This window comes from Gigantopelta aegis, chromosome 8 (assembly GCF_016097555.1).
Source record: "Gigantopelta aegis isolate Gae_Host chromosome 8, Gae_host_genome, whole genome shotgun sequence".
In the NCBI taxonomy this organism is placed as follows: domain Eukaryota; kingdom Metazoa; phylum Mollusca; class Gastropoda; order Neomphalida; family Peltospiridae; genus Gigantopelta; species Gigantopelta aegis.
Window position 1 is genome coordinate 20340554 of NC_054706.1, and position 72089 is coordinate 20412642.

Here is a 72089-nt window from a genome sequence, read left to right on the forward strand (position 1 = left end):
TTAATGTTAGTTTGTAATATATTTAAATTTATAGATAATTTCCATGTTTACACTATTTATTTTAAGCTTTTTCTACTTTTTAAAATTTCAACGGTCAGAATCAAAGTTTATGGATGGTGTGGTATTTTAGACCCAATCTTAAGCGCTAAATCGAGGTCGAGTTCAGACAACACGTACACCACCCGAGTGTGCTAAAATTATGCTATTTTATGCTAAATATTCTTTATCATATGACATAACGTCACATAAGTATATATGTAACTATAGTATTAGTACCAGGAGTTTCTGTTTGGGGGTACCTGTGCTTCAGGCAGAGAGAGAGAGAGCAAAAAATAAAATAAAATAATAACCGTTCGTGAAACACATAAATTGTTCGCGAACGTAATGTTGCCTCGCTATTGCTGAACACAGAAGGCTATCAAACAAGATGTCTGCGCCCACGAAGGAACATGCGAATCATTACTCGTCAAGCGCTAATGAAAAAGTATCGGTGGAAAAGCCATGCCGCTCATGTACCGATTTTAAAACATGGATGAAACTAAAAGGGAAGTCCACTGAGGTGATCGAGTGATACTGGAATATTTAAAAAACTAAAATGTTTCGTGGAAACAAAACGTTTATTCTTTATCATGTTTAAATGTTGTCGTCAAGGTCAGAAAAGCTTACGTAATATAAAATATGATATGACTTTTGGCAATCTGAATACTAGTATTCGAAATTTGCCTAGAATTTGTTACAGTGAAAATCAGAATTTTATTTGTATTAATTATATTATGGTTTTTTGTTGGCCTTTTTTTTCTCCATCAGAACAACAATAATCAGTGATAATTAATAATGAAAATAAAAGTAAGCATGGGTCCCAGATGGGCTATTTCATGTTCTATCCAGTGCACCATGACTGGTATATCAAAGGCCGAGGTATCTGATATCCTGTCTGTGGGACTGGGATGGTACATATAAAATATCCTTTCTTACTAATAGAAAAATGTTGCGGATTTCCCTGCTAAGATTATATGTCACAATTACCAAACGTTTTACATCTAATAGCCGAAGATAAATGAATCAGTGTACTCCAGTGGTGTTGTTAAATAAAAACAAAATTTAACTGATGATTCGTGGTACTTAATAATTGTATTAAAACAGCTTTGTAGTTGAAGAAATGTTTTAATTGTTACTTGAGCAAAAAATGCAATGTTTTTTTTCATACATAATTCATGCAATCAAAATTGCACGTGTGCTTACAATCGGCCTACCCCTGCTTACTGTTCAAACAATGTAACTATTGAGTTGCATTATTTAGTATTTTCAAGTATAGATGTACAAAATGTCAAGAGCAAAGTATATATGGCTGCAATTTGCTTGGTTGAATTTATGTCTTGAAGCAATCAATAAAAAAGGAACTGTTTTTATAATTATTTTCATTGATTTAGCAGTCAGCAGATAGCTGTATGGTGTTTAAAATATTGCTTGAAAGATAAGGTGGGACAAACTTCTGTTTTGCTTTTTAAATAGCTTTGGTTGTTTTTATTTTTTATCTAAATATTTTATAAATATGCCAATAATTTTAATATCATTTTATTACAGAAATGTCATGTAGTATTTGAAAAAAATTTATAATATGAAATACTGTATATATTTGCAAATACATGTATGTTCACGAAATTTACAAGAAGCTGCAGAAATCGCAAACATTCTGATAGCATAGCGAATGCAATTATATACCATTTCAAATTTAGCAGTGAAAATATGCTTACAGATAGATAAAAAAAACCCACCATAATACATCACACTATATTACGTTATGTAATGTGAATCCTCTCCCACCCCCAGTGAGCCTGTTTAATACCTCATCCCCCCCCCCCCCCCCCCCCCCCCCCCCAAATACCTGCAGTTCATGTGGTTTTATACGGCAAGTGACACACAGGTATATTCTAACTACGGGATTTGTTTGAGTACATGTATTGAGCGGAAATTTTGTGCATAGCTTTACCAGGTACGGTTTCAGATAAAGTTTGACTTTCGTGATGATTTTTTATTGATTTTTTTTAAGGGAAAAGCTATCGACGAAAAGCATCTATCAACATGCCCATTGGACAAGAACGAGCTGGGACGCAACACATGGTCTTTCTTGCATACTATGGCAGGGTATTACCCCAGAACACCATCCGTACAGGAGAAGTTGAATATGACTCAGTTTATGCAGCTGTTTGCTCAGTTCTACCCTTGTGATTACTGTGCCAAAGATATGAGAAATGAGTGTGTATTAAGAATAGAAATAATATTAATTTTAACATTTTTAGAAAACATAATAGTTTTATGACTCATCATGCTAGGCACAAGTTTTTGGCATAACTTGCAAGTCACAAAAAGATATGAAATATTCGCAATCTGAATTTCAAAATTCAGACTTCTTATTTTAACTTTTGAGTCATTATCATACTTCTTACACTCAAGTGGGAGTCAAACCGAACATTAGATATATATTATATTTACTGAAATAATGGTTGTTATACTTATACTTTTAAAAATTGCATTTCATAGCACTGGAAGAAAGGAAGATAGTGACATAACTAATATATATGTATCTATGCTAATTTTTGTTGGGTTTTTTTTTTTTTTTTTTTTTTTTCCAAACTGCAGCTCTCCTAAATTTGGTTTTAATGAATTATCTCCCTTCGATCATTCTGATTTAATTCCTTGAGTTAATAATTATTATAAATATTGTAATGTATATTAAAAATAAAAATTGTTTATGCATGTAATTAGAAATTCATGGACAATACATGTTTTAGTGTCAAATTAACAGAGAACAGTTTGAAATAGTAAAGTGTCATGGCCGTACCCTCCGGGGGGGCAGGGGGGGCAGCTGCCCCCCCTGAGAATCTTGTCCTTTTTTTTTTTTTTTTTATATATCTCCAGTAATAGCATAGAAATGTTTAATCTTTATAGTATGTTAAAAATTATTTATAAAATTTAGTGCCCCCCCATGGATTTTGGTCAGGGTACGGCCCTGAGTGTTGAACACCAAACAGATAATGTTGAAAATTTGCCGAGATGTAGTTACACAAATATTAAAATCTTTTGTCACTATAGCAGCTATTTACAGTGGACATTTTGTTTTCAAAATTTACATTAGGTACAGTCGTTAAATGAATTGAAAATTGATTAGCAAGTATTTTTTAATATTTTAGAATTGTGAAGAGATCTCTGAACTTTTTCATCTCGAATCACAGTGTGATACTGAAGAAAGTATTCCCTCATTTAAAGGGACATACCCTAGTTTTTAAACACTAAGGCATATTTTTGACTATTATAGCTGTTTTTGATAACTGAACTCATACTTTACTTAGATTTTATGGTTTAGATTATCAATTTCTGTACATTCGAAGTATTTATGGTCATCCTGGTGTTTTTAATATCACAAAATACATTTCTCATATTTTTAAAAACGCATGTGCGTCTGAGAAGTAACAGTTATGGAGTCGAGTTTTAGTCTATTTTTAGAGGTTATTTCACCATTTCAAAGTCACAGACTCATGTTTCACTCAATTGTAACTATATCCAAATGTGTTACAGGTTTGTAGATTAACTAAACTTAGTGTTAATTTTCACGCATGAAACTAGGGTCTGTCCCTTTAATACCGCTTTTACTGTACATGTATGTTAAGAAGACTGTTCTGAATTTGCTGCCACTATAAGTTATATCTCAGGTCTCGTAATAGCAAGTAAAATATGGCTTGTTGATAGATTTTGAAAAATACAAATGTAGCAGGCTAAAAGAAATATGTCCTGCTTTGAAAGAAAGAAAGAAAAATGTTTTATTTAACGACGCACTCAACACATTTTATGTACAGTTATATAGCGTCAAACATATGGTCAAGGACCATACAGATATTGAGAGAGGAAACCCGCTGTCGTCACTTCATGGGCTACTCTTTTTGATTAGCAGCAAGGGTTCTTTAGTAATTCAGATACAAATGAAAAGGTTAATGAACTTAATGGGCAACGACATTCAAACGGGAATCTTAAGATGAGCAATTTTCGTAGCTTTTCTCCTATCATAAATATGAAAAGATTATCTTTGTGTGCTAGAACAAACTTAAAAGCTACCAGGCAAATAAAAATTAGGTTTGTTTGTCCTAACCCGACCGACCCTTGAAAATCGACTCCGTGTCAAAATCCTTTTTGACCTCTTTTTGGGGATGATTTTTTTTTTTTTTTAAATATTTAATCAGTTACAACTGGGACAGTGTAAGGGGAGAGTTTGGAACAGTGTGTGAAAAAATATGGATGTCTCTGAGATGTGCATGTGTATTTTAGAACATTATGGAATTAAAATATAACAGAATCACAAGCTAAAAAGTAGATGACATAATCATACATGCATCTGTCTTTTTAAAAAAAAGGGCTTGCAATTTTTTTTGGGGGGGTTTTGCAGGCCACCATTTCTAGCCTTGTAACTATAGACTAGCAGAACATTTTTAGTGACATTTTAAATATATAGGCTAACAGAACGTTTTCAGTGACATTTTCAATATATAGACTAACAGAACGTTTTCAGTGACATTTTCAATATATAGACTAACAGAACGTTTACAGTGACATTTTCAATATATAGACTAACAGAACGTTTTCAGTGACATTTTCAATATATAGACTAACAGAACGTTTTCAGTGACATTTTCAATATATAGACTAACAGAACGTTTTCAGTGACATTTTCAATATATAGACTAACAGAACGTTTTCAGTGACATTTTCAATATATAGACTAACAGAACGTTTTCAGTGACATTTTCAATATATTTGGAAAGTTTGTTTTAGAATATCATTGTCAGAATATGTAAGGCTTTTCTGGTCATCTGGTCATCCTAATGTTTGTCAGGGGCAGGACGTAGCCCATTGGTAAAGCGCCCGCTTGATGCACAGTTGGTCTGGGATCGATCCCTGTCGAAGGGCCCATTGGGCTATTTCTCGTTCCAGCCAGTGCACCACAACTGGTACATCAAAGGCCGTGGTATGTACTACCCTGCCTGTGGGATGGTGCATATAAAAGATCCCTTGCTGCTAATTGAAAAGTGTAACCCATGAAGTGGCGACAACGGGTTGCCTCTCTCAATATCTGTGTGGCCCTTAACCGTAAATAAAATGTGTGGAGTGCGTCATTAAATAAAATATTTCCTTCCTTCCTTTCCTAATTTTTGTAGTACATGTTGCTCAAACTTTGATTTTATTTTCAAATATATATATTTTTTTGTACTCTGGCTTAACAATATGTTAATTGTAGCTTAACAATATAGAGTTAAATATGTTTTCGCGTTGTTGTTTTTCAGTTTGAAGCGGAGTCCTCCAGATGTTTCAAGTCAGGACAATTTTTCTCAGTGGCTTTGTCGACTTCACAACACTGTGAACAAAAAGCTGGGGAAATCCGAGTTTGACTGTCGCCAAGTGAACGAGAGATGGCGTGATGGGTGGAAAGATGGAAGCTGCGGATGAAATAAGCTGAATCGTGTTGTTGTTACGTTATACTGTTAAAGTTTAAACTTTATTTAACAAAGGACAAAGAAAAGTGATTTCTGCATATTGCAGTTCTTGGAGCCATCTAAGGGGCCTTTTACTGTTATTGAGATTGTTATTATGAGTGTACAAACCATGCACTAATGAGGATGGGATTAGTTCCAGGCTTTGGTTTTTTTAAGCAAACAAAACATGTTGAAAAAAATGTTACTGATTATATTGATGTTTACTTTTAGAATTGGGGAGTGTGGGTGTGGGAGATGAGTACCAAAAAACAAGTATGGTTTGTATGGTCGTAAAACAATGTTGATAAGTATGAACAGCCCCTCTAGAGTTTTAGTTGTGAGAGTAACTTCGTAATTCCAGTGCTAAAGCATTGACAATCTGTCTAAGTTAAAGAGACTGTCCCGAGTTTCTAAAACTCAGTGGTTTTTGTATCTTTCAAATATTTGTATGTCGCTCAAACAGGATTTGGTCTTCCAATAATTTTGTATGTATGAAAACATAGTGTGTGTGTGTATATATATATATATATATATATATATATATATATATATATATATATATATATTGGGACATAAAATTGAGTTTGATCTAGTACAATCAATAGGATGATCAGAAATACAATTAATACACAGCCAGTAATATTTTATGTATTTAATTGCACTTTTATCATCCATTAAAGGCTTTTGTAGGAGATATCGCTGGCACTATAATTACATATGTAGCAATATCTCCTGTGATATTCTCCTAGGAGATGCCGCTTCTTTTGTTACATCACTATGTATGTTTCAGCACTAAACCTATCATTGGTCACATCACGCCACTTGTCATTCTGCTAGTTAACGAGTTTACCACTGCCAAATATAGTGACATTCAACCCACATTACTGACATTGTGTACCATTGTCGCAAATAAAAAGAATACCCCCTTGTGTCTTGTGATATGATAATTTATCAACTCGTGCTGATAAATTATAATATCACAAGACACTCGGGGAGTATCCTCTACATAGTTGTTAAAATTCTCTGTTAATAGGCAACATCTTTACAGTTACAGCAAACTTGGGACAGTGTCTTTAACATTGTTGTCAAGTTTAACAGTAGTTATTTATTGTTTTTCTCAGGAAATGTTTTGAGAAGGTATCTTGTACACATGTGTTGAGGAGGTTATAATTTTTATAAGAATTGAAAAATGAAACGAACACCTTCACCCACTGATTCCAAAAACATACCTTTGAGTGTTGGCACTCATTTCAGAGGGGGTTATTGCCAGGGTACTATTTTAATCAATCGAAAAACTGTTGACAAGGATATTCCTTGCTCGTGAAAGTGTAATAGTGATTATGAAAATTGTGAATGGCTTCTAAGAATTTTAATGATGGCAGTCACTTAATAATACCAGCACCAAAGCATTAACAATCAGTCTTAAGTTGACTTTGCTCTTGAAGAGTTTTCTGATGGAAACACACCAAAAATGTCTGGTACACATATACGGTTATCTAGCTTGTCTACTATGTAACTCATTAGTCACCTATCAGTCCAACCGCAGGTGACTTTCAGGGCCGTACCCTGATCAAAATCCTAGGAGGGGGCATTACTTTTTATAAACAAATGAAACACTATACAAATTAAATCCGGAGTTGTGTATGCTATTTTCTGGAGTGAACTTTTTTTTTTAGATTCTCAGAGGGGGCAACTGCCCCCACTGCCCCCTGGAGGGTATGGCCCTGACTTTATAACTTTTTAGAAGCATCACGAGGGGTTTATGGATTTTTATACCCTCTGTATGCTCTTGTAGCATGGAGATTGTAGCAAGAGCATACAGAGGGTATAGAAATTCATAAACCCCTTGTGATGCTTCTACAACGAATTTATATTGCCGAAATGTTTAATTACAAGATTTTCTTCAAGCACATCAAGGTGTATTAATAATGTTCAATAAAAATTCAATAGCAACGTCATGTACCAAGTTTAGTGTTATTATAAAGGGATGTAAAGTGACGTCATTCAAATTCAGAATTAGCTGTATTATTACAATGCTTCGCCACATTAAAATGCTCGCTTTTCTTCAATTTCATTTTCCGAGTGGTTGGCAAATTGTTTGACAGCCATGTTTTATTTACGGTGGTAACAAACAAATGTTTTTGCATGGCGCATTAGTACAAAAACAACAGTCCGATGTTACACGTGGGGTATAAGAGATTTGACTCGGGGTATAAGTAGACCCAGTGGTTTTCCGTTTAAAAAAAAACTATTTTCCGTTTCATGTTTTTGTAAATTCCGTTTCATTTCCGTTTCAGAATGCAACGTGTAGGCCTAATTAACAATTTAAATAACACAAGCTGTGACAAATTAACATAACAGGCAGACAACGCTGTTTCCTTTTTACTTTTTACTATAATCCTTGACAAAATTTTAAAGTTTTAAGTTTTAAAAGATGAAAAAAAATTAAAAGTACCTTTTGTCAAATATATCATATAAAAAAAATACCGTTGGGTATGTTTTATTTACTTTGTACGAAACCAAAATAAGGCTCCGAAAATTGACTGGTGTCGACATACATCGCTATTTGTTGTTAAATCAAAGTAGGCCTTCATATTAGTAGTGAAAAATCGGAGCAAAGGTTACAGTTATAACAACTACATAAAGCATATTTGTCCAACAATTAAGTGCACTGTTTTATTCAACGGGGCTTAGTGTTAACAAAACATAAAAATCAGTCTTCTATGACAAACGTTAGCGACAAACCGCTGACTGAACTTACGCCTGAAAAAAAAAAAAAAAACCCTGTCCCGTCTGCGCAGACGCAACAGACTAAGCAGTGAACCAGTCCCAAGTTCAGCCAGCAAACATTTCGCTGAATGTAGCACTGGTAAATACGACACTACGTGTTTGCCAATAGTACTGCACACGGGCCAATCGTCAGTTTTACAGTGTGTGGCAATAGTAAAATGGTATTAATTTTTTTAACTTCGCGGAAAATCGTAATTCCGTTTCACAATAGGAATTCCGTGAATTCCGTCTGTTTTCCGCGATCGCGTAAAATCACTGGGTCTATATAAGGGTTTTAATCCAAGGTTAAATAACCAATGAAATTAGAGTGTTTTACATGAAGGTGTCATCATTCTTCTGTCTGTCCAACTGTCCCACATAGTTTCTGTACCGGACCAGACCACTGGCTATCTAGAGGCCGGACCCGGGATGGACATGCCCAAAATCTTAGTGGTATAGGGGCATGTTAAAAGGGTACTCTCACTCACTCTCACACTCTCTCACACACACACACACACACACACACACTCTCTCTCTCTCTCCTCTCACTCTCTTCTCTCTCTCTTCTCCTCTCTTCTCTTCTCTCCTCTCTTCTCTCTTCTCTCTCTCTCTTCTCTCCTTTCTCTCCTCCCCCCTCTCTCTCCCCTCCCTCCCGGAACAGACCACTGGCTATCTAGAGGCCGGGCCCGGGATGGACATGCCCAAAATCTTAGGGGTATGTTAAAAGGGTACTCACTCTCTCTCACACACTCACACTCACTCACTCACTCACTCACTCACTCACTCACTCTCTCTCTCTCTCTCTCTCTCCCCCCCCCCCCCCCATAGTTTTGCATATTTGTTTTATTCACATGCCTTAAGATATTGAGCTGGCATTTTGTATATAGCTTTATCGTGTACTGTTACAGATGGAGTTTTATTTTCGTGCAGATTTACCCATTTTCACAGAATTATGGCCCTTGAATTTAGGAGACACAAAAATTTGTTGGTCCCGTTAGAGGACATGTATAACTGTGTAGCAGTACTTTTAGAATGCTTGTTCCACTATTTTTTAATTCCATAAAAAAAGTTAGTTTGTTTTGTTTAATAACACCACTAGAGACCATTGATTTATTAATCATCGGCTATTGAATGTCAAACATTTGGTAATTCTGATGCGTAGTCGTCAGAAAAAAACACCTACATTTTTCCTAATGCAGCAAGGGATTTTTTTATATGCACTTTCCCACAGACAGGAAAGCACATACCACAGCCTTTGACCAGTTGTGGTGCATTGGTTGGAATGAGAGAAAAAATCACTCCAATGAATCCACAATTGGTGTTTCGATCCTACGATCAAGCGAGCACTCATCCAACTGAGCTAAATCCCACCCCTTCAATTTCATAATGCTCTAAAATATAAATGACTAAATACATGTAAAACATTAACAGGTGTCAAGAGTTCCAAGTGAATCAGCGATCAGGGGCCAATACAGGATTGTTTAGGGAGAAGGGCAGATTGTGCTGACATGACTAGTAATTAATTATCAGGGATGTCATTAATAGCTGGAAGTCGGCAATTTTTTGCCATCTGTTTTTTAAGATGTTACCCAGTAATGAGAATTACAAAAAAAACATATTATATATGCGTCCTGGTGACTAAATGTTAGTATTTTTACATAATTTATGCATGCTGATAACTTTGTGATGTGTGTTTGAAAGTCGTCAATTCATTAATATTAGCTGGTAGTTTATGTATGGTGTTGATCTATAATGTGATACGAAAGGTCGTTTTAACAGTATCCTATCATTCTGATCGCTTTTTCTCTTTTGATTTGTACTGCCGACCATCTTCATTGTACTTGCCCGATGCCACACTTCGCAAGGATATTTTTGCGCTCAGGTCCAGTCGACTACTGGTATATGCTGATTTTTACATAGATGAATTCCATAAATACACTGGCAATGGAAGCCTCCATCTTTGTTAGTCAACACAAAAATGGCAAAATACATTGTGGTGGTATATTATAAGACTCCATCATATGTGGTCATGTGGGATAGAAAAAGTACACCCAAGGTGGTGGAAATTTCAACCTTAGACGAGGCTTGCCGAGTCTTTTTCTCTCATTCATTCGGTAAGTAAACCATTATTTTACACAAATAGACAAAGATGGCTGAACAAGTAACTATTTTATTTGACCATTTTATCATAAATAAACTACACTATCATATTTATCATGTTTGTTTTATGTGTTAAATATAATTTAACACTACAAATTAACAAGATAACTTTTATAATAAAGGTTTTAATAACAAAATATTAATATAAAACTCTTGTCTAATGAGCTCACGTCACCATCTCACATTAATATGATGTCATATATTACCAACGAGTGCACGTGATATCCCATGTAGGACAGACATTTCCTTCATAACTTTCTTTCATGAGATAGCTCTGTCCTATATACCGGAGGATGAGAGAAATATATATAGCCTCTGGGTAATGAAGGGTGGCTATCTACATGGCAGTCATATTTTGGGGGCTAGCCCAGTGTAAGACAGGTTAAATCAAAGCATGGGAAATTGCATCATTCTTAGGTTTTGATATCAACTCGTTTAGGACACCTGTTGCCTATAATTTCATTTACACCTGTTATTTCTGTTCTTACTGACATCAGCGACTATTGATCTTAATCTGAGCAAGGCGTAGCCCAGTGGTAAAGCGTTCGCTTGATGAGAGGTCGGTCTGAGATCGATTCCCGTCGGTGGGCCCATTGGGCTATTTCTCGTTCCAGCCAGTGCACCACGACTGGTATCTCAAAGGCCATTGTATGTGTTATCCTGTCTAGGATGGTGCATATAAAAGATTCCTTGCTGCTAATCAAAAAAAGTAGGCAATGAAGTGGCGACAGGTTTCCTCTCTCAATATTTGTGTGGTCTAACCATATGTCTGACGCCATATAACTGTAAATAAAATGTATTGAGTGTGTCATTAAATAAAACATTTCCTTCCTTAATCTGAGTAAGGGTAAGTGTCGGTGTGGTGCATTTTCCCATCAAAACAGGAATGAGACATTGCCTCTTTGATTGTATATGTATTACCGAGTTTCACATGAAGAGTAAAAAGAATAAAATCAAAGCTCGGACGCATAATGTCATTTGTTTATTTATTTATTAATTTCAACTGATTTCTGTGCTTATATCCTATTAAGCTTCAAGCACGCTGTCCTGGGCACACACCTTAGCTATCTGGGATGTCTGTCCAGGACAGTGGTTTAGTTGTTGGTGAGAGAGGAGGTTGCAGTGGTCTTACACTTACCCATTGAGTCGTTAAAACGCACTGTGGGTGGGAGTTGGTACCGGGCTGTGGACCCTGTACCCAACAGCCTTATATCCAGTGGCTTAACCACAACACCACCGAGGTCGGTCAATCATATGTTTTCTCTCTCCTGGTTCTTTGCTTTGAAAATAAATTTATAGTATTGTACAACATTCTAGTTAATTACAGTCACAAAATGTCTAAGTGGCACTCTAGTGTCTTAAAGCATAAACTTGTTACTTTGCTTTATATATTGTTAAAATATAACGTGCTGTAAAATTGCTTGCATTTCCTATGAATAAAGAAAGAAATGTTTTATTTAACGACGCACTCAACACATTTTATTTACGGTTATATGGCATCAGACATATGGTTAAGGACCACACAGATTTTATTTGCACTTCCCACAGGCAGGATAGCACAAACCATGGCCTTTGTTGAACCAGTTATGGATTACTGATCGACGCTGGTTTCCTACGAATAAATGCAGAATCAAATATAGGGAATTTATATTTTAGAAAAAAGTATTTCTTCAATATCCTTAATTATATTTTTAAAAGAGGACTTATAGTGGGTTTTTTTTATATATATATTATGAGCATTTCCATGGTGGGTTTAAAGGACTTTTAAATAGATGCTGTTGTATGTAAAGATATAATTTAGAAATCTTATAATGAAAACAGGATGTGATATTTCCATTATACATGTATAAGTAATGTATTAACTACTGATAGTTTATTTATATTTTTATATTACATAGTTTAATGTTTGTGTTGTTGAAGGCTGTAATAAGATGGAATAAATGGTTTAATCAAAAACAGATAATGACTTGAAGTGGAGTGTTTATAATTTTATTCAATCTATCATAAATAACAAAGTGTTGTAAAATATTCAATAATGATTACAAAATTTTACAATAAAATAGAAAAATAACTAAATATCTATGGCCTGTGTCATTCCCATATCTGCATTTTAAAAGTTTTTAAGGGAGAAAAACACTGGGCATTCAGATCTAGTCGCAGATCCTGTTTGGTCATTATTTTGGGTTGTTGTTTTTTGTTTGTTTTAGAATTAGGAGATAACCATATTTTTAGATTTGTAGGTGTTATTGTCTATTTGATCCTGCAAAGGCGTTAGCCTGAGATAAAAAAATTTAACATTTGTGGGCATCAAATAAACAATAACATCTGCAAATAAAAAAACTCCACATAATTATGTCCATTATAAACGAATCATTTTTCTATGGAACTAACTGTATATTTGATATTTCTTAAAAAAAATATATGGCTACAATCTAACTGAAGACCCTTGAATCGTCAACTTTGCCTGTTCCAATTGCACGGAACAGGCAAAGAATGTAATTAACCAATCACAATGCAGAACACACTCGCCATCAGTTTACAATGAGGGTTTTTAAAAAAAAAAGTGTTTGAAGGAATGAATAAAAAATAATAGGACGGATAGGTTGGCCTCTCATTCTTTATCTCTCTCTCTCTCTCTGTCCCTCTCTGGGTTGGCCAATTTCTTCTAGGTATAGGGTCATGTTCTTGGGAAACACATTTTTTGTTTTTTAATTTTTATTTTAACACCAAACAGAAAGATAAAACAGTTCAGTCTGTTGTTACAATGTATGTTTGGGGTTTTGGGGATGAGGTCCCCCTACCAATAGCCAGTTATTTTAGTTATTAAGAATAAGAATAATATATTTGCCTAACACCTGCATATGGGCAGAGCAAAAACAACACCATATTATACATTTATTTACAGTAACAATAACATAAATATACATTAACAAACATCTGCATCGTCAAATACATATGTAATTTAAACCTTATAAACTTAATACCAGTGATAGTAATATATTCAGGCGGAACACAATGAAGATTGTTGGAAACTCAATAGGAAATCAGAGATTACACGTTTAGCACATGCATCACACTTAATGCCATCCATCCACGGATGAGGATTTCTTGACCGAATTGTTCAGGTTAATGTTCTCAGCTTTAACAGTTTTTGTAAGAATTAAAGTCACTGATTTTCATTTGTCATGTATGCTCCTTTTCTGTTTCGCTTGAAAGTACACCTTCCCACAGGCAGGGTAGTATATACCACAGCCTTTGTTACATCAGTTGTGGAGCATTGGATAGAATGAGAAATAGCCTAATGGGCCCACTGACAAGGATCAATCCTAGACCAACCACAAATTTGGTGAGCGCTTTACAACTTGGCTACACCCCACCTGACAAGACACCAGGATGACCTGAATCACAATACATATTATGCCCAATGTAGTTATATTTTATTACACACTAGTGTAAGATATTGCTTGCCATAACAATCACTCAATATTTAACTAGTGTAATATTGGCGTGACGTAGATCACTTGCTGACATAATTCTTAGAAAGGGCTCCCACTGGAATGAATTTTGTTTTAGCCATTTTTTTTAGATATGTACAATATGTCTTTGAAAATTACTAAAATCTGGTTAATATTTTATTACTAAATGTTGGAGCTACTTTGTGTAAAAATTAGCAATTGTCTAATTTGGTAATATACAGGGCGAGCTCTTTGGGTACATTTTAGAAGAAAAAAATTGTATGAGCAGGGAGGGGTTTTGACCCCAGAAGGGAGGGGTTTTGACCCCAGAAACCCTCCCTGTGCACATGTACCTGCTCTGTATAATGGAATTCCCTCAAAACCAGACGTTTGACGCACTCAAACCCGCCAGGTAATGGTCACGCTGTAACAAAAGACTGTTCGCAAACAATCGGCCAGATAACTGAGCGATATGCTTAAAGGCTTTTGACAAAGCCTCCAAACAGCCTTTCGCCATCGCAGGAAGGCTCTCGACAGCCTTATCCAAGCCAAATAGGATATTACCTAAATGACCCCAACCTGGAACATCGACTTGGCCAGCCGTTTGAACGATTCCAGATCCGCGATTGGCAATGACACATGCGGCGATGGGGAACAAGTGGCTCGCACACTAGCAGGAACGACCGCCGGATGTTCGAGAAAATCCGCCTCCAACATCTCATAGGAGTTGGCATGAAAAATGCACACTCCTGTTAAGATATTGCCCGTAGGCAGTGCCATTGGGTACTCATCAACACCCACTCCCAGGATACGATTCGTCGTATTCACATGGGTCTCATTCGTTCGTTTGAGGTGAAACCTGAGCTAGTTGTTGAGACTGCAGACTTCCCGCAGGACCATCACTTGGTGCAGCAGATGAACCATCTACTGTTAGACTGATCAGGGCACCGTCTGCCTGGCTAATCAAGGTATCGCCTGCTGCTTGGTTATTGAAGGAACCATGGTTATTCATGGCACCATCTTCTTGGTTATTCAAGGCATCATCTCCTTGGTTATTATTCAAGGCACTATCTCCTTGGTTACTCAAGGCACCATCTGCACTTTGGCTAATCAAGGTGCTATCTGATTCTAGTGGAAGTTTCGGATAGCCAGTATCTGAAGGCAATTCCTTTTCAGCAGTCTGGTCAACTAGAATGGCTTTTGGAGTTGACGATTCATTGTCCAAGACGGAAATCTTCGTGATATCTTCCAAAGAATTATGTTCGTTCGGACAAGCAGCTGTGGCCCTTTCAGCATTTGTGCTAACATTGGTGCCTGCCATTGCTTCGTTATATCCATACTGTATAAAATAAACAACAAAAAATAATAGATCATACACATAAAATATGTTGAGTGCGTCGTTAAATAAAACATTTCCTTCCTTCCTAACCAGTACTGCTTGACAGGTAATAGCATATAAAAGGCTGTCCTGTCTGTGGGAAAACCAGCCTCAGTGGTGTCGTGGTTGAGCCATCGGACATAAGGCTGGTAGGTACTGGTTTCACGGCCCCATTACAGCCTCCCACCCACAGCGGGTTTTAACGACTCAATGGGTTGGTGTAAGGCCACTACACCCTTTTCTCTCTCACTAACAACTAATAACTAACCCACTGTCCTGGACAGATAGCCCAGATAGCTGAAGTGCCCAGTACAGCGTGCCTGAACCTTAATTGGATATAAGCACGAAATAAGTTGAATTGAAATGAAATGTGGGAAGGTACATATGAGATCCCATTTTACTAACGGAAAAATGTAATTGGTTTCCCAGGAACATTTTGTTCAGTATCGTGTCGCGATTCACTTCACAAGTTTCAGAGATCGCAGCATAATTTCAGAACATTAAACAGTAGTTGCTAATCAATTTTCAGTTATCTAGAAATATCACTAATCAAGAATTTGAAAACAAAGTGTTCTCTGGTTTCCTCTGAAGACTATTGGTAAACATTATCCAATGTTTGACATCCAATAGCCACCTCAGTTGAAATATACTCTGATTGGGCTTTAAGTCCCTCCTAACCAGTGCCACATGACTGCTATATCAAAGGCTGTGGTTGAATCATACTCTTATTGGGATTTAAGCCCCTCCTAACCTCCTAAGGCTGTGGTATGTGCTATCCTGCTTGTCGGGAGTGTGCATATATAAGATCCATTTTTGATAATGGGAAAATGATACTTGTTTTTCTGTGAAGACGTTTTCAGAATTATCAAACGTTTGACTTTTAAAAAGTCAGTCAATGTGATCTAGTGGTGGTGATGAACAAAACAGTAATTCTACTTCTAGTCTTCTTACCAAAGATGAACTCAAGTGTTTCTCAGCTGGCGGTTCGGTCTCTTGTGTAATAATACCTGCAATAGAGATGAAAAACAAAAGTAAAGGAAGGAAATCTTTTATTTAACGACGCACTCAACAAGGACCACACAGATATTGAGAGAGGAAACCCGCTGTCGCCACTTCATGGGCTACTCTTTTCAATTAGCAGCAAGGGATCTTTTATGTGCACCATCCCACAGACAGGGTAGTACATACCACAGCCTTTGATAGACCAGTCGTGGTGCACTGGCTGGAACGAGAAATAGCCCAATGGTACCATCAACGTGGATCGATCCCAGACTGACCGCACATCGAGCGAGTGCTTTACCACTGGGCTATGTCCCGCCCCACAAAAGTAAAGAGACTATCCTGAGTTTGCTGCCATTGTAAAATGTTTCCGACTAATAAAATTGTTCATCCTAAAACTTACCCATGATATCCATGTCATAAACCCATGTGATAATTTAGTGTATTAACCTGGTTAATAATGGTATGCAAATTTAAAGGTATATGCAAATTTGCAAGGTCTCTAATTAATAATGTGTTGCTGTGAATGGGTCATTTGTTTACAAGCCAACAAGTACTATATTAGCATATTAGCATCTTTTCTCTACAAATCACTACGCATTTGTCCATGGATTACAACTAATTCTGAGGGTAAAATCATGGAAATACCGGGTAAAAAAGTCTCAGGTTAGCACATTTTGCCCGAATATCTGTATAACTTTTGCCCAAATTTGAGATCCCTCATCCCTGACAACAAATTATGTACCCTCGGGTGGAATAGCCCTGTCCCACATGGACACATATGAAGGATTCTTTCAATCTCTATATATGAACAAAATATTTATATACACAGAATTAATTAAACAATTACCTCTTCCATGTGCGCTCCCATGCACTTCTCGGAGATGTGGCTGATCTTCAACATTAGCATCATCAGCATCATCAGCATCCGTATTACCTGAAGCTAGAAACACAAACACGGCTGTCAGTCGTATACAGAACCACTGGTTAGAATGGTGAATGCCTTGAGCCTCTGCCTAATGGCTTTTGCCATTCGACCTGAGCAGGATAAAACAGCAGACACTAGTTTCAACTACTTCAAATGGAGATTACATTTAGTTAATCTACAAACCTGTAACACATCTGGATAAAGTTACTAAAAAGTGAAACAGACATGTGATGTTGAAACAATGAAATACCCTTAAAAAGTCTATTCCTTAAACGTTACTTCATAGACGCATGTGCGGTTTGGTTTGTTTTAAATACGAAAACCCTAAACACTGTACAGAAATGGATAATCTAAACAATAACATCTAGTTAATGTCTGATGTCTGATTTCAGTTACCAAAAATATCTCTAATACTGAAAAAATCTGCATTAGTGTTTTAAAACTAGGTATGGCATGGTATTGTGGTCTGTTAGAGTGTGCCTTGCGGCCCAATACTTCTGACTTCAAAACTCAAGGTTTCTGTTAGGGTTGCCTCACTCTCAGTACATATCAGTCCAGTCTCTACCCATTGACCAATCCAGCTTCAACAGGAGCCGTAACTCCTTCTGGCATAGCTCTCTGGGTCATTGAGACATGCAAGCCCCCTCACCACATCATGGAATGGACCATGAAGGGGGCACATAGGTCAGAGAAAGGATTTTTATTTATTTTCCATGTGGTCATTTGGTTTGATGTGAAGCTAAAAACTTAATCGGAAAAAGTATTTTCCTCTTTCGTTGGCTGAACTCGGAGCGCTGGTTTAAAGATATATGCAAATTTGCAAGGTCTCTAATTAATAATGTGTTGCTGTGAATGGGTCATTTGTTTACAAGCCAACAAGTACTGTATACCCGAGCGTAACGTTTTCATACTATTTAGTTAAATGCAGCAAGTCAAACTAATTTGTGCTAATTGTGATGACGTCATATTACCGATGGCAGCGACTTTAGTACTGTGATGTTTAGGTGAAATTAAATTAAAATGTTATTTTAGTAGTGTTATAGGATAAATAGAATTCGCTACTCAAGTTTTTTAATATGTAAAATATCAACCTCATCTAGTTAATCGGTATTTGTCTCGGCAGAGCCTTGAAAAATACCAATTAACACAGACTCGGTTCATATTTTCCATATTAAAAAATATGGTGGTGAATCCTCTATTTAACAATTACATACTAAATATAGTTTCTTGTTTTAAATATCAGTGCATGATATTCAATGTGTTTGTGGTTGTCCAAATGTTTGTAGGTAGCCCAAACTGGATTTCGTCTTCCATAATTTGCCCAAAAATAAGCCCAGGGAACCAAGACAACTCATTATGAACTTAGCATAGGGTGGGCTTATTCCCAGACAAGTGATATTTTTTTAAAATAATAATAATAATTAAATGAACCTGGAAGAAAACAAATAACATTCAGTAAAACATCTATTAATTATAGTGTTCCATTTGTTATTAATAAATAATAATTTAAAAATATTTTTTTTACTAGTATCTAATTATCAGAAACATATATAAAATTAAAAGTTTTTCATCCTATGTACAATTAATAAACAGTGACTCAGTAATATTTTCTGCAGACAAAATGTATTTAATATGCACTTTTAGTCATTAATTAAAATGTTTGTTAGTTGGCAACATCTGCATTTCAGGCTCATCGCACTCAGGGGATGCTGTTGAGTGGTATCTGAAAGCTGCATTCCATGCATCTACCATTCTGTCATTGTCCATTATTCTCATGCCTTCTTTGTCTTTGCACTGTTGTTCTTCTTTCATTTTAAATGCAGTACATTTACTCTTAATGGGACGTAGCAGCCGGACTAGCTGTGATGCACCTTCGCAATCTGGAGTGGAGATGGTGGCTGAAGTGGAACTCGACTTCGTGACCAAGGAAAACTCCTCTATATTCATCCGGACTACAGGTCGCAACTTCTCAGTCTCCGATTCTGGACTTGCATGTTCATGTGGCAGAGTTTTACCCTTATTCCAAGGTGTATGTCCGTTCTTGAACTGTGTCTTTCGTCTTGTATTGCCTTCCATGGATGTGACTTGTAGTGTATAAAACAGTGAAATACTTATTGTGGTACGAGGTCAGGTCAGGTCATAGGGCTTTACGTGCACATTCAGAGCAAGCTGTTGTAGCGCACGCCTGTCCTGGGCACAAGAGCCGGCCTCCTCCGTCCAGGACAGGAAAGGTGGGGGAGGGGGAGAGGGACGGACGTCCTCCACTGGCAGGTGCAAGGGAGCACCAGCAGCCTGACTGTGGTAGGTAGCAGGCAGAGGGGGGGGGGGGGGGGGGGGGGGGGGGGGGGGGGGGGGGGAGAGGAGTGATGATGCTATTGAATTTGGAATGGAGGAAAGTATTATGCCAAAGAGAAAAGGTGCGCAATTTGGGTTGAAGAAATTGGGCGCAATTTTGAACGGTCGGCCAAAAAGAAAGTTCCAGAGCTACTATAGGTTTTGACATTAGTGAATTGAGAGTAGCTCGTAAATTAGACCTCTATGATGCTGTGGGGTCTCCCTAGGTTGCCCATATATGGCCCTTAAAAAGGGCCCGACCGCTTCTGGTCGTGGCATGACAACCCGGGGAGGCAAGGCGCTGTTGTTCCGGGGATTTTCCCGATCTTGTTATTGTTGCAGTCAACGACGTCCTCCTCTTCAGTGTCACCAAGTACCAAGTAGACCACCAGCAGCAAGTATTTGGGGGTGGGATAGTGTTTTTCCCGATCTTGTTGTTGTTGCAGTCAATGACGTCGTCCTCTTCAGTGTCACCAAGTACCAAGTAGACCTCCAGCAGCAAGTATTTGGGGGTGGGATAGGGTAGGCCGGTATTCTTTTGTCCGGCTTCCCCTGGGTGCAGTGCAATTGTGTACTCAGAGCCGGTATTCTTTTGTCCGACTCCTTATTATAGTACGTGCTGGGCCATTAAATGGGGGCGGGTGCATTGTTATCATTAGTCAATGCACCCTATGTACAGTTGTGGTGGTGCATGCTGTCTGTTTGTAAACCCTAGTTTGGTCTTGAGGTTGTTCCTATTGTCCTAAGTCCCCTATTCTAGTGTACTCAACGGTTATCCTGGACCACAACCCCCCCCCCCCCCCCCGTCTTTGGATTATAATGAAATACAATGACGGGGGGGGGGGGGGGGAGTTATACTAGCCTAGCTATCTAATTTGAAGGTTTTTTTTTTTTTTTTGGGGGGGGGGGGTTTTCCCTTATAGTGTAAATATTGGTTTAAAAGCCTAGTGCTTAGCATATTTTATTTGACTACCAAAAACAATGCGTTTATTAAGTCGGTCGTCAACTGTCGGTAGGAAGAATATGTTAATAACTGTATACATGCGTAAGAAGTTAAATTTCATTTCCCACCCCTTCAAAAATCGTATCTAAGTTTGCACTTATTGGTAAGATGAATTATAATATCTAACAGGTTAATCTTACTTGTTATTTATCAGCCTGTCTGGATTCCTATCTGCTTCGTTGTGGTCATGTCATGTCATAGGGTTTTACGTGCACATTCAGAACAAGCTGTTGTAGCGCATGCCTGTCGTGGGCACAAGAGCCGGCCTTGGCCGGCTCCTCCGTCCATGACAGGAAAGGTGGGGGGAGGGGAGAGAAGGGGCCGCCTGCACTGGCAGGTGCAAGGGAGCACCAGCAGCCCGATCAAATCGGTAGCAGGCGGGTTCATTGTGGTATGCATGTCCACACTTATATATACCAGGCCATGTGTGATGTCACCTTCAGTTTCGATACATTAAAACATTTCAATGCAGTGGCAGTCGACAGCTTTTTTTGTTCACTGTATATTCTGAACTGCATCTTTGCAGGCTGGTACCATTTTCTCTGCATTCAGGTGTGACCTGTTGTGGTGTACAGACACCTTGCTAATTACCCTCACCAGAATGACACTCGGGTAATACTCATTTGCAATTGGCATATGTTGACTGTGTGCAGTATTCAAAATTTAACAGTTTTAAAGTTTAACTTTATTTTTTAAAATGGACTTTGTGGAGGGTTTTTTTTTTGAAAATGTATCAATTTAAATTAAATTGAAAAAAAAAAAAAAAAATCATATTCCTGCCAACTGCTATATTTCAATGGTAGAGAACACAAGGAGAAAATTTCTTTTTGTTGTTCAGAAAAATGTTTAACTTTTAAAGTTATTGCAGAATTACCATTCCACTATTTGGAATAATTTGACGCAGAATGTCGCCTTTTGCGGCACCTGCAGTCCCCTATTTCACCGGCTCCAACAGCCATATTTGGTATTGAATATTCTTTTTATTGCCTGTATGCAACTTGACATATGTATTTGAATGCCAGTTTGAGTGTCATGGTGAAAACAATTTTGGTCTGATAGGCATCAGACTAGAGTTATCCACCCATTTGGTTGCCCAAAATACGGAAACGCATGCGAGAAAATATAGTTTTCTTGTTATGTGATTAATGGCTGGGTAGCTGCTTTGTATGCTGAATTGTTACACTGGGTTTGACAGGGAAGAGGATGCAGTTAGTGAATATGTGCACTTGGTTTACACTGGATACTGCATACTCCCCCCCCCCCCCCCCCCCCCCCCCACAGCACCTTGAAGTCATGCAACATTTGTATAAAATGCACAGAAATGGGTGTGATTCGGTCCCTTAGTCCACGTATGTTTGTTTACATTGATATAACGTAAAAATGAGGTGGACAACAGGGGTCGTCCTTTTGAGTGTTCATTGGCCCCAGGCAGGTAAGGTTTCTTGTGAAATGCCAATGGCCTGGTGAAATTAATAAAAGCGCTACAGCCACTGGGGCTATATGAGAAAACATATAGTGTCATTAATTGTGGTCTGAGGCCATATCCTGTCCCTTTCTACGCAATCCTGGATTTGCCCCTGTATACAGGCCCATCGGAATGACATCTGGAGTTGGGGGTGGGTGGGGCACAGTCTCTAGTTGAGGGCTCAGGCCAGATGTTTGTCTTTAGTAGTCCCCTACTGGTCCAACCGGAGGGGACTATAGGTTTCATATCAGTCCTTCTGTCTGTCTGTCCGTCCGTCCATTTCTCCCTCATATAGTTTTCCAAGTGTTATTTTAGAATGCCTCGAAATATTGACTTGCAATTTTTGGTATAGCTTTATCATGTACTGTTACAGATCAAGTTTGATTTTCATGGCAATTTACTCATTGTTGATGGAGTTATGGCCCTTGAACTTAGGAGATATGAAAATTTGTTTTCCCAGACTTTTTTTTCAGAAACCCTTGAAATACTGACCTGACATTTTGTGTATAGCTTTATCATGTACTGTTACAGATCAAGTTTGACTTTTTGACAGAGTTATGGCCCTTATACTTAAACTATTTGAAAATTTGTTTTCCAGACTTGTTTTCCAATGCCTGAAGATATAAAGATAAAATGTTGTATACACTTTTATCATGTACTGTTACTGATCAAGTTTAACTTCCATGGTGATTTACCCACTTTTCACAGAAGTATGTCACTTGAATTTAGGAGATATGAAAAATTGTTGGGTTCGGTAGGGGACATGTATTGCTTTAGCAGTACTCTCAGAATGCTGGTTTATATAGATCGACCTCACTGACCCCCCAATCCAGCCCCACTCCCACCCTCTGGTTCCTATGGGCCTGATATAATGTTATATCCAATGTACCCAGATTTTTCTAAGTGCTGTTAATCCATATAAGAAAAAACGTTTAAAAAAAAAAAAAACATTATTTAAAAAATTGGGTCCTGCCACTCTCCTACAACGGTTCAATCTCCTGCAAACTCTTACTATGATAACAGTCCTTTGACAAGTGTGTTATTTAAAACGTGTCCTGTCTATGGGATGGTGCATATAAAATATCCCTTGCTGCTAATCGAAAAGAGTAGCCCATGAAGTGGCGACAGCGGGTTTCCTCCCTCAATATTTGTGTGGTCCTTAACCATATGCCCGACGCCATATAACCGTAAATAAAATGTGTTGGGTGCATCGTTAAATAAAACATTTCCTTCTTTATTTTACAATTGCCTTTCAATGAACTAAAATTTGCTTTTTTTTAAAGAATTTTGTGACCACTCCTTACCCACTCCATTCATTTACATAATCGAGGATCGCCCCCTAATATAGTAAATATGTGAAGAGGGAGAGTGTACAATGTTTAAAACGTAGGGTGTTTTTTTAATGTATCATCATTATATGTGGGTTTAGTTGCAAAATTAATTTTATATGCCTGTTAATTTTACCTCATTTTCATGGGGGTGGGGGGCAGGCTGGATTTATTCATATTAGCATGTTTTCTCTACAAATCACTACGCATTTGTCCATGGATTACAACTAATTCTGAGGGTAGAATCATGGAAATACCAGGTAAAAAAGTCTCAGGTTAGCACATTTTGCCCGAATATCTGTATAACTTTTGCCCAAATTTGAGATGCCTCGTCCCTGACAACAAATAATGTACCCTCGGGTGGAATAGCCCTGTCCCACATGGACACATATGAAGGATTCTTTTAATCTCTATATATGAACAAAATATTTATATACACAGAATTAATTAAACAATTACCTCTTCCATGTGCGCTCCCATGCACTTCTCGGAGATGTGGCTGATCTTCAACATTAGCATCATCAGCATCATCAGCATCCGTATTACCTGAAGCTAGAAACACAAACACGGCTGTCAGTCGTATACAGAACCACTGGTTAGAATGGTGAATGCCTTGAGCCTCTGCCTAATGGCTTTTGCCATTCGACCTGAGCAGGATAAAACAGCAGACACTAGTTTCAACTACTTCAAATGGAGATTACGTTTAGTTAATCTACAAACCTGTAACACATCTGGATAAAGTTACTAAAAAGTGAAACAGACATGTGATGTTGAAACAATGAAATACCCTTAAAAAGTCTATTCCTTAAACGTTACTTCATAGACGCATGTGCGGTTTGGTTTGTTTGTTTTAAATATGAAAAATCCATTTTGTGATGTTAAAAACACCAGGATGATCCTAAACACTGTACAGAAATGGATAATCTAAACAATAACATGTAGTTAATGTCTGATGTCTGATTTCAGTTACCAAAAATATCTCTAATACTGAAAAAATCTGCATTAGTGTTTAAAAACTAGGTATGGCATGGTATTGTGGTCTGTTAGAGTGTGCCTTGCAGCCCAATACTTCTGACTTAAAAACTCAAGGTTTCTGTTAGGGTTGCCTCACTCTCAGTACATATCAGTCCAGTCTCTACCCATTGACCAATCCAGCTTCAACAGGAGCCGTAACTCCTTCTGGCATAGCTCTCTGGGTCATTGAGACATGCAAGCCCCCTCACCCCATCATGGAATGGACCATGAAGGGGGCACATAGGTCAGAGAAAGGATTTTTATTTGTTTTCCATGTGGACTTTTGTTTTGATGTGAAGCGAAAAACTTAATCGGAAAAAGTATTTTCCTCTTTTGTTGGCTGAACTCAGCGCTGGTTTAAAGGTATATGCAAATTTGCAAGGTCTCTAATTAATAATGTGTTACTGTGAATGGGTCATTTGTTTACAAGCCAACAAGTACTGTATACCTGAGCGTAACGTTTTCATACTATTTAGTTAAATGCAGCAAGTCAAACTAATTTGTGCTAATTGTGATGACATCATATTACCGACGGCAGCGACTTTAGTACTGTGATGTTTAGGTGAAATTAAATTAAAATGTTATTTTAGTAGTGTTATTGGATAAATAGAATTCGCTACTCAAGTTTTTTAATATGTAAAATATCAACCTCATCAGAGCCTTGAAAAATACCAATTAACAGACTCGGTTGATATTTTCCATATTAAAAAATATGGTGGTGAATCCTCTATTTAACAATTACATACTAAATATAGTTTCTTGTTTTAAATATCAGTGCATGATATTCAATGTGTTTGTGGTTGTCCAAATGTTTGTAGGTAGCCCAAACTGGATTTCGTCTTCCATAATTTGCCCAAAAATAAGCCCAGGGAACCAAGACAACTCATTATGAACTTAGCATAGGGTGGGCTTATTCCCAGACAAGTGATATTTTTTAAAAATAATAATAATAATTAAATGAACCTGGAAGAAAACAAATAACATTCAGTAAAACATCTATTAATTATAGTGTTCCATTTGTTATTAATAAATAATAATAATGTTTGTTTGGGGTTTTTTTTTTTTTTTTTTTACTAGTATATAATTATCAGAAACATATATAAAATTAAAAGTTTTTCATCCTATGTACAATTAATAAACAGTGACTCAGTAATATTTTCTGCAGACAAAATGTATTTAATATGCACTTTTAGTCATTAATTAAAATGTTTGTTAGTTGGCAACATCTGCATTTCAGGCTCATCGCACTCAGGGGATGCTGTTGAGTGGTATCTGAAAGCTGCATTCCATGCATCTACCATTCTGTCATTGTCCATTATTCTCATGCCTTCTTTGTCTTTACACTGTTGTTCTTCTTTCATTTCAGACGCAGTACATGTACTCTTATTGGGACGTAGCAGCCGGACTGGCTGTGATGCACCTTCGCAATCTGGAGTGGAGATGGTGGCTGAAGTGGAACTCGACTTCGTGACCAAGGAAAACTCCTCTATATTCATCCGGACTACAGGTCGCAACTTCCCAGTCTCCGATTCTGGACTTGCATGTTCATGTGGCAGAGTTTTACCCTTATTCCAAGGTGTATGTCCGTTCTTGAACTGTGTCTTTCGTCTTGTATTGCCTTCCATGGATGTGACTTGTAGTGTATAAAACAGTGAAATACCTATTGTGGTCATGTCATGTCATAGGGTTTTACGTGCACATTCAGAACAAGCTGTTGTAGCGCACGCCTGTCATGGGCACAAGAGCCGGCCTTGGCCGGCTCCTCCATCCATGACAGGAAAGGTGGGGGGAGGGGAGAGGGGAGAGGAGGGAGCGCCTGCACTGGCAGGTGCAAGGGAGCACCAGCAGCCCGATCAAATCGGTAGTAGGCGGGTGGGGGTGGTGGTGGTGCTATGGAATTTGAATGGAGCTGTTAAATGCCAAAGAGAAAAGGTGCGCAATTTGATTGCGGGAATTTGACGCAATTTTGAACGGTCGGTCGAAAGGTAAATGGCCAAGCTAATATAGGTTTTGATATTAGTGAATCGAGAGAGGCTCGTTAATTTTAGACCTTTACGATGCTGTGGTGTCTCCCTAGGTTGCCCATAGGGCCCTTATATATTGTGGTATGCTTGTCCACACTTATATATACCAGGCCATGTGTGATGTCACCTTCAGTTTCGATACATTAAAACATTTCAATGCAGTGGCAGTCGATAGCTTTTTTTGTTCCCTGTATATTCTGAACTGCATCTTTGCAGGCTGGTACCATTTTCTCTGCATTCAGGTGTGACCTGTTGCGGTGTACAGACACCTTGCTAATTACCCTCACCAGAATGACACTCCAGTAATACTCATTTGCAATTGGCATATGTTGACTGTGTGCAGTATTCAAAATTTAACAGTTTTAAAGTATAACTTTATTTTTTTAAATGGACTTTGTGGAGGGTTTTTTTTTCTGAAAATGTATCAATTTAAAGTAAATTAAACAAAAATAAAAACAAATCATATTCCTGCCAACTGCTATATTTCAATGGCAGAGAACACAAGGAGCAAATTTCTTTTTGTTGTTCAGAAAATTGTCTGTAACTTTTCAAGTTATTGCAGAATTACCATTCCACTATTTGGAATAATTTGATGTAGAATGTCGCCTTTTGCAGTCCCCTATTTCACCGGCTCCAACAGCCATATTTGGTATTGAATATTCTTTTTATTGCCTGTATGCAACTTGACATATGTATGTAAATGCCATATGTCAGTTTGAGTGTCATGGTGAACACAATTTTGGTCCGACTAGAGTTATCCACCCATTTGGTTGCCCAAAATACAGAAATGAATGCGAGAAAATATAGTTTTCTTGTTATGTGATTAATGCTGCTTTGTATGTTGAATTGTTACACTGGGTTTGACAGGGAAGAGGATGCAGTTGGTGAATATGTGCACTTGGTTTACACTTGATACTGCATACTGTCCCCGCACAGCACCTTGAAGTCATGCAACATTTGTATAAAATGTACAGAAATGGGTGTGATTCGGTCCCTTAGCCCACGTATGTTTGTTTACATTGATACAACGTAAAAATGAGGTGGACAACTGGGGTCGTCCTTTTGAGTGTTCATTGGCCCCAGGCAAGAAAGGTTTCTTGTGAAATGCCAATGGCCTGGTAAAATTAATAAAAGTGCTACAGCCACTGGGGCTATATGAGAAAACATATAGTGTAATTAATTGTGGTCCGAGGCCTGATATAGTGGGATGTTTGACACAGGGTGACACACTTTGATACTTAATTGTCAGGTAACTAGGATAGTTACAGGTCTGAAAATGTACATGTTAATTGTCAAGATAGGTAGAAATCTGAAACTAATGAGTTTGGAATGATGACTTTTTTTTTTTGTTTAAATTAAATTAAATTTAATTATATTTATATTTTAAAATTTGTAATTTCACAAATTGTGGCATTATTTTTGCCTTCATTGTACCCCTATCAGGTCATAGGTCATTTTTTTCAATCAGAATGTATTCCTACATCTTGTGGCAGCCTCACTTTGAAGGTTAAGGTTAAATAAGTCAAAATGGAGGATTTCTTCAAAAAATACAAGAGGGTAATTTTTTCAAAATGTGATCCTGCGCCTAATCATGAAATGTATAATATGGAATGGGCCCCCCAGACCAAATGAATATGGTGCTATTAAATTCAAATCACCAATCACAGGCCAGTATCGTACAGTAAATGCTCACAGATTAAGCTTCATGGTCTTTAATAAGGAGATGGACATAGATGACAGAGACATCAGTCACCTGTGCCATAACCGTCTTTGTATCTTTAAAGATCACTTATCTGCTGAGCCACATGCAATAAACAGCTCACGAATACAATGTGTGAACAGGAATGTCTGTCAGGGACATGGACAATACCCCCCTGCCTCTTGCATCTCAGCATGCAAAACATATAAGAATGTAAAACAATAACAAAGGTTAATTTAAATTAAAAAAATTATGTCATAAAATCACATATAAATTTCACATCATACATTTATTCAATATCATACATTTATTCACATGACTGTTTTGGAATGTTTAAATTCACTCTTCAATGTCTAGGGTTTATGTCCACAGCAGAAATGCTATCAAGCAAACTGATAGTTCCTACATTATATGTATAACTTGAAACTTTGTCACAAAAACTATTTTGAATAACTGTGGTCACAGGAGTTATCTGCTCTTTGACTGTCAATATCTAATAATCCTTTCTTATAGTCAGCTTGCTGATCGCTGTGTAAATGTTTATATTGTAAGTGATCTCTAATTTTACTTCCATGCTGGACTAAGTGCCTTTTAACCACCTGTGGATTCTTTTGGTATCTTTTTTGATAGTTAGACTCTTTGTCCATCTGATGTAATGAATGCCTCACCCAAGCTGACAGTTCGATGCCACAGTACTTGCATTTTTCTATCGTCGACGTTCCCGGGGCATTGTTCAGCTTATGGATGGTGGATGCAGCTCTTCCAGTCATCGTCCGTGAATAGTTCACATTTTTAGGTAAGGAAACTGAGAGAACGATTTGCAGCCTCACATTTCTGTGTGTCTGTATACAGTTTCATTTGCTCTACAGCTGAAATACTAAGTTTAATCTTCAGAAGTTCCAGTATTAACACTTTGTCATATTCAGCTCTGTGATTCAGTGTGTACCCAGGAACATGGATCAGTGCCACCAGTTGTTCGTTACTCCACCACTGCAGATGACGGAGTACCGTGAACACTTTGAACAATCACCACCGTAGCATGAAAATGTTGATTACAGAACTTTTGGTAAGTTTCGCATTCCCAGTCTGGAGCTCGTCACGGTAAAGACGTGTTTGTGCACACTGCACGTGCTTTCGCAGCTCGACTTGGGGATCCTTCACTTTTGTTGTTTTTATCAGCGAAGTGAAGTTTTCTACTGGGATGTATGCGGCCATTGGAACTGTTTGAACGCTGGAACACTTCTCGTTTCGACAGTCTGCACCACAAGGTTGGATTCTTTTTTAGCGAGATTCCTTGCCTCCACATCATTTCTCCATCTGACTATGTTGACTTACTTTTTTCGTGACTCGTATGACGGCCATTCTGCAGAACGCCACAGTTGTTCACGTTTAGTCTCTACATGTCCGAGCCTGTCCTAGCAGCACTGGAAGATTGACCGCCCCACTCTAAGAAGTGTATTTCAGCACAGCACTACACCTTCAATGTCTATCGACTGTCAATCTAGGGGTTTTCTTGACAGGATGCAACCCATCTCGTCCCTACAAGCTGTACACCCTAACGGCCTTAACGAGGCCACTCACGTGGACATAAAGATCGGACGTTAAACTTTTAGACCTTCATTCAAAAGTTTATGTTGAAATTACTTTCTTTTTTTAATATTATTAAATAGTCCGATCCTCTCTTCTTTCTCTTATTTATTTTTGAACTGTCCTTCTAAAATGCTCCAAATTATATAAATATTTGACCAAGCAGTCAATTCTTTTTATTTCTGGCTTTTAACTTTTTTCTTTTTTTAAATTCTATTAACTTTTTAACTAATTGCTATTTTCAAAATTCTGCCAATTTTCAACTTTACACCCCCCCCCCCCCCCCCCCATCCCATCCCGAGTCAGGCCACCGATCTTATCTAATTTCGTTTTGATCACCCGATCTAATCTAGCGACCAAATTTAATAGTAGAATTTTCTTTATTAATTATATTAGAGATGCGCATCAAAATTTTAAAGGCCCACTATTTAATTTTTGGATGTAAAATTGTCCGCTAATTTTTTTTCTGTCCCAGGACAAGCCCCTGGCTATCCAGAGACAGGCCCCGGAATGGACATGCTCGAAACTCTAGTGGTATATGAGCATGTAAAAATTATTCGCACTCTCACTGGTAAGTTTCGTTTCAGTGTATTGATATCACCAGCATGTAGTTTCATTAGTTCCTTAAGAATTAAACTGCACCTTGCTTTCATATCCTGGCTGAATACTTTTTGTGCTTCACGCTTTTTTTCATGGGTGGGCCCACTAAACATGTCAGGACTAAAGTTAGCTTTGTAACACTTATGAAACTAACTCTGACCTAAGTGGGTTGGATCGGCTAGCCGCTGCACTTCCCACATTGGATCTAGAAGGTTCAAAGCACTATCAACTCCAGCAGATGATCTGGAATCTCCATCTGTAGTGACATATCTTATCAGAATACCTTGTAGAGCCAAGTCTGTTCCGATATCTTTTCCCCATCTCGTATTCTGACAGCAGGGCAAATGGCGGCAAGTTTGCTGTGCAGTCAGGATGACCACCGGGACACATCACGTGAATACCTTTGTTTCTTAACCAGGCTCCGGTCCAACAAAGTTTATTCTGGAAGCAGGCACTTATGATGAATTTTCTTTCAGTCATTGTTTCAACTGCAAGTCCTATAGCTTGTGATGCATTCTGGCCCGGTTTCCTCCGACTTGTTATTGTCGTTGAGTTGTATCTCCCATTCATGGCAATGTTAATTTCCTCGCGTTCATTTCCACGTTTCATGTTAATGTCTTTCTGTAACTCAACTTTTTCTGCCATATCTTTTTCATTTAGATCTGTTACAGCTTTTGATACCTTGTATGATGTTCTCTGCATGCTGCTGCGACACAGTGGTGGAATGTCCATGTTTGCCAATAGCACTCTTGCTCTTGTAACCGGCCTCGGTGGCGTCGTGGCAGGCCATCGGTCTACAGGCTGGTAGGTACTGGGTTCGGATCCCAGTCGAGGCATGGGATTTTTAATCGAGATACCGACTCCAAACCCTGAGTGAGTGCTCCGCAAGGCTCAATGGGTAGGTGTAAACCACTTGCACCGACCAGTGATCCATAACTGGTTCAACAAAGGCCATGGTTTGTGCTATCCTGCCTGTGGGAAGTGCAAATAAAAGATCCCTTGCTGCCTGTCGTAAAAAGAGTAGCCTATGTGGCAACAGCGGGTTTCCTCTAAAAACAGTGTCAGAATGACCATATGTTTGACGTCCAATAGCCGATGATAAGATAAAAAATCAATGTGCTCTAGCAGCGTCGTTAAATAAAACAAACTTCTTCTTTTTTTCTTGCTCTCGTATTGCCGACAGGAGTATCTTGGAGACCGATAGCAAGACCCACATTACTTTTTACTGCATTTGGGCCAGGTTTATTTGTCTTCACCTCATTGTACAGTTTTCTTTCAGGAGCAGTGAAGTCACATTTCACACAGTGTAGTGTGATTTTCCAACAAAGACCCCACTTAACCTCTTTTAATATCTGCATTTCAGGCTTGTTGCACTCAGGGGAAGCTGTCGAGTGGTATCTGAAAGCTGCATTCCATGCATCTACCATTCTGTCATTGTCCATTATTTTTTCTTTGTCTTTGCACTGTTGTTCTTCTTTCATTTCAGATGCAGTTCATTTACTCTTAATGGGACGTAGCAGCCGGACTGGCTGTGACGCACCTTCGCAATCTGGAGTGGAGATGGTGGCTGAAGTGGAACTCGACTTCGTGACCAAGGAAAACTCCTCTCTATTCATCCGGACTACAGGTCGCAACTTCTCAGTCTCTGATTCTGGACTTGCATGTTCATGTGGCAGAGTTTTACCCTTATTCCAAGGTGTATGTCCGTTCTTGAACTGTGTCTTTCGTCTTGTATTGCCTTCCATGGATGCGACTTGTAGTGTATAAAACAGTGAAATACTTATTGTGGTATGCATGTCCACACTTATATATTACCAGGCCATGTGTGATGTCACCTTCAGTTTCGATACATTAAAACATTTCAATGCAGTGGCAGTTGACAGGTTTTTTTGTTCCCTGTATATTCTGAACTGCATCTTTGCAGGCTGGTACCATTTTCTCTGCATTCAGGTGTGACCTGTTGCGGTGTACAGACACCTTGCTAATTACCCTCACCAGAATGACACTCGAGTAATACTCATTTGCAATTGGCATATGTTGACTGTGTGCAGTATCCAAAATTTAACAGTTTTAAAGTTTAACTTTATTTTTTTAAATGGACTTTGTGGAGGTGTTTTTTTTCGAAAATGTATCAATTTAAATTAAATTGACCAACAACAAAAAAAAATCATATTCCTGCCAACTGCCATATTTCAATGGCAGAGAACACAACAAGGAGCAAATTTCTTTTTGTTGTTCAGAAAAATGTCTGTAACTTTTAAAGTTATTGCAGAATTACCATTCCACTATTTGGAATAATTTGACGCAGAATGCGGCACCTATTTCACCGGCTCCAACAGACATATTTGGTATTGAATATTCTTTTTATTGCCTGTATTTACTGCATACTGTCCCCCCCCCCCCAGCATCTTGAAGTCATGCAACATTTGTATAAAATGCACAGAAATGGGTGTGATTCGGTCCCTTAGCCCACGTGTGTTTGTTTACATTGATATAACGTAAAAATGAGGTGGACAACAGGGGTCGTCCTTTTGAGTGTTCAATGGCCCCAGTCAGGTAAGGTTTCTTGTGAAATGCCAATGGCCTGGTGAAATTAATAAAAGTGCTACAGCCACTGGGGCTATATGAGAAAAAACATAATGTAATTAATTGTGGTCTGAGGCCATATCCTGTCCCTTTCTATGCAATCCTGGATTTGCCCCTGTATACAGGCCCATCGGAATGACATCTGGAGTTGGGGGTGGGTGGGGCACAGTCTCTAGTTGGGGGCTCAGGCCAGATGTCGGTCTTTAGTAGACCCCTACTGGTCCAACCAGAGGGGACAAAAGGTTTCATATCAGTCCTTCTGTCTGTCTGTCTGTCCGTCCATTTGTCCCTCATATAGTTTTCCAAGTGTTATTTTAGAATGCCTCGAAATATTGACTTGCAATTTTGTGTATAACTTTATCATGTACTGTTACAGATCAAGTTTGATTTTCATGGCAATTTACTCATTGTTGATGGAGTTATGGCCCTTGAACTTAGGAGATATGAAAATTTGTTTTCCCAGACTTTTTTTTCAGAAAGCCTTGAAATAGTGACCTGACATTTTGTGTATAGCTTTATCATGTACTGTTACAGATCAAGTTTGACTTTTTGACAGAGTTATGGCCCTTATACTTAAACTATTTGAAAATTTGTTTTCCAGACTTGTTTTGCAATGCCTGAAGATATAAAGATAAAATGTTCTATACACCTTTATCATGTAGTTAAAAAAAAAGAAAAAAATAAGATTATATTAAAAAAATTGGGTCCACCCCCTCTACTACAATGGTTCAATCTCCTGTAAACTCTTACTATGATAACAGTCCTTTGACAAGTGTGTTATTTAAAATGGCATTACAACATACTTTGATTAAGAACCGAAGATGAAGTGCTGCCAATACCACTGTCTGTACCTGTAAAAAATAAAACCAACAAATTAATTAATGTGTAACGACACCCCAGCCCAAGAGTATTAGGTATCAAATAAAGGTATGTATATAAAACCAATGAATTAATTAATCTGTAACGACACCCCAGCCCAAGAGTATTAGGACATAAATAAAGGTATGGATATAAAACCAGTGAATTAATTAATGTGTAACGACACACCAGCCCAAGAGTATTAGGACATAAATAAAGGTATGGATATAAAACCAATGAATTAATTAATGTGTAACGACACCCCAGCCCAAGAGTATTAGGACATAAATAAAGGTATGGATATAAAACCAATGAATTAATTAATGTGTAACGACACCCCGGCCCAAGAGTATTGGGTGTCAAATAAAGGTATGTATATAAAACCAATGAATTAATTAATCTGTAACGACACCCCAGCCCAAGAGTTTTAGGACATAAATAAAGGTATGGATATAAAACCAATGAATTAATTAATGTGTAACGACACCCCAGCTCAAGAGTATTAGGTGTCAAATAAAGGTATGTATATAAAACCAATGAATTAATTAATGTGTAACGACACCCCAGCCCAAGAGTATTGGGTGTCAAATAAAGGTATGGATATAAAACCAATGAATTAATTAATGTGTAACGACACCCCAGCCCAAGAGTATTGTTTGTCAAATAAAGGTATGTATATAAAACCAATGAATTAATTAATGTGTAACGACACCCCAGCCCAAGAGTATTGGGTGTCAAATAAAGGTATGTATATAAAACCAGTGAATTAATTAATGTGTAACGACACCCCGGCCCAAGAGTATTGGGTGTCAAATAAAGGTATGGATATAAAAACAATGAATTAATTAATGTGTAACGACACCCCAGCCCAAGAGTATTGGGTGTCAAATAAAGGTATGGATATAAAAACAATGAATTAATTAATGTGTAACGACACCCCAGCCCAAGAGTACTGGGTATCAAATTAAGGTATGGATATAAAACCAATGAATTAATTAATGTGTAACGACACCCCAGCCCAAGAGTATTAGGACATAAATAAAGGTATGGATATAAAACCAATGAATTAATTAATGTGTAACGACACCCCAGCCCAAGAGTATTGGGTGTCAAATAAAGGTATGGATATAAAACCAATGAATTAATTAATGTGTAACGACACCCCAGCCCAAGAGTATTGGGTGTCAAATAAAGGTATGTATATAAAACCAATGAATTAATTAATCTGTAACAACACCCCAGTCCAAGAGTATTGGGTGTCAAATATGGCCCTTATACTTAAACTATTTGAAAATTTGTTTTCCAGACTTGTTTTGCAATGCCTGACGAAATAAAGATAAAATGTTCTATACACCTTTATCATGTAGTTTAAAAAAAAAAAAAATTATATTAAAAAAATTGGGTCCTCCCCCTTTCCTACAACGGTTCAATCTCCTGTAAACTCTTACTATGATAACAGTCCTTTAACAAGTGTGTTATTTAAAACGGCATTACAACATACTTTGATCAAGAACGGAAGATGAAGTGCTGCCAATACCACTTTCTGTACCTGTAAAAAATAAAACCAACGAATTAATTAATCTGTAACAACACCCCAGCCCAAGAGTATTAGGACATAAATAAAGGTATGGATATAAAACCAATGAATTAATTAATGTGTAACAACACCCCAGCCCAAGAGTATTAGGACATAAATAAAGGTATGGATATAAAACCAATGAATTAATTAATGTGTAACGACACCCCAGCCCAAGAGTTTTAGGACATAAATAAAGGTATGGATATAAAACCAATGAATTAATTAATGTGTAACGACACACCAGCCCAAGAGTATTGGGTGTCAAATAAAGGTATGGATATAAAACCAATGAATTAATTAATCTGTAACGACACCCCAGCCCAAGAGTATTGGGTGTCAAATAAAGGTATGGATATAAAAACAATGAATTAATTAATGTGTAACGACACCCCAGCCCATGATTAGTGGGTGTCAAATAAAGGTATGGATATAAAACCAATGAATTAATTAATGTGTAACGACACCCCAGCCCAAGAGTACTGGGTATCAAATAAAGGTATGGATATAAAACCAATGAATTAATTAATGTTTTCCAGACTTGTTTTGCAATGCCTGACGATATAAAGATAAAATGTTCTATACACCTTTATCATGTAGTTAAAAAAAAAAAAATATTATATTAAAAAAATTGGGTCCTCCCCCTTTCCTACAACGGTTCAATCTCCTGTAAACTCTTACTATGATAACAGTCCTTTAACAAGTGTGTTATTTAAAACGGCATTACAACATACTTTGATTAAGAACCGAAGATGAAGTGCTGCCAATACCACTGTCTGTACCTGTAAAAAATAAAACCAATGAATTAATTAATGTGTAACGACACCCCAGCCCATGATTATTAGGACATAAATAAAGGTATGGATATAAAACCAATGAATTAATTAATCTGTAACAACACCCCAGCCCAAGAGTATTAGGACATAAATAAAGGTATGGATATAAAACCAATGAATTAATTAATGTGTAACGACACACCAGCCCAAGAGTATTGGGTGTCAAATAAAGGTATGGATATAAAACCAATGAATTATTAATGTGTAACGACACACCAGCCCAAGAGTACTGGGTGTCAAATAAAGGTATGGATATAAAACCAATGAATTAATTAATGTGTAACGACACCCCAGCCCAAGAGTATTGGGTGTCAAATAAAGGTATGGATATAAAAACAATGAATTAATTAATGTGTAACGACACCCCAGCCCAAGAGTACTGGGTGTCAAATAAAGGTATGGATATAAAAACAATGAATTAATTAATGTGTAACGACACCCCAGCCCAAGAGTATTGGGTGTCAAATAAAGGTATGGATATAAAACCAATGAATTAATTAATGTGTAACGACACCCCAGCCCAAGAGTATTGGGTGTCAAATAAAGGTATGGATATAAAACCAATGAATTAATTAATGTGTAACGACACCCCAGCCCAAGAGTATTGGGTGTCAAATTAAGGTATGGATATAAAACCAATGAATTAATTAATGTGTAACGACACCCCAGCCCAAGAGTATTGGGTGTCAAATAAAGGTATGGATATAAAACCAATGAATTAATTAATGTGTAACGACACCCCAGCCCAAGAGTATTAGGTATCAAATAAAGGTATGGATATAAAACCAATGAATTAATTAATGTGTAACGACACCCCAGCCCAAGACTACTGGGTATCAAATAAAGGTATGGATATAAAAACAATGAATTAATTAATGTGTAACGACACCCCAGCCCAAGAGTATTGGGTGTCAAATAAAGGTATGGATATAAAAACAATGAATTAATTAATGTGTAACGACACCCCAGCCCAAGAGTATTGGGTATCAAATAAAGGTATGGATATAAAAACAATGAATTAATTAATGTGTAACGACACCCCAGCCCAAGAGTATTGGGTGTCAAATAAAGGTATGGATATAAAAACAGTGAATTAATTAGAAAATTTGTTTCTAATTTTCATTATTATTCATACTTACCTAGTATTAGCACAACAACTATGCTATACAACCTGAGTCATCTCCTCCACTGCAGAATTGTCTTCCCTTGCCGGATGTATATCCATATCCGCGCATGGGCAGACCATCGTCCTCGATTCAAAGTCCGTAATGACCGAATCCAGGGAAGACCTCCTAGGGGCGGGTGGGAGGTTACTGTTGTTGTGCTAGTACTAGGTAAGTATGAATAATAAAGAAAATTAGAAACAAATTTTCTAATAGTCTTATTCAACTTACTGTACTAGCACAACAACTATGCTATAACGGACGTGATTTAACACCGTTAGAGCACGTGAATTCAACATTAATGGGAGGAGGTAAGAAAACATGAGGACTTACCCATTCGACCAACGTGAATCGTCTCAAGTAATGACAAGGTGTAAGACAACCAAGACATACGAGGTATAAAAGTCTAAGTGACTATTAAATATCAATACCCGAATTGATAAACATCTTCCACCCATCGCGTGAGGCAAAACCATCTCACAAGTGAAAGGAAACCACTAGACTGCCCCAGATAGCAACCACACCCTTTCCCCAAAAAGGTGGCTCAACTATCTCCCGACACGACCTGTACGAGCTGCCTACCGGAATAGAGGTCTCCCTCGTCTCGTGGCTCGTCGTACAGAAACAACCTGCTGACCAGCAATCACCGACTGGATACGTCTAGTACCATCGGGACCAACTGCCATGTCTCGAAAATAGAAGCGGTCGAACGTATGTCGACCCTTCCACACTCCTGCATTCATCACCTTGATAATATCCAAGGAATAGAAGGCAACGTACGAGACAAACTTTGAAAGATTGCCGGAGGAAACTCCTCTCCTGGCATCTGGTTCTTAGCCACAAAGATGGGATCAGTCCGCAACGTAACCGACCCATCAGAGTTATAATCGACCAAATCATGCAAGAAAGCATGAATCTCAGGAAAAGTGTCTTCCAAGTCAAAAGTCGAAGAGTGGCAAACCGCAATGGCTCATAAGGCGGACCCTTGAGCGCATGAAGAACCAGAAAGACGTCCCATTTTGGCAAAATGGAAGGCCTCTCAACCGTGGATTGCAAAGATTTGAGTAAATCATGCAATACGCGATTCGTGGAAAAGTCTGTCCGACCACACTGCCTGAGAGTAGTGAAGATGGAAGAACGATGACTTTTGACTGTCTGAACTTTAAGCTTCCTTTCCTGGACCAAGGCCAGAAAGTATTCAGCTAAGTCATTGACAGTAGGTGATAAGGGATCGAAATCCCGTTCACCTGCCCAACGAACACAAGCGCTCAAGTGGCATTGGTAAACTCACTCAGTTGACCAGCGCTTCGAAGAGGAGACGAGTTCAGCAATTCGTTCCGAAAAGCCTCTGCCTCGCAGGGAAAACTCGACAACCTCCACGCGGAAGGGGTGGCAAGCGCACCGGCTCCTGCACTAACAGTGACAGAAGCTGAGGAAACCATTGTTGGGCTGCCCAACCCGGCGCCACGAGCGTCACTCGACGCAGTTGCATTCCGACCGTGGCTAGAACCTTGCTGAGTAAGACTGGGGGCGGGAAGGTATACAGATCCAACCCCGTCCAGTCCATGCTCAACGCATCGTACTCCAGAGCCAGAGTATCGGGAACCGGTGACACAAACACCGGTAACTGGTGGTTCAGCCTGGTCACGAACATATCCACTTGTGGACTCCCCCACAAACGCAGAATCCTGCCTGCACCATCCACTCTGTTTGGACAGGTGAACGACGACTCAAGGCGTCCTCCAAGACGTTGACTGAAGAGGGAATGTGTTTTGCCGTCAACATAATCCCCCACTGATCGCACAATTCCTGGATCTCCAAGGCATAGCGACTCAGTGACTCGGACTTGGTGCCACCCCAACGATTGAGGTATGCGACTACCGCCATGTTGTCGCACCTCAACAAAATTCGACGATGTCGAATAATGCTCCGAAACTGGAGGCAAGCCCAGCAAACGGCTTCCATCTCCAGCAGATTGATATGGAGGCTCTTTTCGAAGGCACTCCACACACCTGACAGATGTTGATCCCCAAGATGCGCACCGTACCCCTCTAGGGAAGCATCGGTGAACAGGACCAACTCCGGAGCAAGAGGGTGTAAGGGAATGACCTGGGACAAGCACTTGTCGACCAGACACTCTTGGATCGTCTGCATGAACCAAGGCCCCACCGGAATCAACGTATCCCAACAGCGGCCGTCCTACACACGTGAGAGATGCCACTGGAGAGGTCTCTTGAATCGTCTGAACTGCACATTCAATGCAGCCAATGACTCGAGATGTCCCAACAACCCGTGCAGTGTGCGCACCGAAATGCGCTGCTCCCGAGCAAGACGCTGAGCCAGCTTCGTACCGGGTAAGAGTTTCCCGATGGCTAAAGCCGCTGGAAACTCTTCCACCACCGCTCCCATGATACGATCAGTGCCAGCGATCAAAGTATCAATCTCCAGTAAGGATTCGTGTGCTTCCTGGGCAAGCAGAAAACAAAGCTCCGGCCGCGGAGCCTTCACCACCAGCGATCGATTTCCAAAAGAAACGCCCTGAATAGTGGGAACAGCCACCTCCGCTGGGAAAGTGTCAGCGCATACAAGTCGGACTTCGTTACTTACGAATTGCAGAACCGTTGCATAATAGAAATCTTCTGCAGGCGGGACAGAGGCGAAACCTCTTCCGACTCCAAACCGGAACCGGAAGGCAAATCTTTCTCGGAAGTCCTCCCTCAAAACCGGTGGCACCGAAGACCGCGGCTGACCCTGAAGGGAAGGGACGGGAACAAACCTCCGTCCATGTGTCACCCCCACATCGCCAAAACGATCATGGGTGGAAACAGGCACCGACCGCACTGGAAAACCAGGCGGCGGCGGAACAGCCGACACGGCTGGAGTCGAAGGCTGAGACACAAGTCCCACCTGCGGCGTAGCGTGGAGACACAAGAGAAAGTTTTCAAACAAACTTTCTTGAAAACCTCCGGGTCGACCCTGAGAATCTACAGGAACCAAAGGCTCCTGTCACCTCTGTGAAGGGTACCGCCGTGAACCTCTACCTCGGTCCGACGAGGTAGGCAAAGCAGCGCCTAAAAAAGCCGCCGTCTCCCGCACACCCGGCGTAACCGATGGTGGAACCTCCGGAGCCGGAGGAACCGGCCCCTCCGGGTAAACATACACATAGGGAGGACTCAACGAGTCCTGCACCCAGTGTGCAATGTGAGGATCCGCCGCCCCCGACAGCATCCCCACGGCTTCACCCTGCAATGGGCGGAACGTCGGATTTCGTAAAAAACCCGCACCGCCCAAGGCGGACACGGCGCTAGCCAACGCCGGCCCCGTCAACCGAACACCCCCGTCCGAAACAGACGGCGCCCTCGAGCCACCCGACTCGCAAAACTGGAGCCGCTCCAGTCGGCTTCCATCCACAAGATGGGGGAAAAGGGGAACCGCGGCGGCCGAAACCACCACAGCCTCCTTGCACACAACCCGTGTTGACGCCACCTCCGCCGTCGGAGATACAGGTGCCTCCGTCGGAACAGCCTTCCCGACAGGTAACCGATTCTCTGCTTCAGCCGAAACAGAGAACTTTAGTGAACCAGTGGCGCCGGCCGGCGTCACTGAACCACTAGCAACGCCATCCGAATGGCGGTGTGAAGAGGAGGCGTTCTTATGCCTACCACCCTTCCTCGCACGAACAGTGTCCCCGGACTTCTTGGAAGCCGGCGGCACCTCCGATTGGAGGACAACACCCGCGGTTGCCTCCTCGCTCTTCTCTCCCTTTCCTTTGCGAATATCTCTCTTCCTGTCCGCCTTCCGGACCTGGCGACGAAATTTCGTCCAAATGGACGAAGGCCATGTCGGTCAAACCTCGCACTGTTGGTCAAAAGAACAGGCCCTACAGGACCGACACAACAAGTGCGAGTCGAACCGGGGAAGTCGCTTGCCACAGCCGGCTTCGGCACACACAGTCAACCTCACGGTTGAGCCCGATGAGGCCGTGTCAGACATACCGAAATAATTCGTAACCCAATTATCCCAAAAACAACGTATGCCTTGGTAAGGGCTAAGGAAATAACTTTAATAAACGTTTCACGTAAGACAATTACGAAAAAACCGAAAAGTTTGCAGAGCTAGTAATAAACGGCTACAATGGAGGACTGCAGAATTGAGAACGATGGTCTGCCCATGCGCGGATATGGATATACATCCGGCAAGGGAAGACAATTCTGCAGTGGAGGAGATGACTCAGGTTGTATAGCATAGTTGGTGTGCTAGTACTTTAAGTTGAATAAGACTATTAATGTGTAACGACACCCCAGCCCAAGAGTATTGGGTGTCAAATAAAGGTATGGATATAAAACCAGTGAATTAATTAATGTGTAACGACACCCCATCCCAAGAGTATTGGGTGTCAAATAAAGGTATGGATATAAAACCAATGAATTAATTAATGTGTAACGACACACCAGCCCAAGAGTATTGGGTGTCAAATAAAGGTATGTATATAAAACCAATGAATTAATTAATGTGTAACGACACCCCAGCCCAAGAGTACTGGGCGTCAAATAAAGGTATGGATATAAAACCAGTGAATTAATTAATGTGTAACGACACCCCAGCCCAAGAGTACTGGGCGTCAAATAAAGGTATGGATATAAAACCAGTGAATTAATTAATGTGTAACGACACCCCAGCCCAAGAGTACTGGGCGTCAAATAAAGGTATGGATATAAAACCAATGAATTAATTAATCTGTAACGACACCCCAGCCCAAGAGTATTGGGCGTCAAATAAAGGTATGGATATAAAACCAATGAATTAATTAATGTGTAACGACACCCCAGCCCAAGAGTATTGGGTGTCAAATAAAGGTATGGATATAAAACCAATGAATTAATTAATGTGTAACGACACCCCAGCCCAAGAGTATTGGGTGTCAAATAAAGGTATGGATATAAAACCAGTGAATTAATTAATGTGTAACGACACCCCAGCCCAAGAGTACTGGGTGTCAAATAAAGGTATGGATATAAAACCAATGAATTAATTAATGTGTAACGACACCCCATCCCAAGAGTATTGGGTGTCAAATAAAGGTATGGATATAAAACCAATGAATTATTAATGTGTATATAAAACCAATGAATTAATTAATCAATGTGTAACCAGCCCAAGAGTATTGGGTGTCAAATAAAGGTGTATATAAAACGACACCCCAGCCCAAGAGTACTGGGCGTCAAATAAAGGTATGGATATAAAACCAGTGAATTAATTAATGTGTAACGACACCCCAGCCCAAGAGTACTGGGCGTCAAATAAAGGTATGGATATAAAACCAGTGAATTAATTAATGTGTAACGACACCCCAGCCCAAGAGTACTGGGCGTCAAATAAAGGTATGGATATAAAACCAATGAATTAATTAATCTGTAACGACACCCCAGCCCAAGAGTATTGGGCGTCAAATAAAGGTATGGATATAAAACCAATGAATTAATTAATGTGTAACGACACCCCAGCCCAAGAGTATTGGGTGTCAAATAAAGGTATGGATATAAAACCAATGAATTAATTAATGTGTAACGACACCCCAGCCCAAGAGTATTGGGTGTCAAATAAAGGTATGGATATAAAACCAGTGAATTAATTAATGTGTAACGACACCCCAGCCCAAGAGTACTGGGTGTCAAATAAAGGTATGGATATAAAACCAATGAATTAATTAATGTGTAACGACACCCCAGCCCAAGAGTATTGGGTGTCAAATAAAGGTATGGATATAAAACCAATGAATTAATTAATCTGTAACGACACCCCAGCCCAAGAGTACTGGGTGTCAAATAAAGGTATGGATATAAAAAGAATTTAAGGATTTAAATGTTAAATTGAAACAGTGTAAAAAGCTGTGTAAAAATGTAAATATCACAGGTAAGTAAATTTAAATTTGGAAAGTTAAAGTTTGTTTTGTTTAAAGCACATTGATTATTAAATGTCAAACATTTGCTACATTTTCCCATTAATAGCCAGGTACCTTTTATATGCACCATCCCAGAAAAGGACAACACATACCACAGCTTTTGATATACAGTCGTGGTGCTCTGGCTGGTACGAGAAATAGCCCAATGGGCCACTGACAGGGATCGACTCCACACCAACTGCACATCCAATGAGCATTTTACCACTGGGATAGAAACTTGATGATGTTGCCATATAATAATATGTTAAATTGTAGACATTTCCAATACATGTACTTGTACAAAAGGGTTTTATGCTATATGTTAATATACAAGTAAATACATTGGCGGAGCCAGACAAGGCACCTATGCAGGAATTTATTTGGGGGAAATGTTTTATTTAACAACGCTCTCAATACATTTTATTTACGGTTATATGGCATCGGACATATGGTTAAGGACCACACAGATATTGAGGGAGGAAACCTGCTGTTGCCACTTCATGGGCTACTCTTTTTCGATTAGCAACAAGGGATCTTTTATATGCACCATCCCATATGCCTGTTAATTTTACCTCGTTTCCATGGGGGGGGGGGGGGGGGGGGTAGGCTGGATTTATTCATATTAGCATGTTTTCTCTACAAATCACTACACATTTGTCCATGGATTACAACTAATTTTGAGGGTAGAATCATGGAAATACCGGGTAAAAAAGTCTCAGGTTAGCACATTTTGCCAGAATATCTGTATAACTTTTGCCCAAATTTGAGATCCCTCATCCCTGAAAACAAATAATGTACCCTCGGGTGGAATAGCCCTGTCCCACATGGACACATATGAAGGATTCTTTTAATCTCTATATATGAACAAAATATTTATATACACAGAATTAATTAAACAATTACCTCTTCCATGTGCCCTCCCATGCTCTTCTCGGAGAGGTGGCTGATCTTCAACATTAGCATCATCCGTATTACCTGAAGCTAGAAACACAAACACGGCTGTCAGTCGTATACAGAACCACTGGTTAGAATGGTGAATGCCTTGAGCCTCTGCCTAATGGCTTTTGCCATTCAACCTGAGCAGGATAAAACAGCAGACACTAGTTTCAACTACTTCAAAATGGAGATTACGTTTAGTTAATCTACAAACCTGTAACACATCTGGATAAAGTTACTAAAAAGTGAAACAGACATGTGATGTTGAAACAATGAAATACCCTTAAAAACTCTATTCCTTAAACGTTACTTCATAGACGCATGTGCGGTTTGGTTTGTTTGTTTTAAATATGAAAAATCCATTTTGTGATGTTAAAAACACCAGGATGATCCTAAACACTGTACAGAAATGGATAATCTAAACAATAACATGTAGTTAATGTCTGATGTCTGATTTCAGTTACCAAAAATATCTCTAATACTGAAAAAATCTGCTTTAGTGTTCAAAAACTAGGTATGGCATAGTACTGTGGTCTAATAGAGTGTGCCTTGCGGCCCAATACCTCTGACTTCAGCACTCAAGGTTTCTGTTAGATTTGCCTCACTCTCAGTACATATCAGTCCAGTCTCTACCCATTGACCAATCCAGCTTCAACAGGAGCCATATCTCCTTCTGGCATAGCTCTGTGGGTCATTGAGACATGCAAGCCCCCTCACCACATCATGGAATGGACCATGAAGGGGGCACACAGGGCATCCTAATTGGAGGGGGATTAAAAGTGTTTAAAAAATGGCACTTGTATATTTATTTTATTTTTAATTGGGGGGGGGGGGAGACAGGTTACTTATGCATAGTTACTATATGCGCGTACATGTATGTTTGGCATTCTAAAAAAAAAACATATTATAATATGTAATTATTTTATTATACCTTTCATTTCAAGTAAACGTAGCTCTTTTAATTTTTCGACAATTAATTCGTTTAGTCGGTTATTTTCCTTAACGAGTTCATCAAACTCTTTTGGGGCTATGGGTTTTTCTTGTTGCATTTTGGCATCGTCTAACTTTGTTTCAATAGTTATGTCACGTATCTGCTTTTCTATTTCACACAAAATTGTCCATTTCTGTTTTAATTCAGACTCATATAGTTTACGTAATTCTTCAGAGATGTTGTAAGCGGAGGTGGGAGGACTCTCATTGGCCGCCATATTGTCTTGAGTTGGCCTAGCTGTGTCTTCCATGTGTCATTCTGTGTTCTTCTGTGCTTGTGTCTTCTTTTTCGGTTTGTGCTATCCTGCCTGTGGTGTGTGCTATCCCTTGCTGTTCTTCTTTAGCCTTTATTAACTATAACCATGATGTTCCTGAACCACCGAACCACTACCCGATACAAACCATGTCAAATATTTCTAGTGCATGTACCAATTTTACTTGTGTTCCTGCTATTACTTTAAACCAAACAGTGTCATTCAGGCTTAATACTGTTGATACTAACAATAGCTGTAGTACTAACTCTCCTCATGATCATGGTGCTCATGTAAGAAGAAATAATAAAAATATTGTTCCCCAAGCTGACATTGCTAATATACCAGGCAGTATGAAAACTATTTTACATACTGGTATTACTAATAATACACCTTACAGTATGGAACTTACACTAACTAACGATAAGGTTTCTACTGTCTGACTCGCAAACAAATCGGAACAGCGAGTCCAGTGTCATTATCAGACGGACATAGTGTAACGGACACAATTTCATGTGTAATTTAATAGTTACGATCGACTATCGACCTGCAATTATTAATATTATGCACAACCATTAAGCATTCCATGGTGTGTGGTGTCTGTGTGTGTGTGTGTGTATATATATATATATTCACTGGTGTAGGAAGCCCCCCACTTTTCAGATAGTTTGCTTTATATATAAATATAAAAGTGTGGCCCCCTCCCTACACATTTTGGCTGTGTGTGTGCATACATTCCCCCCCCCCCCCCCTTGCCACTTTCATACGCCACTGGTATATGTACATAGATAAAACTTTGTTTTTCAAATGTGCGTGTTAGTTTGGGTTATGTTTTTGGTTGTGCGTGTGTACTGGTGTGTGGGCTTGTTTTGTAGGCTATTGTTTACTTGGGGGCAGATTTATCATGCAAGACTAAAATAAATATGTTCACACAGATAGTTTGATGTAAACAAAACAAGTACTGTTACTATAGCTAGATGTATTTAGGTTAAACTATATATTTAGCGGTTATTACAGCAAAATTTACACTATATAATGCAATGTATATAGGCCTAATCAATTTACAGCAAACAAAATATTTAGTCAAACAGGCGCATGTGCAGGAAATTGTGTAACTGGCTAGTGGTGTTTTTAGGGGAGGGGTCGGGTCATGCATCCCCAGAAATACACTGAAAAAAACAAAACAAACATAATATAGCACGTGGTGAAGGGGGCTGTTCTCATCGGAATATTACATATAGTCCGTCCCATCCTACAAAAATGTTTTTGTAAATAATTTAAGTTTGGTTTGACGTAAAAATATAAATAACAAAAATATACTATATACTATTTTTGTGTGTAATTTAGAAAACAAGAGGCTCAGAAATAAATAACTTGTAAATTCCATAGTATGAAAAAATGTGTTCCCAGTAGAACGCAGGCTCGCATGCTGGGGGGGGGGGGGGTACGAGGGGTGCGTACGCACCCCCTATAGTCTTGTCGAGGTCCGTCCGTGGATGTGTAAAAAAAAAAAAAAAAAAAAGTCCGACGATGTGACAAATTTACTTCCCAGAATGCAGGAAAATGCATCTCCTGCTTTCTAGATTTAACTTTGTTTTCGGGGGCATGCCCCCGGATGCCCCTAATAACTCCGGCCCTTTGGGCTGTCGATTACGCCCATATAAATTTCTGCGTACGGGCCTGCCGCACTATAAACATAATGTTTCTATTATCCATTACAACAGTGTTACTGTCACACACAATTAATTAAAACTGCAGGTGTGTTTGTATGTTTAAATGAAATTATGATAAATAATTAATATTTATCATATGGTAAATTCCATGCAAGAAAACCAAAACAATCAGGGTGTGTGACAGCTCGCTAAATTTTTACCTGTATCATTCTTTATTTTTAAAGCATACAGTGCTGTCCGGTGTATGGGTGCACCTAAGCATTCAAGGACCATTTTCTATGTGAACACTGTGAAATACTTAATAAAATGTGTCTCACCAATGAAGCAGTGCATAATCTGAAATACACTACAAATTGGTTTTATGTCTGTAGTAAATAAACATTTTAAAATAATGCATAAATATAGGCACCCCCTTGTATCCAAAATGATTTGCATGTCCGGTGATTCGGTGCAGTAGATGTGGATTGTTGATTCCGCTATTTATAAACCGCCCATGACCTCACTTTTAGCCCATAAACGCTACACTATTCTCCCAGAATTATTTTAATACTTTTTTGTTTTGTCTTGTTAAAAATATTACTATGAAAATGAACGATCACACATGACCCATCTCTTGATCAGTTTCGGAATCGTTTTCTTGAGTGGCACAGTACTGCAGATGCATACATGTTCATTATCATGCATGGCTAAGATGCCTACATGGGTTTTATTTTTCTCAGGTAGATTGTGCACACACGTGGATCTTATTTCGCTTTTATTTTTTATAACAATGTGACAATTGTGAATTGGAATGACTGTCAATTAAGGTGTAAAATTTTTATTTTGTTTGCATTTGTCTGTGTTTTCCTTTTCAGTTTAAATAAAAATAAGCAAACAAAAATAATTACATTTATACTGTTTACTATAATTTAAAAAATGCGGGAAAGGTGTTTTTAGACTGGTTTTAACATTCTTAATATCAATAAGGATGATCTACTTCGCATTTTTATACACGAAAACAGGTAAATGATTTATTTTGAAATTATGATATAATTATTGATAATTCTAAAAAAAAAAATAATTGCACCCGTAACAATAAATATGTTGATACTTGATTAACCATTGAAAAAGGAATTGAACTTTAATTCGTTAAAAACACTGACACCATGACAACTTCCTAAGCATACTTAAGCAAAATAACAAGTGCGCCGAATCACTGGACGCGCCGATACACTGGACACGGTTGTAGGTGGGGACATTTTTGATGCCAGGGATTGGCTAGTTCATCAAGATAAACGTCTCCGGCACGATATTTATTATTGTGATGTTTATTGTTGTGCCGTAACGTTTATCCATTGGATAGAATTTTCCATTTGCAATCACGATTTAATAAAAATCAGGCATATGTGCTTTATTTAAGAGCCTCAACACATACACCACAATATTTTCATAAATTTTAGACTAAAATTTTAATTACAATACCTTTGGTAACCTTTCCAGGATAAGATGTTTGAAAATGACACATTTTCACATTTAAAAGTTATTTTTATCCTGGCACATCGAAAATGCGGAATGAAAATATGGCGGAACGACAATTATTCGTATCAAACCTTTTACGTACAGCCAATAAAAAGAAATATTTCGGAACTGAATGGAACTGATTATTCAATTTGTTATTTTTGTTTCTACACATGTATATATGTGCTATGTGTGGGTCGCATTATATGCATTATTAATATTTATGCCATTAAAGGTTTTTTTGTTGGTTTTTTTTTTTTGGGGGGGGGGGAGGATATTACTTTTTATTATTATAAAAGAAAATAATTATTGTCAGTACAAGTCATTACTTATTTTAAGGCTTTCATTTATTTACTTTTTTAAAACTTATTATTTCCTTTAGAATTTGCTTTAATATTATTATTATAGGCCATTGGTTACGTGTGTTTCAAAGGTTTTTCCTCTTTTTTTTTGTTTAATTATTATTGCAGGTCATTAGTTATTTTAAGGGTTTTATTTATTTATTTATTTATTTATTTATTATTAATTTTTTACTTTTTTGTTTTAATTTGTTTAGTTATAATTACTGGTTATTAGAACTTATTTTAAGGTTTTTATTCAATTTAAATTTTTTTTTATTATAAATATTTTTTAATAAACCTGCACAACCTAAAAATTCTTTGATTATAATAGTTTCATTAGTCTTTCATAGTATTTCTATTAATCTTTTATAGCAAGTTCTGGGAAAAGGTAGGTAGGTGTGTGTGTGTGTGTGTGTGTGTGTGTGTGTGTGTTGTGTGTGTGTGTTTGAAGGAAACATTTATAAATGAAAAAAGCACATTTTTATTTAGTTAATAATTAAATTAATTATATTTATTATTATTATTATTATTAAATCTATAATTTATTTATTGTTATTTTATTATTTATCAATTAACTGTGTTGTTGACGATTGCATCGCAACCATATGAACATGTTTTGTAATTAATGCATAACTGTGACTTGATGACAACTGCTGCTTGTGATAACTGCCTTGTACCTGTCTGCACATTGGCTAAACCGGTGTGTACTTTGATTCCTACTAAACCATTTGAACATTAACTGTGTTGTTGAATGTAATCAATTCATAAGTGTGACTTGGTAACAACTGCTGCTTGAGACAACTGCCTTGTACCAATGTGTGTTAAACACGGGTAAGCACACTAAATTACGAATAATGCATATTAACAAGAAAACAAGAAACAAGCAAATGTGTGATATCTTGCCACCCCGTTTCATCCCTCTATGTCTGTCTCCCCCACCCCCCTCTGTGTTGTGTGTATATAAGTGTATGTGTGTGTGTGTGTGCATGCGTGTGTGTGTGTAACGGAAACATTTATAAATGAAAAAAAAAACATTTTATTTAGTTAATATAAATAAAATGTGTTGAGTGTGTCGTTAAATAAAACATTTCTTTCTTCCTTTCCATTTCGTTCTATTGATGCAAATTGAAATATATTTCGTCACAAAAACTAAAAAAAAGGCTGCCCCCAGTTAGCAGGAATAATCACATTTTTACGCGTTTTTCATTTGTTAAAGGGACACACCCTAGTTACGGCTAGTTGTTAACCATTATGGCGTTGTTTTTCGCTATTAAACCCATTTTTTTCACAAATAAAATTGCACTTTACTAACCGTTTATTATTTAGAATATACATTTCCATTCACCTGAAGTGTTTTTTGGTAATCCTGGTAATTCTGGTTTTTGTAATACCACAAAATGCATTTTTCGTATTTCTTAAAAACGGACGCATGTTTGAGAGAAAAAACGTTGAGCAGACAAGGTCTAATCTATTTTTAGACGGGATATTTCCATTTCAATGTCACAGACGTTGGTATACCACATGACCATTATCATTTTGGTTCGGTTTGTTTTCTCGAGCACGGTTCGCGCAATCAACATCCGATTTGTTGTTGTTCATTTGTGAGATTTTTCTTCACAGTTCGTGAACATTTTCAGTAACAATAAAGTTCAGACAAGTAAGTGTCTCAATACAAAACGTTACAAACCCTTAAAACCAATAATTTTGCTAAGTCTTACGATATCTGGAGAGGGGATACCAACCAGGACAGAACAGTTGGAACATGTCCAGGAGAGGTGAAAAGAACGCACCCCAAGTATGTGCGCACTCTGTGAAATTTGTCTTGATGTAGGCATTGTTGTGCTTTGAGCGACATCTACCGGTGACATCAGAATACTAACTTTCAAAATTATTTCAAGCAATTGGGACATGGGGATTCCCATGGTATTTATCGATATAAAACCTGCTTTTTCACTCCATTTGATAAAAACGTGATCTAAGTGTGTTACAGGTTTAAAGTGTCAGTATGTGTTGGTGGTCCAGGTATGCATCTTTCCAACATATAGGGCTCTTATTTGAGTTGATCCTCTCTATAAAATAATGATGAGTAACTAGTGAAGAATATTCACCATGTTTGAACATGGCCCTAAACAGAGACATATTTGAGTATTTGGCTCACTAATATTTTAGATTCCACCCCACCCCCTTTCCCTTCACTGTGGATGCCCATGATGGGGATGGGTGGGTAGTGTGGGTGATCATATAGAATAGAGATTCTCCTACTATGTGGACAAATTTCGGGAAATACGGATGAACATGAGTGGGAGAGTTGGGACGGTAAATAGATCTGGTTTAAAGCATAGATTCTACTACTTTGCAGAACAATTTTGAGATACTTTCCTACTAATAAATTACTTTATTAGATAGTAATGTTTGTCTGGATGCAATTAAGGGTATTTTAAACATAGTGCATAATCTTTTAGTTTTTCTTCTTTCAAACCTGTTTCAATATACAACGAATAGCTGTTTCTAACTGTACTTTTTCTAATTCTTTATTCTATGTCCACCAAGTTACCCATGCAATAAACTACCAATATACTGAATGAGTTTAACCATTCTATCACAAAGTAGATAAAGTATACCAAAAATCTACAAAAGCCTGCATGATAATACATGTTGGTCAGAATGACAAGGTCATATGATGGGAAATATTTACTATATGCTACTGTTTTTAATAGAGGCTATATGCTGAAAGCATTGATCCACATATCAATATGTTGATAATACAGATACTATGATTACCGAGTCACCTTATGTTAAAACAGCCAATATGAACTTACCATACTGTAGTATAGCCCGAGTACTCTGACTGTAAGAGAGCTATTGTCCGAACCAAACTGTCGCCGATATGTCTTTGCTGAGATTGCATAGGAAAAAATACATGCAGTTTTCTGCCGTCTGCCATGTTGCTTGTTTATGGCATACTCGTCAAGAGGGGTGAAAGCCTCCAAAGTATGCGACACAATTAATATGAAATCAATGATCTCTAGTGGTATCATTAAAAAAATAATAATAATAATAATAAATAATATGATGTCATCACGTTTGCTTTTATATCACAACATGTTATGACGTTGTTAGATTAAGTCCTATCCTTTCACCCCTCTTGAAGATTATTCCAAAACAAGTCAAAATGGCAGCTGGCACAAAATTACATGCTTTTTGCCCTATGCGCTCAGCGAAGTCGATATAGGTGACATAGTCATCATCTGGTATGTGGAATCTTTGTCATTGTAATGGTTTTTTCAAAATTTCTGTCTGCACAAACTTTGAAGGAAATCTAACGGCAATTAAAGGTAGAAGAGTAATTTTTCGTAGTTGTTAACTATTTGGTTCAGACAAGAGACGGACATTTGGACATAAATACGCTCTCTTACAGTCAGAGTACTCGGGCTAACTGTAGTACAGACAAAACAAACTCACTTAATATTATCAATGCTAGTATGAACCCACCCGATGGCACTAGATTATAGATAACGATTGATGAAATCATTCACTATTTTGCCAGTCGACTCTGCATTGTGCAGAGATACGGCCCTGATCTGGTATTATGGTTTTGTCATTCAGATTAATTTACCTTGGATGTGCCATTAATTGCCTTAAAACCTGTATCAGATTTTTTTTTTTAACATTCTCGGAACCGGCGTGACGTCACACGGCCTAGTTACCGATCATCCGGGTCTTTGGGGGTGAAGCAAAGCCTTAGTGATTACTGTTTTACATAGAATAAACTTATCATATTAACTTTTTGCATGCCTTGCATATTGTCATTTATTTTCTGTAGCTAACACATAGTTGCAGCATGTCTTATGAGTATTATAGCAGCTTGGGTTGTCATATAAAGCCTATATTACATTATACCACGCGACGCAACTCAACTCAACAGTTCAGTTGCATCATGTAGTGTGTATTGAAAAATCAGCCGTCGGCGACTGATTTTCAGTCGGCCCGACTGCATTTGACACGACCGAACATGTTCAGTCGCAGACGACGACCGTCGTATAGTGTGAACGGTCTACACGACGCTATACAACTGACCCCTGCGCCGATGTGTTTTTCGTGCTGGGGTGTCGTTAAACATTCATTCATTCTTTCTCTACAACTGATGTCTACCAGTATCCAATGGAATGTCTACATTTCCTCACGTGACATAAAAGTTACAATGGCGGAATTATTCTGGACAGAGGAATAGACCCCTTCGCAGTCTGTAGCGCAACCTGCATAACTATGAAAACGAGGCTGGGTATTGTAAAACAAACGGTTTTTGCCATTGATTAGCATGGGATTTGAGATTTGTTTTTCTTCTAAACTGAAAGAAAGAAAAAGAAAGAAAGAAATGTTTTATGTAACGACACGCTTAACACATTTTGGTTACAGTTATATGTCTTCAGACATATGGTTAAGGACCACACAGATATTCAGAGAGGAAACCCGCTGTCGCCACTTCATGGGCTACTCTTTTCGATTAGAGCAAGGGATCTTTTATATGCAGATAGGGTAGTACATACCACAGCCTTTGATATACCAGTTGTGGTGCACTGGCTGGAACGAGAAATAGCCCAATGGGCCCACCGATGGGGATCGATCCCACGCCGACCGCGCATCGAGCGAGCGTCTTACCACTGGGTTACGTCCCGCTCCTCTCTTCTAAACTGAAGAAAACAATTCAGAATGGTTCACAACATTTGTTCTGTCTTTATTTGCGGTCACCAGAGGAGTCGTAGAGTGGACTGTACTGCTTTTTATATATTTTCTAAAGATATAACATTTTAGGCCTATTGAGGCTGGTATTTACACCGTGTTGAACAGTATTATTAAAATATTATTTTAAGCGTCCATGGAAACCATAAAGGAATTCTGATAAATATATATTTCATGTTGTCATTTTTCGAAACCATCAGATTTGAAAAGAAGATGTTATGGGTGCAGAACGCGAGGGGGCGGGACCCATGCTCTCTCGCCGGCATTCCCCCCGTTATTGTTCTCTGGCTGAGAATGCTGTACTAGAACGCTTCAAAGTCAAATTTTTGTTGAGGGAGCATGCCTCAAATTCCCTATAGCCACCAGATTTCCACCAAATGTAATTCCCCTGCACCCTACAAATACTCTCCTCGGATTCTGGGTGAACATTGCTAATAAACAGAAAGCATCTGAGGGAGAAGGCAGCTATTAAATGTCAGGTCACGTAATAAATATATATTAATTATATATATGCATTTAATTAGAAAATTTGTTTCTAATTTTCATTATTATTCATACTTACCTAGTACTAGCACAACAACAATGCTATACAACCCTGAGTTATAACCTCCACTGCAGAATTATCTCCCCTTGCCGGATGTATAACCTACACCCGCGCATGGGTAGACCGTATATTCTCGTTATCGATTCAAAGTCCGGAATGACTGAATCAAAAAAGACCTCTCTCGGGGCGGGTGGGAGGTAACGGTTGTTGTTGTGCTAGTACTAGGTAAGTATGAATAATAATGAAAATTAGAAGAAAAAAATTCTAATAGTCTTATTCAACTTACCGTACTAGCACAACAACAATGCTATAACAGACATGATATAACACCGTTAAAGCACGAGAATTTAACATTAAAGGGAGGAGGTAAGAAAACAAGGACTTTCCCATTCAACCAGTAGTGTTCGTCTCAAGTAATGATACAGTGAAAAAGCAACCCACATCATACGAGGTATAAAATGTCAAAGTGACTTTTAAATTGAAGAACTACAACCCCAATTAAAAGTAAACCAAGTTAACAAGGTGAGGAAACCCACACACCAAGTAATGGTAAAAGACACTCGACTGCCCCAGATAGTCAACCATCCACTCCCCACTCTCCAAACAGGAGGTGGAGAACTATCTCCCAGAAAGACTGCCGCTAGCGACCGGACGAAATAAGGGTTGCCCCCTACTCGTGGCCCTGCGCACCGAAATGAGTTGCTGCCCTGCAATGACTGACTGAATCCGCCGAGTTCCGTCAGGACCAACAGCCATATCACGGAAATAAAACCGGTCAAACGTGTGTTGACCTTTCCAAAATCCCGCACTCATGACCTTGAAAATGTCCAAAGAATCATGGAAATTAAGGGAAGCAGAAATCCCCGAATCTCATGAGGTCAAACGGAGAAATTCCGCAGAACATGATCACCCGCCTTCTCATATGCCATTTTGATGGTTGCAGCAATCCATCTCGACAAAGCATTCTTCGTAATGTCTCCTGGTTGGCGTGTGAAAGAGATAAACAGTCTCTTAGTGTTTTGCCGGAGATTTCTAGTACGCTCCAAATAGAATTTCAAAGCCCGCACTGGACAAAGAAGTCTATCAGAATTATCCGCAGAAAGCATACGAGATAAACACTGAATAATGGCCGGAGGAAACTCTTCCCCTGGCACCTGGTTCTTAGCCACGAAAACAGGATCAGTACGTAATGTAACTGACCCGTCCGTATTGTAATCCACCAAATCATGCAAAAAAGCATGAATCTCACTAATACGACGGCAAGCCGCTAGTGAGACCACAAACAAAGTTTTCCACGTCAAATGACAAAGACTGGCGAATTTCAAAGGCTCGTAGGGCTTGCCTTTGAGTGCATGCAGAACCAGAAAAACGTTCCATTTAGGCAAAATGGAAGGCTTCTCAACCGTGTTTTGCAACGACTTAAGCAAGTCATGCAACACGAGATTCGTTGAGAAATCTTGACGTCCACACTGCCTCAGAGTAGTGAAAATGGACGACCGGTGACTTCTCACTGTTTGAACCTTCAGCTGTCTTTCTTGGACAAGAGCCAGAAAGTACTCAGCTAAATCATTAACAGTAGGCGACAAGGGATCCACGTCCCTCTCAGTCGCCCAACGAACTGGTAGACCCTCTCTGTAGACTGGCGCTTCGACGAGGAGATGAGCTCAGCAACCCGTTTAGAAAAGTCTCGGTTTCGGAGGGAAACCCCGACAACCGCCATGCGTGAAGTCGGAAAACCTCCGGCTTCGGATGCCACTCTGTCCGACGCAGTCTCTGACTGAGCAGATCGGGTATCAACGGCAACCGCACCGGCTCCTGCACTAAAAGTGACAGGAGCGGAGGAAACCAGGCTTGAGCTGCCCAACTCGGGGCTACGAGCGTGACACGACAAGGTTGCTGTCTGATCTTTGCCAGAACCGTGCCAAGCAGAACCGGAGGGGGAAAGGCGTAAAAATCCAGTCCCGTCCAGTCCATGCTCAACGCATCGTACTCCAGTGCCAGTGGGTCTGGTACCCGATACAAACACTGGCAACTGACTGTTCAGGCAAGTGGCAAACATATCGAGTTGAGGACTCCCCCACAACTGAAGAACTCGATAAGCCACCAACCGGTGCAACATCCACTCCGTCTGAACCGGGGAATGACGACTCAAAGCGTCCGCCAAGACGTTCACAGACGAAGGAATGTGTTTGGCCGATAACACCACTCCCCAATCGTCGCACCATTCCAGAATCTCCAAAGCCGCAAGACTCAAAGACAGGGATTTGGTGCCTCCCCACCGATTGAGGTACGCAATAACCGATGTGTTGTCCGACCTCAACAAAATCCGACGATGTCGAATAACAGTCCTGAAATGGAGACAAGCGCGACGCACTGCTTCCATCTCCAACAGGTTGATGTGACCACTCCTCTTTGAAGGAGTCCACACCCCTGACAGATGTTGATCCAAAAGGTGTGCACCGAACCCCTCGAGGGAAGCATCGGTAAACAGGACCAACTCTGGAGAAAGTGGGTGTAAAGGAACGGCCTGGGACATACACTTGTCCACTAGACACTCTTGGATCGGAAGAATGAACCAAGGCCCCAATGGTATCACCAAGTCCCAGCTGAGACCATCCCACACTCGGGACAAATGCCTTTGAAGCGGTCTCTTGAACCGTCTGAACCACACATTCAGCGCCGCCAGCGATTGGAGATGGCCTATCAACACATGGAGCGTGCGCACCGACGCACTTTGCTCCACCAGAAGACGTGAAGTCGCGAATCCGTCGGAAGAACGGACGCCTCCACAAGGTTGAAAACCAACCCGAGATAAGTGAAAACCTGCGTTGGCACTAATTCCGACTTGACCCAATTGGGAATAAACCCCAATCGGAGAATCATGTCGATCACGAACTCCATGCCCACGAGACATGCCGTCTGTGACGCCGCCGGAATTAACCAATCGTCCAGGTAATTGTGCATCCGTATACCCAACAGATGTACACGCCCACCACTGCCTTTACTACCCGAGTAAAGACGTGAGGGCTTGTGGCCAATCCGAACGGCAGAACTTGAAACTCGTAAGCTCTGCCGTCGTAGAGGAACCGCAAGTACTTCCAAAAATCCTGATGGATTGGAACATGCAGGTAAGCGTCCTTCAAATCGATGGACGCCACCCATTCCCCCACCTTAAGCAAAGCGCGAACAGACTAAACCGTCTCCATCTTCATAGATGGAATAACGACGAAATAATTCAGCGGCTTCAGGTTTAGAATTGGTCTCCACTTGCCATTCCTCTTCTGGGCGAAGAACAGATGGGAATAAAATCCCGGGGTGCCCAAATCCACCTCCTGGATGGCTTTCTTGTCAAGAAACTCGACAACCATCTTCTCCACCAGTACTCGTTTATTGACAGGCGGTACTGCAGGTAACCAGGGGGAGGACGTCAGTGGAGGGGGTGAAGAAAACGGAATTCTGTATCCGTTGCAGACAACCGACAAAACCCATGGGTCCAGATCTGGCAGTTCGCACCAACTTTGAACAAAATGGCGCAACCTGCCCCCCACAGGAAGATCTGCTAACGGAACCTCCATAAGCAGATGTCGATTGTCCACGCACCCTCATCCCGGCCGCTTCCCACCCCTGGGCGCCTTGCCCCGAGCGGAACCACGAAAACGTGCCGGCTTCCCCCGAAAACGTCCCTGTTTCGATGAACCACGGGCATTACCAGACTGCACGCCCGAATCAGACACCACAGGGATCTGATAACTGTCAAGAAAAGTCGATTTCGTAACAGGTGGAGGCTTAAAAGTAGACGCCGCCTGGCACTTACGAGCAGTTCGGGACGGAGCAGCAGGGACGAATTTCGCCGCTTCTTGGTCCATGACCAAGTTAAAACTGGTCCCAAAAAGTAAGGTTTCCCTTACTGAGCAACTACGAAAGTAGGTTTTAACCACACCCGTCGCTCTCAGTCCCGCCAGGTAGTGATCCCGACGCAGAAGTAGACTGTTGGCAAAAACACGCCCAGCAAGCTGAGCGACGTGATGAGAGGCTTTAGAAGCCGCCAACAAACAACCCTTAGCCATCGGCGGAAGACCCGTGACTGCTTTATCTAACACCAAATAGGACGTACCTAAATGGTTATTGACTTGAAAAAGAAGTTTAGATAACCTCTGCAAAGTCTCTAAATCCGTGAGTGGCACACTGACATTAGGAGATGGGTGGCAGTCTGCCTTCACCCTAGCGGAAACGACCGCTGGATGTGAAAGGAAGGAAGCTCCCAATGTCTTATACGAAGACGTGGACAAAACCTTCGCCGCAGACAACAGTTTCCCGGTAGCTAACGCTGCCGGAAACTCTTCCACCACCGCCCCCAAAATACGATCGCTACCCGCAATCAAAGCATCAATCTCCGCAAGAGCTTCATGCGCCTCGTGCGCTAACGGCAAGCCGAAATCCTGCCACGGAGCGTCCGTCGCTAAAGGCCGGTTTCCAAACGAAACACCCTTGTAAGACTGAACAGCCTCCTCCGACGGAATTGCATCCACGCACACCAGTCGGACCTGTTCCCGTACAAAACCAAGAACCGCCTGGTAATCATAATCGCCGTCTGGCATACCATCAGCCAAATTGGGAATCTCGTCAAGCACCGAACCTGGTGCCAACCCTTCCCCCGAACCACACACTGATTCGGAGGGAAAATTGTCTTCCGAAGAAGAATTTTTTCAAACGACGCACCATGCGCTGACCGTAAGGGAAACGAAACTGCATGGGCAGGACGATGCGGACCGGCCGAATCTGCAAACTGGTCCAACCCCGGTCTCGCTGGAAACCCCGGCGGTGGAGGGACTGGTGGAGGGACTGGTGGAGGCGATTCCCCTAGCCAGGCCATGAAATTCTCAAAAAGAGAAACATAGTCCCCCCCGAGTCCGCCCCTGAGGGCGACCCGAAACCATCGGACCCTGAACGAAGGGTTCCGCCCACGCAGTCGAGGGATAACGCCTGGAACCTCTACCCCGATCTGACAGGTCCGGATTGACCATCGGTGTAGACACAGGCGCTGGTTTCCCTGATCCCTGCCGAAACAGACAACGGGACTGGTGGTGTCGGTTGAACCGGTGGTGTTGGTTGAACGTACGAATCCTGCGCCGAATTCTGAACCCAACGTACCACGTGTGGATTAGCCAACCCAGTTGACGTAGCCACATGCGAACAATCTAAAAGTTGATGATGCTGTACAGGCGCCCCAACAACAGAAGGGACGCCTACTGGCGTCGCACCCGAAACAACGCCACCCGGCTCCGTGACCGAGACAACGTTGTAAGACTTCGCGATTTCACCAAGTGGCTCGATCACCGAAGTATCGCCGAAAGACGCGTTGGCCGAAACGGCGCCCTCGGACGCCACGACCAACCCTGCACCAGAAATCTGGTGAGCCAAACGGCGCCGCGAAGCGGACTTCATTCTAGAGCTAATCGACCCCTCCACAGAAGGATCGATAACCCTGCCCCCATCAGCAAGATGGGAGTCGGAACTGAGAGACACAGTCGTTCCTGCCACGACTGCACTCCCTCCGACTGACGCCCCCGTTACAACCGTAACCGGCGCCGCCTCCACCGACGGAGGCAAAAGCAAATCCCCAGGTCGAACGGAGCCCAACCTGGAAGAAACCTTCCCTGCTTCAGCCGAAACAGGGAGCCAAGCGGCGCTTCGGGTTTACTGGTATCACCATGAAGATGGCGAACAGACGAGGAGACGCCCTTGCGCCTACCACTTGTCCGCGAGCTCTTTGAACTGGACACCGACTTGCCGACCGCCGGCAAATCGGTATGGAGCACGACCCCGGAGGTTGCCACTGTGCTCCGCCCGTCCCGTTCACATCTAATCATCCTCTTTCGCTCGGCGTCTTTTGACAGCTTCTTAGCCTTCCCCCACGTGGAGGGGGACCAATTTACACAGATATGACACTGGCGTTCAAAACAACAAGAACGACATGCCCGACATAACAAATGCTGATCAACCTGGGGCAGTCGTTTAAGACAACCCCCCTCGGCACACACAACCAACCGGTTGGAGCCCGAGGAAGCCGTGTCAGACATTAACCCCCTGTGTAAATTACCCAAAAGACCTCGTATGACAGAGTAAAACAAAATTACAAATTAATAAACAATCTGACAATTTGACAAAAATTTTACTACAGAACTCGAACACGACTGCAATGGAGGACTGCAGAATCAAAAACGAGGATATATGGTCTACCCATGCGCGGGTGTAGGTTATACATCCGGCAAGGGGAGATAATTCTGCAGTCGTATAGCATTGTTGTTGTGCTAGTACGGTAAGTTGAATAAGACTAATACTGTAAGTCATGTTATGTGTAAGTGTGTGGTTGTTTTTTGGGGGTTTTAATTTGGGTTGTTTTTTTGGTTTGGTTTGGGTTTTTCTTTGTTTTCTTTTCTTTTTTGCTACTCTTCTGTTTGGAATTTTGTGTGTGTGGGGGGGGGGGGGGGGGAGGAGGGGTAAACCAATTTGTGAGCAAATATGCATATGGCACCCACTCATACTTACCGGTAAATACTAACTTGTTACTTATTCCGCAGTCCCATCTCTCAGATTAAGTGGACCCTCATACAAGGGTCCGTTCATGAATTAGGCTGAGTAACATTCTAGTGGGGAGGGGAAGGGATTTCATGGGGGTGTTACGAAACATGGGAATGGAGGAGGTGTTTGTCAAGAGTTATATATCATGTTTTAAAAATAATTTTAGCATATTTATTTATTAATGAAAATGCAGCGAATCATTGCTGTTGTGTTTTATAACTGATGATTTTCTATCCACTGGTATTATTAACAAACAAATATAAATACAAAATCTTATGATATTAGTCAAAATATGTCTTTTGGGAGAGGTTATGTTTTGAATGTTACATAATTTTCGAGTAGTGGCCTTAGCGTTACAGAAGGTCACACAGTTATGGGAGGGGGCTTTTAAAAATACTTTTTACTGCTAGTGAATAGTTGCAGGTTCATATTACTTGGATATATCTCGAGTGGTGAATTTAAAGCATTTTAAAAGTATTGTCTCATGAATGAAATACATCACTGGTCAGCATGATCAGAAGAAAATTATTCCTGTCAGAAGATGTCAACAATTGGATGTGCCAGTAATATATTAACTGCTAGACGGACATTTGGACAGTTATATACGCTCTCATTAGTCAGAGACCAACCTATGTATTTTTTTGGCAATTCCTGACAACCAAAAAGTTGGCAAAGATTCCCGCTCTAATACCACACCAATCCTATGTTTGACGTCAAATACCTTTACATCGATCATTTTCGAGTTAACTGATAAAGAAAAATCCACATATTAATCACTAATACACATACTACAGAAAGAAATCCGACAGCACCCACATTCAGCTACGCTTCGTGACACTCCGTCGCCATAATTACAAAGCTTGGCGATCTATTTCGAGACGTAGATCACGTGATCGCCACTGAACGATTCTGCCTTGTGCAGCAGTTACAGGGGCCGTCTCATACCAAGCGACGTTACAACATGGAAGAGTTGGCTAATGCTGTTTTGGATGAATTTGGATTTAATTACGTCATTAAACCAAAACAATTACAGATTATTGATTCCATTTTGAATTTGAAGGATACATTTGGGGTGTTATCGACAGGATACGGCAAAAGTATGTGCTACGTATTGCCTCCTCTTATAAAAGATAAAGTAAGTAGTAATTTAATTTGATTATTTTATTTTTTATGAATTAGTCACTAGTACAGTAGTAGAGTGTGTGCGTGGGGTTTTTTTTCTCAACAATTATGTAACGCTCTTGAGGAGATGTATTCCGAGGCGTTAAGGGGATGGATGGCAATGCTTGTTACTGCAAAATCAAAATTGAATCGGTGCATAGCTCATTCGATCTTTAAAACTTTTCTTGCAAAATAATTATAGTTGTTTTGCTATTCAGATCAAGCTAAAAAATATTGAAATTTCTTTTTGTTCAACGACACCACTAGAGCACATTGATTTATTAATCACTAGCTATTGGATGTCAAACATTTGGTAACTCTGACATGAGTATTGGAGATGAAACCCGCTACATTAGCAATGGATCTTTTATATGTACTTTCCCACAGGCTGGACAGCACATACCACGGCCACTGACCAGTTCTGGTGCATTGGTTGGAACCACAAAAAAATCAATCGGTTGGCGACTTTTTATGCTCAATAGCAACATCTGCATGTCTGTAATGAAGTTACACTAATCTAAAACTTGTAAAAAGTAACACACACGCACGCACGCACACACACACACACACACAGAGAAACAATATTATATTCACCTTTTCTCCAGGTGAAAAAGTCTTTGATCTACGACTGGTTTGCCTGCTTGGCGTGTGTACCACTCTCTGTCGCTTTGGTGTTTTGTCGGGCACTTGGGGTGGCTGGCAGTTTTGTGGCTATGTATGAGCCTGGTTTTTTAACTTTTCTAAATTTTATCTCCACAGTTGACAATTGTTTTGTTTTTTGTGTCCAAGGAACGATTCATCAAACTACATTGGAGACAGACGAATAATTCTTTTTCGGGAGTGACAGTTACATCAAAAACATCACTTAATCTCTGTACAGCACTGGGCCCACCTTTGAATTGTGTACAAATTCCTGTTCTACGCAACCGTCCACTTTTATCCTCGAAACGTTCTTTACAACATGCACATTCCATCGCAGAAACACAAAACGAAACTAATCCATGTTGTAACGTCGCTTGGTATGAGACAGCCCCTGTAACTGCTGCACAAGGCAGAATCACCCAGTGGGCGATCACGTGATATACGTCTCGAAATAGATCACTGAGCTTTGTAATTATATATCTCTTTCTAGCTACCCATCACTCCCCTGAGATTAGTTCAAGGAGAATAATATATAGCTCCCTTTAGCATGTAAATATTAATATTTTAAATTGCCCCCCATAATCTAAGTTAGGGTAGCAATTAATAACTCCCATATTATTTTTATGTCACGGTCTACAACCTACTAAAACATAGTGTTACCTCATTGAATATAACTGTTTTAATAAGAGGGTTTAACATGGTATATATACATATATATATATATATATATATATATATATATACAGTCGAACTTCGTTAACTCGAAGTTGAAGGGGACGACGAAATAGTTAGAGTTTCAGGGAATTCGAGTTTTCGAAATTCGTACAGCAGACCCCAAAGTGAAACTGCATTGTATTATTATTATTTCTTTGATATCGGAAGACACGTTTGCTGCTCCATCCCTGTCCCCAACACACAGATGTTAGCACATTCCTTCTGTGTATATGATAAAACTAAGTAAATATTAACAGAAACGAGATAAATCTGATCAATTTGGCGTACATCTCTATGTACTTTTATTGTATTTATTAATAAATTAAAATACTGGATGTCGATTAGCACTAAGTATGTTTGTTTACCAAATAAAAAATACACAATATATATAGCAAATTTATTGTAAATCACAAAAATCATTTTAAAAAACCCCGACTAACATAGCGGGACATAACATAACAAATCAAAACACTGTATGCCAAATAGCACTAGGTTATGTACTTTTTTCACATATAAAACATTCACAACAGTACAAAATAATTTATAGCACTCAAATCACAAAGTACAAAGAGCAGAACTGTCAGAAAAATTTGTAATTAAAGATTGTTTGGCACACTTGCTTAAAAATCGTCTTTCATTACTGTGTCTGTACTCTTGCACAGATTGAGCAGCATTTCTTCCGAATGTTCACGGTTCTGCAGGTAGCACCTAAGGTTAATTTTCTCTTCACACCCTTTCTGTCTGTCTCCAATCTGGCTATCCCCCCATTTCTGGGCCCTTCGCCAGATTGCTTGGATGACAAGAAAGCGTGACTATTAACCGATCTGACTATCCCCCCGTTGCCGGGTCCTTCCCCAGATTGCTCGATCTCTGATGTATCAGTTTCTAACATAACTAAATGACTAGTGATGAATCATTTTGAATTCACACTTAAATAGCAAATAACAAATTTGACATGATTCACTCGTTTAAGAGAAACAACAAACAGCGTTAATTGTTATTACAACAGTTCTTTGAAGATTACAAGACTATCCGTACTTTGTGTAATGAGGCCCACTGCCGTGTACAAACACCCACAACCAAATGCAGGCATGTAGGATCATTTCGTTCCTCATAGTCGGCGATCTATTATTCTGTAATTACCACGTGTATCATCGATAGCCGAGACCAGTCGGGGCACTCACGCTTGGCTTGGGTGACAATTCATTTTTCTTTAAAGTATTACCGGTACAGTTAAAAGGCTCAGTCACTCCACATACTTCGAGTTTTGGAAGTGCAATATCCCTTAATTTTTTATGGTGGGACCAAAAAATTACTTTGAGAGATAGAGTTTTTCGAATCTTCGAAGTTTGAGTGTTCGAAGTCTGTTATTACTAGTTTGTATAGCAGTTCGGCCGGGACCGCCGTTTCACTTCGAGAGATCAACGTTTTTGAAAGATCGAAGTTTGAGTTATCGAAGGTCGACTGTGTATATATATATATATATATATATATATATATATATATATATATATATATATATATATATCTGTGTGTGTGTTGTTTTATACCTATTCAGTGGATATTGCAGATTTTGTCTTGGGCTGTATTGGAATTGTTATTGCAATTAAAATTTAAGTAATATGTACAAAACTAATGTTTCATAAGATACAGGTGGAGAAAGGAGATGGGGCAATTATCATGACTGTTAGTAAACTGATCTGTATCAATATGCCTTTTGCTAGACTACACATATTTAACCTAAGTTGCTTTTAACCAGGGTTAAATTACCTCTTGTATAGATGCACTTATGTAGCATATTCAAGGAAAATGTATGAATGAGATGGTTAAATGCCATATTATTCCCCATGTGAAACTGTTTTTAGAAAGGAAAACAAATATCAAATATGGCGATGACCATTCATTTTATTGCAGATAATTGCTGAAGCAGATTGTGTGCACACATGCATGCACACACACACACACACACACAGACACATAATCCGAAGAACTGCAGAATACTATAAAACGACATGTAGATGCAAAAAGGTAAGTCCTTTAACTTGAACAGAAGCAAAATCTACAAATGTGCCACAACCACCAAATTACATTGATTCATAACAGAGTAAATTAAAAAACAGAAACCCAGAAACATATATACATGTATGTGTGTGTGTATATATATACATATATACACATACACATACATATATATACATATATACATATACACATACATACATACATACATATATATATACATATATACATACATACATATATATATACATATATATATATATATATATACATATATACATACATACATATATACATACCAGGGGTGGGGAAAAGCCCTTTTTTCCCGGTCTGGGACCGATTCTCGATCTCTGAGACAGAAATTATTTTTTTTAAACGTGCGTTTGCTGGTCCCACTTTTGTCATTCTTGTCGGTCCGAAGCACCTGTCCATTTCTATTATAGGAACAAATTCCTATCCGCCAATTGGATCGGCCTGCCCAGACATTGGTATCTTGTGCATGATTTAAAATAATAATAAATAAATAAATAGTGGTCAAACTGACTGCTGTTTTCAGATGTCTGTGATTTTAAAGTCTGCCATAAGATGATAAGTCGGACCTACAATCAATCTACTGCCACTAGGCTAGACATTTGTCAAAGCGGCTGTGCTGGTCACGAGATAAAACAGGTGCTAACAATAACATCATTCTTGGTGAGAAAACTACCAAGGTATTACACTCCAATTAAAACAAAGGACCCAGAGTTTGCAACTGGTTACAATCAACACATGTCAACGCCTGTGTACAGAGCTCTGTCGGGTCGAGTGTCCTAGTCCTAGGCAAGAGCCTTGAAGAGGCATTTGTGAAATACAAAGTAACAAACTGCTTGAAATAGCATAAAATATACTGAAATAATCTATAAATGTGTTTCTTGTTGACTGTTCAATGTTGTGTATCAAATAATTATAAAGGACTTAAAAAAAAAAAAAAAAAAAAAAAAGGTTTACACTCTTTTTTTTTCAAAAGTGAGAGTGAGCTGGAATAGCTAAACCGGCTATTTTTAGAGCCAGGAGAGGTCAAATGTCATCCAATCGGCGACAACGTTATTAATTGCTTTGTCTAAACGTGTGTCAGCTCAAGTTGTCAAAAGCTCCAACGGTGTTATTGTTTATTAATTTTCAGGACAGTACTAATACTGGTACTTTTTATACATATATGGGAGTTAAAATGCATAACTTTTATTCCTTTTTTTATATTATTTATTCCATTATCATCATTATGTAAAAAATATATATAATTTGGGTTTTTTCACTGATGTAATCAAACATTTTGTTTTTCTTTCATGTTTTGATGTTTAACGTTTCGCATTCATGATTCAAGATACAAATGCTACTATGATTTTGTTTTTAAAACACTATTTGGCAAATATCACCTTTTAAATTATTTTATAATTTTTATTTGTATTCCTTTCTTCTCTCTCCCCCCCCCCACCCCCCACCCCACCCCCCGTAGTGATGACGTGGGACCGATTGACAATTTTATTTTTCCCCACCCCTGATACATACATATATACATATAGATATATATACATATATATACATATAGATACATATAGATATATACATATATATATATATATATATACATATATATATATACTCTTCAAAAGAAGAAACGCAAAACCACATTTTCGTAACATTTGGAGAATTGATTTAATTATTGAATGGTGAGTCCGATAATTACCAAATGTTGCAGGATTGTTCACAATTCACTCTAGTCCATTGTGAGTAAGTGATAGGACACACCACCAAGGTCAAGGTCATCTGGAGTCAATACCGGGTGTGGCCTCCGCGTGTGTTGACAACTGCCTGGCACCGCCTGCCCATTGAAGCAACCAGAGTACGGATGACGTCCCGGGGGATGGTGGCCCACTCGGCCTGCAAGGCTGCTGCCAGCTCGGGCAGGGTCTGGGGCTGTGGTTGTCGCTGTCGGAGGCGTCGGTCCAACTCGTCCCATAGATGCTCAATTGGGTTCAAATCCGGTGATATCGATGGCCAAGGAAGGACATTAATGTTGTTGTTCTGTGCTGTGTGAGGCCTGGCGTTGTCATGTTGGAACACTGCATTGGCGTTGGCCATAACTGGAACGATGTGTGGCCGGAGGATCTGGTCAATGTAGCCCTGTGCATTCAGGTTGCCCTGCACGTGGACCAGGTCAGTTCTGCCAGTGTGTGAGATGGCTGCCCACACCATGACACTACCCCCGCCGAATCTGTCCACTTCCTGCACGCAGTTTGCCGCATAACGTTCACCACGACGCCTATACACGCGACATCTTCCATCATGACGTCGGAGCAGAAATCGGGACTCATCACTGAACCACACCTGTCTCCATAGCAGTTGAGCCATTGTCGATGAATCTGGCACCACTGCAGTCGGAGTCGACGGTGTTGTGGTGTTAAGATGACACCTCGAACTGGACGTCTGGCACGAATTCCTACCTCACGTAGGCGGTTCCGTACGGTCTGGTCGGATATCCTGCGCAAACCTGGTATTGCTGCGGCTGTGGAGGTGGCAGTAGTCAATCGTTCCCGAAGGTGGCGTACCCGGATGTAGCGGTCCTGCCCGGGGGTAGTGACCCGTGGTCGACCGGATCTAGGGAGGTCACGTGTTGATCCATGTTGCTGGTAACGGTCCCACAGTCTGGAGATGGTGCTTGGGGACACATGGAATGCCCTGGCAACGGCCGTTCTGGATTCGCCTGCGTCTAGTCGGCCGATGGCATTGTTTCTCTGCGGTTCACTGAGACGTGGCATGTCCTGGATTGTCAACTGTCGGCCAGATACAGAGGCCAGGCAAGCGAACACCCTGCACTTTTATACTGTCGGTGTTCATGTTGCACGTGCAGACAACGCACGTGCAGTGGTGACATGGTTTGCACGTGGCTGCATTTTTGCGAATATTCACATTTTGGAACTTTATTGTACAGTAGCTGCGTTTTATCGAATGTAACCGTGGGAATGTGTTTGGGACATGCAATGACCTTATATTCACAAAGCATGAACCGGTAGGAAACATAAAATCGGAGTTATAACCCATTTGTACCCTTTTGCGTTTCTTTTTTTGAAGAGTATATATATATATATATATATATATATATATACATATTATACATATGTATGCATATGTATATATGTATGTATATGTATATATGTATGTATGTATCCGAGATACAAGTATACCTTTATTGTTTAATACATTATACATTTGGGCTATTACACGTACAGGTACAATATCTGGAGTGGGGTAGGGGGCAAAATCTTGAGTAGTAGGGACAATCTTGGTAGGGGAAGAAGCCATATTTATATATAAAGTAGTAGAAAACCTATATTTTCGTACTGCAGGCCTGCTACAGACACATTTGCACACACACAAAATAAAAAATAAAAATAAAGTTTAAAAAAGAACTTGTATAATAAATTATTATTATTGTGTGTGTGTGTGTGTGTGTGTGTGTAATTTAACTGCATATACTTCTTATTTTAAAAATAAAAATAAATAGATGTAGTAGCCGAAGATGGCAAAATAAATACAAGTATAGAGAATGTCTTGATTGAACTCTAAAATTAGATTAAAGGGACATTCCCGAGTTTGCTCCATTGTAAGATGTTTTCGACAAATAAAATATTTCTACGATTAAATTTACATATTAAATATATTTTCTTGTTTAGAATATCAGTATCTTCAATGTGTTTCTGGTTGTCTTAATATTTGTAAGAAGCCCAAACTGGATTTTGTCTTCAAATAATTTCGTACGTACGAAAAACAAACATTTTAGGAAATAAAATGAAATTTAACCTTTTACAAATATTAGAACGATTAGAAACACGTTTAATATACAGCCACTAATATTTTATGCAGAAAAATATATTTGATATGTAATTTCAGTCGTGAAAATGTCTCTGTTAGTCGATAACATCTTAAAACTTGCAGAAAACTCAGGAATGTCCCTTTAAATGAAAACTGAAGACCACACAAATTTGATGATAAAAAGAGTATACTCTTTATTCAAGAACTGGATGCATCCGGGTTTTTTTGGTTTTTTCATGAAAGTAGATGGAACTGTGTATTTTATTTACAGTATAATGTGGAAATGTTATCAATGCACATGCTTTAAACATTTTGGTTGCTATTAACGTCGGTTATTGTTGACAAGCAACAACATTAAACTCAACGTAGTCACGTTATGTCACTGTGTGCATCAGCTTTGTCACGTTTTAGTGCCTCTACGAGTCTACCCAGAAGCGGCGTCTGGTCTCTTCTTTTCGAAATTTGTAAAACGATATTTTTTTTAACATCAAGTTATGGTTTATGCAGCCAACTGCACAACATGTTTTAGGTATCTTGGCCGTTAACTGATGTAAATGATCGACTGAAATTGACTAAATTCACTATCAAACCATACGTAACTAAGGAGAAGCTTCACCGCGTCATGTGATAAACAATGGCGGATAGGGCCGAAGTACCCGTATGTTCGGTTCCAAGAATAATGTAGTGTGTAATGGATCAAGTTGGCGTCAAAGACCGGATTACTCTAACGTCCGGCTCGTTGCGAGGCACCGGTCAGCTGCGCGTCTTAGGTTTGGGGTAAAAACAGAAGTGGGCAGGATTATACATAGATCTGAACGAAAGCAAGGCAATACGTCATCGGTGAGAGTTACCAAGCAATACTGGTACACGTGTTGATTCTTTGTTTGTGCCTTTTAGTCGTCTCTTTTCTTCTTCTTTTTTTTGTCACCAGGTTTATCGGAAATTTAATTTACAAGATAATTAGTGTTATTATATACTGTCGACGTAATTATATGATGGTTAACTGCGCAGTGTTTAACTGCAACAGTAACAGCAATGCATCCCAAGAAACGGCCAACATCACGGTTTCGATTTTAAAAAAAAACTAAAGTTGTTTTAAAACTACATTCCCTGGAATATTTTTATTATTTAAGCATATAGAACAGAAAATCCAATTACGTTTGGTGCATATATGACGCCGCACTCCGCATTGGTTTCACTGCGCTGGCTTATCCAGGTCAAAAACAAAGCCATGATTTTGAAAGTGGAACACTGTTGACGTACCGATCTCGGTTTTCATTGGCTTATCACAAGTATAGAATTCCCCAACAAGAGATCACGTGAGATTTCGCAATTTTTTTACAAATTTAACTGTCTTGATTGAGGGGTCGTCTCATATCTCCAAAACATATTTATATCCATAGAGGTATGATACAACGCTTTCCAGGGGTCTGTGAGTGGAGGATTTGCCTTGAAATTTTGACAGTGGCCAGCTGTTGGCATACGCGTTACATGTAAGGGGGTGTTACTAATTACGTAACGCTCTAGGGGTAGAAGAAGAGGGTACTGTGTATATGCTATTTTTATTCATTACTTAGACCTAAAAAGGTGGTTTTTGGAAATGCGCGGTCAGTCTACATGTAGGATCGATCCCCATCGGCGGGTATACAAAAAGACCATGGTATGTGATATCCTGTCTGTGGGATGGTACATATAAACAATCCCTTGCTAAAAAAAAAATGTAGCAGGTTTCCAAGGCGCGTGTGCAGGGATTTCAGCGGGGTTGGGGTTATAGACTGTGTTAAGCGAAGTTTATATGGGGCCATGCTCCCCCCAAAAAATACATTTCAATTTTTTTTAAGCTTGGGCAAGTAAGGGTTTCGAACTTCAATACCCTCCCCCTGCACATGCAGTGCATGCACCCGATTCCTCTCTAAGATTATATGTTAAAATTACCAAATGTTATACATCAAACAGCAGATGGAAGGAAGGATAGGATATGTTTTATTTAACGACACACTCAACACATTTTATTTACGGTTGTATGGGGTCAGATGATTATTAAATCAATATGCTTTATCTTTGATGTCGTTAAACAACCCACCCCCACCCCCCCAACTTTACCCTTTCCAAACGAAATAATATTTATTTGAATTTGTCGATTTTAACACGTAAAATTAAGAAGTGAAAACTTTCTTTGTCTTCTTTAGTATATTTTATTTAAAAAATATATACATGATTAATGTGTTACTAGTATACAAACTAAACTTTGAAAGTTCTACTAACACTTTATAAAATATCAATTCTGAAATAGGAAGGTACGACTGTCGATAATACGTTGTCAAGATCAAACCGGTTTTAACTACAGTGCAAGATTTCTCTTTTAATTTTTTGAGACGAACCCTACAATTTGAAATCGGCAAACGCATGTGTTAACTGAAAATGACAACAGGCTGTCGTTTGTGCTTTGCCGAGCTATGGCGGCAAAGGCGACGAATCAAGCGTATACATTTGACGATATCTGTTCATAGCGAACACAAACGACTTTTTTAAAAGTGCATTTGAGCTTGTATTTCACATTTGTACATGTTATAATATGGTAACCAGATAATGTAACTTTAAAACATGGATGCATTATTGTCATCGAACGGGCTTTACACCAACTAAATACAGCAGGTTATGGTACATTTACAATGTGAAAATTAAAACAAGTATGTACTTAAGATATACATTAAATAAGGTATTGCAATTTGTTAACATACGAATATTTAAACTTCACATTTATTTACCTATAATTACCAAATTAATTTTCACCGACAGCCCATAACGACTCCATACTGACGTCTCTTGATCTAGTTGGTTTGTTAACCTCATAACAAAACACCTTCAAAACGTGAATTATTACGTTAGTTAACAATGTTTATCGCCAGTTCAGTATATTGTTAT

General features: G+C 39.4%; 2 protein-coding genes across 3 annotated transcripts; one reads left to right on the plus strand and one right to left on the minus strand.

Moving 5' to 3' along the window:
• Positions 1 to 289: 289 nt before the first annotated feature.
• LOC121379383 (FAD-linked sulfhydryl oxidase ALR-like) lies at positions 290 to 6055 on the plus strand. Its single transcript, XM_041507974.1, has 3 exons — positions 290 to 559; positions 2051 to 2256; positions 5334 to 6055. The coding sequence occupies exons 1-3, from the start codon at positions 428 to 430 to the stop codon at positions 5494 to 5496; spliced, it is 501 nt and encodes a 166-aa protein (XP_041363908.1). The 5' UTR covers positions 290 to 427; the 3' UTR covers positions 5497 to 6055.
• Positions 6056 to 12426: 6371 nt separating this feature from the next.
• Positions 12427 to 45436, minus strand: LOC121379219. 2 transcript variants are annotated; one of them, XM_041507725.1, is made up of 9 exons: positions 45093 to 45436; positions 44129 to 44206; positions 36020 to 36067; positions 35211 to 35258; positions 33655 to 33702; positions 23801 to 23893; positions 17134 to 17226; positions 16236 to 16291; positions 12427 to 15245 (listed from the first exon to the last, which is right to left on the minus strand). In XM_041507725.1, exons 1-9 carry the CDS (start codon positions 45400 to 45402, stop codon positions 14742 to 14744), a joined length of 1278 nt encoding a protein of 425 aa, XP_041363659.1. In that variant the 5' UTR covers positions 45403 to 45436; the 3' UTR covers positions 12427 to 14741. The 2 variants fall into 2 exon arrangements, with proteins under 2 accessions (XP_041363659.1, XP_041363660.1); XM_041507726.1 differs by lacking the exons at positions 33655 to 33702; positions 35211 to 35258; positions 36020 to 36067.
• Positions 45437 to 72089: the final 26653 nt, after the last annotated feature.

Bases quoted from the DNA above. Each gene is read 5' to 3' on its own strand.
- LOC121379383 (XM_041507974.1), top strand. From the start codon at position 428: ATGTCTGCGCCCACGAAGGAACATGCGAATCATTACTCGTCAAGCGCT. The intron at 560-2,050 runs GTGATCGAGTGA...ATTTTTTTTAAG, and splicing joins TAAAAGGGAAGTCCACTGAG to GGAAAAGCTATCGACGAAAA. The intron at 2,257-5,333 runs GTGTGTATTAAG...GTTGTTTTTCAG, and splicing joins GCCAAAGATATGAGAAATGA to TTTGAAGCGGAGTCCTCCAG.
- LOC121379219 (XM_041507725.1), bottom strand. From the start codon at position 45,402: ATGGAAGACACAGCTAGGCCAACTCAAGACAATATGGCGGCCAATGAG. The intron at 35,259-36,019 runs GTATGTTGTAAT...TATTTTTTACAG, and splicing joins ATCTTCGGTTCTTAATCAAA to GTACAGAAAGTGGTATTGGC. The intron at 33,703-35,210 runs GTATGTTGTAAT...TATTTTTTACAG, and splicing joins ATCTTCCGTTCTTGATCAAA to GTACAGACAGTGGTATTGGC.